Raw genomic sequence first — 68,472 nt, 5'->3', positions numbered from 1 at the left:
GGCCCTCACTGGCCCCTGCTGACCCTCACTGACCTTCACTAACCATCACTGTCCCGCGCTGACCCTCACTGACCTTCACTGACCCTCACTGACCCCCACTGGCCCCCACTGCCCCTCACTGCCCCTCACTGACCCCACTGCCCCTCACTGCCCCTCACTGACCCCCACTGACCATCATTGCCCTCACTATCCCCCACTGCCCCTCACTGACCCCCACTGACCCTCACTGTCCCCCACTGTCCCTCACTGCCCATCACTAACCCCCACTGACCCCCACTGACCCCCACTGCCCCTCACTGCCCCTCACTGTCCCTCACTGCCCATCACTAACCCCCACTGACCCTCACTGACCATCACTGGCCCCCACTGGCCCCCATTGACCCTCACTGCCCCTCACTGCCCCCCACTGACCCCCACTGACCCCCACTGACCCCCACTGCCCCTCACTGCCCCTCACTGTCCCTCACTGCCCATCACTGACCCCCACTGACCCCCATTGTCCCCCACTGTCCCCCACTGACCCCCATTGACCCTCACTGACCATCACTGGCCCCCACTGGCCCCCATTGACCCTCACTGCCCTTCACTGTCCCCCATGACCCCCACTGACCCCCACTGACCCTCACTGACCCTCACTGACCCCCACTGACCCCCACTGACCATCACTGACCCTCACTGACCCCCACTGACCCCCACTGACCCTCACTGTCCCCCACTGCCCCCCACTGACCCTCACTGCCCCTCACTGCCCGCCACTGACCCTCACTGTTCCCCACTGTCCCCCACTGTCCCCCACTGCCCCTCACTGTCCCCCACTGACCCCCACTGACCATCACTGACCCTCACTGACCCCCACTGCCCCTCACTGCCCCTCACTGCCCCTCACTGTCCCCCACAGACCCCCACTGCCCCCCACTGACCCTCACTGTTCCCCACTGCCCCCCACTGACCCCCACTGTCCCCCACTGACCCCCACTGCCCCTCACTGCCCCCTCACCCAGCTTCAACTCCCTCATGCTCTGGCTGCCTCTGGCCACTGCAGCTGGCTCGGGGACAGGCGGGTGCCGTGGTCACCGTGACACGGGTCTCTAGACTGCGCTGTACAGAGGGTGCGCCCGAGAGATGGCACAGCGGGTGAGGTGCTGGATTCACCCGCCGACCTGGAGCAGCCCAACACGGCGATGGTCCCGGGCACAGCTGGACGTGCCCCCCCAGCACAGAGAACAGGAAGGGTCTGGCCAGGGAAGACGCCAAGCACGCCCGGGCAAATGGCAGGTTGGAAGGAGCGTGACGCTGGGGAGAGAAGCGGGGGGGCCTGGGGGCCGAGGGGGGCGTCCCTCTGCCCTGCCATGAGGGGGCCTGGCTGGCGGTGGAGGCCGGGAGCCCCGGCGTGGTGCTGGCAATTCCCACAAGGTCTACTGCCGCACGGGGACCGTCCCTCCTGGCCCCGGGCACTGACCACAGTCCCGGCCACTCGCGACGCTTGTGGTCATGGCAGGGCCAGGCTTGCCAGGGCTTGGGTGCCCCCGGACCACGGGGCCAGCCCCCGGGTCACTGTAGGGGACACCTGCCCGGGCTGGCCCCGCCCCTGCTCGTCCACCTGGACCCGGAGCTCGGCCGCAGGAGTGGCTGACGGAGAACCGCTTTCCGCTTCAAACAAGCGGCTTGTTTGAAGACGCGTCTCATTCCCAGGGGCAGGCGGCGGGGCTGCCCTTGGGACCGACACGTGGCTGCTGAGACCGGGACCGACCCACAGGAGCCTCCGACAGTTAAGGTGGTCACGAGAGCAATTGGGGGGCCACTGACAAAGGGCTGAGACAATGTGGGTGCACATGACCAGGAAGGGGAGGGGGGCCGAGACTCACGCCCACACCCCAGCCCTGCAGGGCGCTGTCCCCCCGCCCACACAGGCAGGGGGGTCTCCCGCCGCCTGGCTGGGCCCTGGGCGTCGACAGCTGCATAGCCACCGGGCCTGCAGGGAAGGGCCCCTCTGTGCTCACCAGCAGATGGACAAGTTCCTCTTTCCCCTTTAGGGTCACATGCTGCTCTTGGATGATTGTCTCAGATGACTCTCTGCACAGTGCTCCCCATAACGTCACCCCACAGCACTTCAGAGCGGGGCCATAAAAGGTAACCATCCTGGAGGAAGCAGTTCTAAAGGTGTTTCTGCTTGTGAAACAATGACCCCGGGGCCCGCAGCCCCCCCTGGAGCGTCCACACAGAGACCACCGCAGGAGCCACAGCTTTGGTTCCGCTTCTCACACTTGCAAGGGTTGGGCTGCCTTTCTAGAGGCTTCTCTATGATGGAAACCTTGCCCGTCGCTAATGCACTGGGGTGGCGCAGGGCAGTAGCCGGGAGGCGGGTGGCTGGCAGGGCCCCGGGCACAGCTGCAGGCCGGGTGTGGGGCTGGGCTCACTGAGGGCTCCGTCCCCACCCGGCCGAGACCTGCCCGCCTCACCCCCAACCACACTTCCGGGGACGGGGCTGCACCCGAGGCTCTTCTCTCTGGCGGGGTGTCAAACGCATCGCCAGCTCTAAATATTCACTCATTAAGTATTAAAGAGCACTGTGAAATGCAAATCTAGCCGCAGTTACTTCTCAATACAAAATTCATTACACGCGCAGCCCCGAACTTCCCGGCCTCATTACGAAGCTCCGCGCGCCCACCAAGGCCGGCGCCTTGAAAGCCTCTTCCCGGAGCGCGGGCAGGGCGGGGCCAGGCGAGCAGCTCCGCGGTCCCCCCGGAGAGGGACTTACGTCCGTGAACACCCGGCTTCCCCCACAGGAGACCCCGTGCGAGACTGAGCTGGGAGCCCGGACCGTGGCCGCAGGACCATTGGCCCCCGAGGGTGGGCGGGGCCTGTGCGAGGGAGAGGAGAGCCAAGAGGAGGCCAGGCGGGGCGGGCCTGGCACCCCTCCTTCTGCAGACCGGAGGCCGCGCGGCGCCTGCAGGTCGGTGCTGGGCTCAGCTACTAAGGCACAAAGGTCTCCCCCAAGCACCTCTGCAGGTAGAAACTTCTAGAGTCTTCTGCCCAGATGAATGTTCCAGAACGGGGCCTCTCCCAGGGCCAGAGCAGGCCCCCAGACAGGGTACATGTGGGGGACAGACACAGCCCCAGTGGGCAGAGCTCACGGCCCCAGGCCCGGCTCTGATCTCCCCTGAGCAGCGTGGCTGCCCGGGAGCTTCGCTGTCCACTGAGGCCAGCCCCTGGGGGCAGGGATACCAAGGAAGCCCACGTGCAGAGACGGCCTGAGGGTTGCCGAGAGCAGGAGCAGCCCGTGGGCATTACCAGCAGGCGGGTGTAACCAGAGGGGATGTAACCAGCGGGTGTAACCAACAGGTGTAACAAGTGGAGTGTAACTAATGGGTGTAACCAGTGGGGGTTGTAACCAGCAACTGTAACCAATGGGTGTAACCAGTGGGGCTGTAACCAGTGGGGGTGTAACCAATAAGTGTAACCAGTGAGGGTGTAACCAGTGAGTGTAACCGGTAGGTAAAACCAGTGGGGTGTAACTAGTGGTGTAACTAGCGCGTGTAACCAGCAGGTGTAACTAAGGGGTGTATATAGCCAATGGGGGTGTAACCAGTAAGTGTAGCCAGTGGGGTATAACCAGTGGGTGTAACCAATGGGTGTAGCCAGTGGGGTATAACTAGCGGGTGTAATCAATGGGTGTAGCCAGTGGGGTATAACTAGCGGGTGTAATCAATGGGTGTAGCCAGTGGGGGTGTAACCAATGGGTATAGCCAGTGGGGTATAACCAGTGGGTATAACTAATGGGTGTAACCAATGGGTGTAGCCAGTGGGTGTAACCAATGGGTGTAACCAATGGGTGTAGCCAGTGGGGGTGTAACCAGCAAGTGTAACCAATGGGTGTAGCCAGTGGGTGTAGCCAGTGGGGGGTGTGAGCAGCGGGTGTAACCAATGGGTGTAACCAATGGGTGTAGCCAGTGGGTGTAACCAATGGGTGTAACCAATGGGTGTAGCCAGTGGGTGTAACCAGTGGTGTAACCAATGGGTGTAGCCAGTGGGTGTAGCCAGTGGGTGTAACCAATGGGTGTAACCAGTGGGTGTAGCCAGTGGGGGTGTAACCAGCGGGTGTAACCAGTGGGTGTAGCCAGTGGGGGGTGTGAGCAGTGGGGTGTAACCAATGGGTGTAGCCAGCGGGTGTAGCCAGCGGGGGGTGTGAGCAGTGGGGTGTGAGCAGCCGGTGAGCCCAGCGGGAGTAACCAGCAGGGGCGGCGGGGGCAGTGGCAGTGGGTGTGAGCGGGGTCTCCTGGTGCTGCTCTCCAGGCTCCTTCCTGCGAATAGACCCCCCCGCCACTGTGGGCGCGTGTAGCCCCGGGACGGGAGCAGCCAGCTCCATGGGGAGGAGCCCTGGGAGACTGCAGGGCGGGTGGAGCTCGCGAGCATTCCTGCGGCAGCCCCCTGCCGGCTCCAGGGGCGCCCCGAGGCAGCACCCCGCGGGGGCTCTGCAGACTGGGGGACCCAGGCTCAGGTCGCGGCTGCCCTGCTGCCCACACCGGGCCGGGCGGCCTCACAGGAAGGGCGCCCGGGGCCCTGGGGTGCTCACTCAGACGGGGGTGCTCCCCACCCTGTGCTGGACCCCGGGGGGACGTGCAGATGAGAGGTGACAGGGTGGCCCCGGGGAGTCCCCTCCCCCCCACCTGCTCCTGACTCTGGACTCCAGCATGTGTCGCCTTAGCCGCTGGGGGAAGGGCCGCGTCCCCGCCAGGGTCCCCAGCCTCGCCCCTGCGCCTCCGGCTGCCCACGGCTCTGCCTGGCACCTGCTCGCTGCCTTTATCTGTCCTGTCCAGGGCCTCCGAGGGGCCGGCTCCGGCGGGCGGAGCTCAGGGCTGGGGCCCGGGGCCTGTGGGGCTCCGGGGGCATCTCTCGGCTGTTTGCCCCTTCTCAGCGCCGAGCGGCCCGGCGGGCACAGACGGTCACTGGCCTCGGGCCTCCCGGCTCCCCTGGCCCCAGGCCCCACGCCACGGCCCTCGGGCACTGCCACAGCCCATCTCTGCTGCCCTCCCAGAGTGGGACCCCGTGGGCCCCAGACGGTCGTCTGCCCGGTCAGGAGGCCTCGAGGCCTGGACGCCCGTCTGACCCTTCAGGGGAGCGTCTCTCGGGGTGCTGAGAGCTGCAGTGCTGGGACACGCCACGGGCCGGGGCCACCCCCTGCCCGAGGGCAGGACCCCGCCAGGAGATGGCACCGCGGCCGGGGGTGTCCAGGGAGGACCAGCTCCCCCACAGCCCCCAGCTCCCGACCCCGCCCGGCCCTCGGGGGCACCACGAGCCCTGGCCTGGGGGTACCACCCCGTTCCCCGCCGTGAGCGACTGTGTCTCTGGAGAAAAGCCGTCCGATCTGGGGTGAGCAGAGCCACACATCTGTTTGTCTCCCAGTGGGGGTCACCCCGGTGGGGCTCAGGGCTGACTCCTGGCTCTGAGTCAGGCTCACTCCTGGCGGACAGGGGACCATAGCCGGTGCCGGGGATCGAACCGGGCCGGCCACATGCACGGCAGGCCCCCTCCCCGCTGTGCCATTCTCCGTCCCAGAGCCACCCCTGTTCTGTCCTGGCCTCAGGAGGCCCAGGCACTGCTTGGCCCCTGCAGAGGGCGACCCAGCCCCTGGGCAGGGGAGGGCGGCAGTGAGGCCCAGAGGGCAACCCTGCAGAGGGCGACCCAGCCCTGGGCGGGAGCGGGGCAGTGAGGCCCAGAGCTGGCAGAGGCAGCCCAGGGCTCCAGGCTCTGGGGCCACACTGGCCGGTTCCTCCTTCTCCCTCCTGGCAGTACCATGGCCCTCCCTGCAGGACGGAGCTGGTCCTCCCTATAGGACGGAGTTGGTCCTCCCTGCAGGACAGACTTGGTCCTCCCTGCAGGACGGAGCTGGTCCTCCCTATGGGACTGGGCACCAGCCTGAGGGCGCCCGCAGCTCTGGGGGAAGCAGTCCAGCCGCCACACGAGCCCCTTGGTGACCAGCGGCCAGCCCGGCACCCCACTGGGGCTCTGACCCGGAGCCGTGGGGTCTCGAGGCTCTGCAGCGCAGCAGGTGTGATTTCCGGGTGCCCGGGGAGCCCTGCCCTGGCCCCACTTTGGTCCCCTCTGCAGTGGCCTGCCCGCCTTCTCTGTGCCCCTCCTGGGTCAGTGCCCCGGCCACAGTGCTCTGCAACCTTCCCGCCCCTGTCCGCCCGCCGAGAACCTCCTTCCCTCCAACAGAGCTCTGTCCTGGAGCCCGCTTGCCCGTGGTGTGTGGAGGCACTGGCCAGCCCGGCCTTGCTCGCCCGGGACGGGTCACTGCCCTCATTCCCTGCGGGCTGACCCGGGCGGGCCCCGTGAGCACAGACTTGGGTTTGATTTCCCCCGGGCGGTGCCAGGACACCCCCAGCTTTCAAGCTCGAGAGGTGCGTGTTTGCCCCCGGGCCGCGGCCCGCCTGCTCTCAGACCACACGTCGGTGACGGCGACACAGTTCCGACAGGACCACCAGACACTGGGGCGCGGGCGCGAGCCGCCCCCTCCCCTGGGCCGCGCTCTGCCTCTTGGCCTCCCTGGGCCTCGAGGCGCTGCCCGGATTCTCCAGATGACCCTGTGTCCACCCTCCTGGCCAGCAGGGCCTGGCTCAGCCCCTCCCCGCCGCACGCCTCTGGCCTCTGCTCCCCTTCAGGGGCCCCAGGGGCACACAGGGCGGGGAGAGAGAGCAGCACCCTGCACGCCGGCCGGCTGCTCCGAGCTTGGCTCCACCTCTGTGGGATGGAGGCGCTCGGGGGGCCGGGGACCCTCCTGGAGCACGGGGTCTACCTGAGTCCCTGCTCCGTCCGCAGGCAGCTGCAGAGAGAGTCCCCTGGGGGACGAAGGCTGCTCGGGGCCTCCCGAGGGGCCGGCAGCTGGGACACGGGCAGACTTGGCTCAGCTCAGGCCTGGCCCTGCCGCTGAGCCCCCCACTGCAGGGGACCCGCACAGACCTGGTGGCCGCTGTGTCCCCGACCACCAGGCAGCTGAGGGGCCACCGGCCGCGGTTAGCTGGCCCCTCCCTGTTCCGTGAGATGCTGACCGACCTTCGCCGAGTCACTGACGTTGCAGACTCACGGCCTCTCCGCTGGACTCAGCTATCACTGCTTCCTCGGTCAGCGCCCACCGCGCGGTCACGCCTGGTCTCCGCTGGACTCAGCTATCACTGCCTCCTCGGTCAGCGCCCACGGCCACGGTCACGCCTGGTCTCCGAGCCTGTGGTGCCAAGTGTTAATCCAGCCCTTCAGGCTTCCTTTCTCCTTTCTGTGCTTTGTGGTGATGGGGGTTGCCCGGGTTGGACACTCCGTCACTTCCCTCGGGTCTCATTTTCCCTTTGCAGTGCCCGGGGTCACACCCGGGGCCTCGGTCACAAACAAGGCAAGCACCGCTCCACCGAGCTGCCCCACTTTCCTGGCCTCTAAATTTTCGATAATTATCCCTCTTGGAGTGACTTCTTTTAACATTTGTCCCGGATAGAACCCGCCCCCCGCCCACCCCCTGGAAGTTTGCTTTCATCTAAAATCGTCTCCATCCTAGAAGGGTACTGACCCTGATGACACAGTCCTGGGCGGCGGTCTTTGTTGCTTTGATTTTTGTTTTCAATTTCTGTTGCTTGTTGTTGTTGTTTTTTTTTTTTTTTTGGCACACTTGGCTGTGCTCAGGGCTGCTCCTGGCTCTGCGCTCAGGGATCACTCCCAGCAGTGCTCCGGGCACCAGGCAGGCAGCATAGGGACCGTTTGGGATGCCAAGGATCAAACCCGGGTCAGCCATTGTCGTTCCAGCAGGAGTTTCTTCCTGACAGAGCTGCTCCTGGGCCGGGAGAGGGGGTGCACGGCGCGGCAGGTGGGTTCCCTCGCTCACGGTCGATCTGGGCTCAGGCCACGGGCTGTTCTGTTCCCCAGCCAGAGGGCCCCCGAGCCCAGAGCCAGGGCTAAACCCTGACGCTGCCCGCTGCCCAGAGCCAACACTCTAGCCCTGCACTTTCCCTCTTCCCTGCCCAGAGGCACTGGCTCCACTTTCTCCTGGTCCTGGGGTCTCTGGGGAGAGACCGCGGCCTGTCCCAGTGCTTCTGGGTACTATAGCTGAATCCGGACAGGCTCTGACTTCGGTGCTCGGCCATGAACGGCCATAACAGCCTGTTCAGTCCACGCAGTCTACAGAGTCTGCACAGCCTCCAGACACACGACAGTCTACACGCTCCTGGGGCCTCGAGTGGGCTGCGAGTCAGAGTAAGCACAACCTCTCCACACTCTGTACACACGTGTGCAGTCTCCTCACAGTCTGCAGGGTGAGACAGGCTCTCTACATCCATGTACATTCTACGGGATCCCCAAGTCTGCACACACCACAGTCTCTGCTCACTCTCACTCTCTGCACCTGCTCTGTCTACACACTGTGGACCTGCACAATCTCCACGACTCTACTGCCTCTGCAGTCTCTCCGTGCGTACACACTCCCTCATGGTGTAGACGGTCTCTGCATGCACCATCTGTACAGTCTCACACACTCCCTCACGGTGGAGACGGTCTCTGCATGCACCGTCTGTACAGTCTCACAAACTCCCTCACGGTGGAGACGGTCTCTCCGGGCACCGTCTGTACAGTCTCACACACCCCCTCACGGTGGAGACGGTCTCTCCGGGCACCGTCTGTACAGCCTCACACACCCCCTCACGGTGGAGACGGTCTCTCCGGGCACCGTCTGTACAGTCTCACACACCCCCTCACGGTGGAGACGGTCTCTCCGGGCACCGTCTGTACAGTCTCACACACTCCCTCACGGTGGAGGCGGTCTCTCCGGGCACCATCTGTACAGTCTCACACACTCCCTCACGGTGTAAAAGTCTCTTCGTGCACCATCTGTACAGTCTCACACACTCCCTCACGGTGGAGACGGTCTCTCCGTGCATGTCTGTACAGTCTCACACACCCCCTCACGGTGGAGACGGTCTCTCCGGGCACCGTCTGTACAGTCTCACACACCCCCTCACGGTGGAGACGGTCTCTCCGGGCACCGTCTGTACAGTCTCACACACCCCCTCACGGTGGAGACGGTCTCTGCATGCACCGTCTGTACAGTCTCACACACTCCCTCACGGTGGAGACGGTCTCTCCGGGCACCGTCTGTACAGTCTCACACACTCCCTCACGGTGGAGGCGGTCTCTCCGGGCACCATCTGTACAGTCTCACACACTCCCTCACGGTGTAAAAGTCTCTTCGTGCACCGTCTGTACAGTCTCACACACTCCCTCACGGTGGAGACGGTCTCTCCGGGCACCGTCTGTACAGTCTCACACACTCCCTCACGGTGGAGGCGGTCTCTCCGGGCACCATCTGTACAGTCTCACACACTCCCTCACGGTGTAAAAGTCTCTTCGTGCACCATCTGTACAGTCTCACACACTCCCTCACGGTGGAGACGGTCTCTCCGGGCACCGTCTGTACAGTCTCACACACCCCCTCACGGTGGAGACGGTCTCTCCGGGCACCGTCTGTACAGTCTCACACACTCCCTCACGGTGTAGACGGTCTCTCCGTGCATGTCTGTACAGTCTCACACACTCCCTCACGGTGGAGACGGTCTCTCCGGGCACCGTCTGTACAGTCTCACACACTCCCTCACGGTGTAGACGGTCTCTCCGTGCATGTCTGTACAGTCTCACACACTCCCTCACGGTGGAGACGGTCTCTCCGGGCACCGTCTGTACAGTCTCACACACCCCCTCACGGTGGAGACGGTCTCTCCGGGCACCGTCTGTACAGTCTCACACACTCCCTCACGGTGTAGACGGTCTCTCCGTGCATGTCTGTACAGTCTCATACACTCCCTCACGGTGGAGACGGTCTCTCCGGGCACCGTCTGTACAGTCTCACACACTCCCTCACGGTGGAGACGGTCTCTCCGGGCACCATCTGTACAGTCTCACACACTCCCTCACGGTGTAAAAGTCTCTTCGTGCACCATCTGTACAGTCTCACACACTCCCTCACGGTGGAGACGGTCTCTCCGTGCATGTCTGTACAGTCTCACACACTCCCCCTCACGGTGGAGACGGTCTCTCCGGGCACCGTCTGTACAGCCTCACACACTCCCTCACGGTGGAGACGGTCTCTCCGGGCACCGTCTGTACAGCCTCACACACTCCCTCACGGTGGAGACGGTCTCTCCGGGCACCGTCTGTACAGTCTCACACACCCCCTCACGGTGGAGGCGGTCTCTCCGGGCACCGTCTGTACAGTCTCACACACCCCCTCACGGTGGAGACGGTCTCTCCGGGCACCGTCTGTACAGTCTCACACACCCCCTCACGGTGGAGACGGTCTCTCCGGGCACCGTCTGTACAGTCTCACACACCCCCTCACGGTGGAGACGGTCTCTCCGGGCACCGTCTGTACAGTCTCACACACCCCCTCACGGTGTAGACGGTCTCTCCGGGCACCGTCTGTACAGTCTCACACACTCCCTCACGGTGGAGACGGTCTCTCCGGGCACCGTCTGTACAGTCTCACACACTCCCTCACGGTGTAAACAGTCCCTATGTGCATAGTCTCTACAGTCTCACACAGTCTCTGATGTCTCTGCCTTCTCTCCGTGCACAGTGTGCCGTCCCTAAGTTCACAGTCTGTACTGAGCCATTCTGTGGCCCCTCTAGACCGTCTCTGCACTTCCTGTGGGCTGGAAGCAGTAGGAGCTTAATTGTTTCTACAGCGCCTTCACTCTTATTCCTTCATAAATGCTTGTTTGCTTCTGGACCACGCCCACCTGAGCTCTGCTCTCCTCCTGGCTCTGTGCTCAAGGGTCACTCCCGATAGGGGTCTGGGGCCCATCTGGAAGTCCAGCGTTGGAACCCAGGTTCAGCTGCCTACAGGGCAAGCACCCTACCCACTGTACTCCCTCCCCAGGCCGCTTTTCTGACCTTAAGTGCTTAGACTCTGATGCTCAGGTGTGGTTTTATTTCTGTATGATGTGCACTGAGCTGTTTGGAAGTAAGAGTCTGTGCCTCACCCAATTAGAAAAGTCCTCTCCTCTCCGAACCCTTTCCTGGTCTCTCTTCCTCCTTCTGGGCACGCGTGACTCTGCTAGTCTCAGGGAGACCCTGCTCTCCCCACCGATGCCATAGCTCTGTTATTGTTCAGCCATGCTGCTCTCCTCAGGCCAGTCTCAGTCTCCAGACAGCTCAGGTTCCCTCTCTCTGTCTCTTATCTCCACACGGCCAGGACACAAAACAGGAGCTGATTCCAGAGATTGCATCTTTCAGTTCTAGAGTTTCCAGGGATCGTTTGTTAGCTGAGATTCTCATCTGCTCCTCACTGGGCACATTAAACAGAGGCCTCAGAACTCCCCTCAGTTAAAGGATTTTCCTCTTGGAATGGGCCACATGCCCCTGCTGGCCCCAGTGTCCAGGGCCTAGGCCAGTCCCTGGGACTCACGTGCGGAGGCGGCGAGGCTAGGGCACTCTGCTCGCGGCTCCACGCGCTCGGGGACTTGGTCCGCAGAGAGTCAGTGTGGCTGGGCTCACGCCGCAAAGGGGTTATTGGGAGCCAGTTCAGATCCCACCTGCAACTTCATGTTAGCCGAATGCCTGAGTCTCAACATGCTACAAACACGCTTCGTCAGGGGTCGACCTACAAATTTGCATTGGATTTTTTTAATTAAAAATTGTATTTATTGGGGCCGGAGCAATAGCACAGTGGGTAGGGTGTTTGCCTTGCACGCGGCCAACCCGGGTTCGATCCCCAGCATCCTATATGGTCCCCCAAGCACTGCCAGGAGTAATTCCTGAGTGCAGAGCCAGAAGTAACCCTTGAGCATCGCTGGGTGTGACCCAAAAAGCAAAAAAAGAAATCTGAATTTATTATTTCTTTTTTTTTTAAAGAAATATTTTATTGAACCACCGTGAAAACAAAAAAAATACAAAGCTTTCAGGTTTAAGTCACAGTCAAATACTGATTAAACCACCATCCCTTCACCAGTGCACCCGTTCCACCACCAAGAACCCCAATAAACCCCCCTCCCACCCCACCCCCCATCTAAGTAGCTGATGATATTCCCATTATTCTCTCTATATATTGAGTACATTTCATATTTCCATACAGAACTCACTACTGTTGACTGGAAATTTTCCCCAACATCAGGCCTGCTGAATAAGCATCATCTAATAAATTCTCTTCCTTAGTAAAGGTGAAGACTTTCGCGGCCGCGCGGTTTTGGGTTTCTAATATTTTAGCTCAGTTCGCAGTCAAAATGGATGGCTGCAAGAATCTGCTCTGGTGCCAAAATGGGTTAGGAGACCTCAGGATCACAGTCAGTAGGCGGGAGGCTCTGCTTCTCGTGCCGCGGCTCTTGGTTCATCTCTGGGCGGAAGGCGCGCCGGGAACACCTCCCCTCCCAGGATCACCTACAGGCTACGTCACTAAAGAAAGTCCTACCTCCTGGTGGAGGGGTCTTAGAGGGTGGCTCTCACCGCATGGCTGCTGCCGCTGCCGCCATTTTCGCTCAGAAAAATGGGGTGGAGAGGGAAAAAAATCCCTCCCCGGGCTGCACGAGGTTGTAGTTCAGTTCGCAGTCAAAGTGCATGGCTGCAAGAATCTGCTCTGGTGCCAAAATGGGTTAGGAGACCTCAGGATCACAGTCAGTAGGCGGGAGGCTCTGCTTCTCGTGCCGCGGCTCTTGGTTCATCTCTGGGCGGAAGGCGCGCCGGGAACACCTCCCCTCCCAGGATCACCTACAGGCTACGTCACTAAAGAAAGTCCTACCTCCTGGTGGAGGGAGAATTTATTATTTCTTGCAGTGTCAAGGATCGAACCCAGGGCCTCACATAGGCAAGGCAGTGCCTTACTGCGGAGCCATATTCTTGGGAAAACTTGAAGACCTTGTCCTGAAGGGGCCAGAGAGATGGGACAGAGCGCGCCCGCCCTGAGTGCAGCCCAGCCCGTGTGCCCCCCAGAGCACCATGGGGAGTGGCCGCAGGGCTCAGCGCCAGCAGTGAGCCCCGGGCACCCCGGGCGGAGGCCGAAGACAAAAATAAAGAGAAGCAAAGAGCACCTTTGCCTTGAGTTAGCGACAATAATGACGAGACAGTGGGGGGGGGGGCGACACTGTCCCTGACACATGTGTCTGGTTCGCCTCTCCAGAGGGCGGCAAGCATTGTTGTGGCCACACCAGCCTGAGGTCAAGGTCGACTCTCGCCAGGCCGAGGGCGCGGGGGACAGACCTGCGAGGCACCGCAGGCTGGGAATTCAGCACCAGAATCTGACTCAGTCCCAAGGCTCTGCCCAGGGTCTTTGCGTGAGAGCCTGTGTGGCCCGTGTCCTTGCCGGCGGCCCCAGCTGTGGCCTGTGACCTCCTGCCCGCGCAGGGCTCAGGAGTCGGACCCTGCCAGGGCCTCCACTGGCCCCCAGTAGCTCTTTAGTGCAAATTTAAAAACTCGGCCAGCATGGTTCACAAGCTGTTTCCGACAGGGCCCGGCGTGTACCGCCTCCCCGCCTCCCCCGCCCCACGGCCCCAGCCTCCCTCACAGCCCGCCCGGCTCCCTCACAGATACGTTTCTTGACTTAATCATTATAGTTTGGGTCTCAGGCTTTCCGCAGCGTCGGGCCCCAAGACACGAAACATTCACCAACGCTCACGCTCCAGGAGATGGAAGCCCAGAGCAGGCCGCGAAGGAACATGTGTGTGTGCACGGGAGGCCATGTACCAGGAGCAAAGACGGGACCATGACTGGCTGCGACACGCATGGGACGAGGGGATCTCACGGCCGGAACAGGACGAGGACACATCCAGGCGCTCACTCCTGTGTCCGGAGAACAGCAGGACGAGGCATGAAGGTGTCCGGGGTGGACAAACCCCCAACCCGACCCCCAGAAGTGAATATGCCAGAGCGGGATGGAGGGGAGCAAGGAGGGAAGGCCCGGGAGATGGGGGGTGGGGGAGGGACGACGGGGCCTGGGGCTTGCGGGGGGGGGGGGGGGGGGAGGGGGGCGGTGACGAAGGGTCTCTAGTCTCTACTCCATCAGATGCAGCTGAGCCTTGGCGCCAACCCCGCTCAATCCCCTCAGAGCCGGGCTCCAGACTAAGCGCCAGCGAGGCCGCCCCCTGCTGGCATGAGGGCGGGAAGGGCAGGGAGAGGCAGGGGGAGAGCAGCGGCTCTCCTCACCCCTCACTGTCAGGGAGTGGGGGGGCCCCAGGACACAGCGCCCGGCCCTGCTCAAGCCAGATGCAGCTGACAACTCCCGGGGGGGGGGCCTCCCCGATGGTGGCAGCCTGGGGAACAGGGAGGAATGGGGGAGGGGAGAGGGAGGGGGAAGAGGGAGGAAGAGAGGGAGGAAGGGAGGGCGGGCACTCCGGGGTCACCTGCGGGCAGCTGAGTCTGGGCCAGGCCTGAGCCCGAGGGAGACTCAGGGTGAGGGAGAGGCAGAGTCCCGCGCCCCGGGAAAGGGGGACAGAGTGAAGGACTCCGGCCACTGGGACTGGCCACCAACGCATTTGATGCCCAGAAAACATTTTCCTGGCCCCTTCCAATGGCCCATGCATGCACCCCAGGAGTGAGTATGTATGCACACGCGTGTCTGTATGTCTGTATACACATGAGAGTATATATGTGTTCATGCGCCTGTGCAAATGTGTATACACATGCATATATCTGTGTGTATATATGTGTGTATGTGCATATGAATGTGTGCCTGTTTATGAGTGTGTCCATGTATATGAACGTGCTTATGTGTATCTGTGTACATGTGTGGATGAGTGTGTGTGCACATGTCTGCTATGGTCTGATTGTGTCCATGTGTACACCTATGTTCATGTGTGTCTGTGTGTCCACGTGTTCATGTGTGTGCCTATGTGTACATGTGTTCACGTGTGTCTCTGTGTGCACGTGTGTTCATGTGCGTGCTCGTGTACATGTGTTCATGTGTGTGCTTGTGTGTGCGCATGTGTTCACATGTGTGCCTGTGCACATGTGTTCACGTGTGTGCCTGTGTGTACATGTATTTATGTGTGTGCCTGTGTGTGCACATGTGTTCACATGTATGCCTAAGTGTATGTGTGTACCTGTATGCACATGTGCGTGTGTGCTATGTGTGCACGTGTTCATGTGTGTCCCTTGTGTGCATGTGTTCATGTGTGTATCTTATGTGCACATGTGTTCATGTGTTGTCTGTGTGTGCGCATGTGTTCACGTGTGTACTGTGTGTGTGTTTGCCTGCACCTCCCCCAGGGACCCGACTGCTTCCACCCTTTCACGTCCGGGACAGTTGGTGAAGAGCAACCCACCTGTCCCACCCCCTGGCTGGCCTCAGGGCCAGGGGGCTGGGGGACTGGCCCTGTCCTGGTGCTGAGGACCTGCCCTCCCGGCTGTACCCAGAAGGAGGACGAGCAGGGCCCGGGGCCAGCAACTGTAGCGCCTGCACCAGCTCCAGAGTGGGGTCACCGCAGAGACAAGTGCAGTTGCAGGGACAAAATGCCCCAAGGAAATCAACGCGGGACTTATTAATATCAGACCCACAGGTGACAACTGTCAGACAATTGGTCAACAAGGGCCCGTGAGCCTCTGTGATCCCGGCTAACCCACTATGATCTTTATGAAGTGTCCTTCTGGGGGGTCCGGACCCTCCGATACGAGGGGCAGCCCCTTCCTTTATTAGCAGCTAAGCTCTTTATACTGCACCATATTGCGGCAGGTTCGAAGTCTAAGCTTTATTGTCTCACGTTATTGAAAATCCAGATTCCGGCGGCTTCTCCCCCAGGTCACGCTTTGTCTGCGAGGACGTTCTCATCCGCCCGTGGACAGAGCCCGTCTGGAGAGACGGAGGGAAAGATTATGACTGTAATATACTTAAATCCAATTTATTTGCCTGGCCAGGAACTCGCACCCTCCACAATTGCTTCCTACCTGCGGTGTCGGCTTTGATCCGCCCTGTCAGGAGGACGCGGTCGTGGCTGTGGCCGGGCAGGTCCCCGCATCCGCCTCAGGCACTTGGTGGCCTGCAGGGCTTGGGTCTAGGAAGGTCCTGGCTGGGGCGGGCACGGGCGGGGGCTCCGTCCATGCGTCTGCCCAGCCTGGCATGTGGGCACGGCCCTCTGCCACCACACCCAGGCCCTGGCTGCCCCCATCCCTCCCCTGAAGCCTGCCCTGGATGTGGGGGAGTGTCGAGAGTGCTCCCCGAGTGCTCCCTCTCTCTCCAGGCCGGAGCCCACGGGAGGACGTCAGCTGGCGGCCGGGCTGCCCGTCCGGGGCCCGAGACAGGCAATGGGGTGGTTCTTGCTCTGAGTGGCCAGAGTGGGAGGCACCAGGCGACCGTCCTCTGGCCCTCCCAGGAGACGCCGGGGCTGCACCGCAGGCTGGCCAGGCCCCTTGGGGGGGCACTGGCCAGGGCAGCTCTGGCTGGACCACCCAGCTCTTTCCTGATCTGTTTCCCCGTGACGCTGAGGGGCCCCTGACCCCACAGGTCGAGCATGAGGCTGTTCTTGGCCACCCTCTGCCCACAGGTGGTGCCCCCCAGTCTCTGCTGGCCAGTCTGCTGCCCGGCCAGCAGCTCGGAGCACCGGGGCTCTCCAGGGTGAGGCCGCGGCTCGGAGACATCCAGCTGGGAGCGGAGGCGGGAGTGGGGCTGGACGGGACCTTCCTGTCCCTCCCCCTCTGCTGTCACATCAGAGGGGGAGTGGGAGGCCTCAGGGCCACAGGCCAATGGAGGAGGCCCCGGGAGTGCCGTGGTGCCCACGTGCAGGCCGGGCACTGCCCTCCTGCCCAGAGGCGGCCACGGGGACACTTGCTCCAGCGGCTCCCACAGGAAAGGGGACAGTGGTTCCCGCCAGATGCCAGGGGCAGCCCCGAGGCGCCACCTCCACACAGGCCACTTACAAAGTTGTTCCCAACTCCACCAAAAGATGACACCAGACAGATTTTGTTCATCTTTTCTAACTTAGAACTTGCAGCATCTTTTGCTGGAGGTAAAATTGAAACCAGCGCCTGCCCCGGCCAGCGCTGAGTGTCACACGCCTATTCGGTGAGGACAGTCGGCCCGGTGACGTGTGTGCCCAAGAGGGGCCACGAGCAAGCCCACCTGGACGTCCTGGGAAGGGAAAACGGGAGGGACAGGACACTGGGAGGGAGGGCGACAGGCGCCCGGGGCCCCCAGGGGCAACGAGCAGTGCCCGGAGACGCTCTTCCTGGGCCCTTCACTGAAGCGGAGGGCGGAGGGGAGGGAGTCGCCCGGCCCTGCTGCCCTGGAGGCCGGGGGGGGTGGTGGTGCAGAGCCATCCCACAGAGCAGGGCCACCCTGTGGAGACGGTCTCCAGCCCTGTCCTGGCCCTGCCCCACCAGCCCCGGGCTCCGCCATTATCCCTGCAGGAGGGGCCCGGCCTACCCCTGGACAGCCCCATGCCCGGCTCCCGCGGCCCCTCAGCACCTCCCGCACTGCCAGCAGCTCCCTGGGCACTGAGGCGGCGCCTGAGGCCACTGTCCATGGGGCAGACAGCCAGGCCTGCGGCTCAGCCAGGGGACCCCGAGACGAGACCCTCACGTGGCACCTCAGGGCCAGGGCACCCGGTGCATCCCCTGGGGGACACGAAGCTCCGTCCCCAGCGAGGGGAGACATACAGGCTGTTAGCGTCCCGGTGTGCTTGGGTGCGTGTGGCAGGAGACGGCCTACAGGGACACCCGTGGAAATGCCCGCCTCGGGGCGGAGCTGGTGCTCACTCTGCGCGTGTTCGCGGCCCTGGGAAGCAACACTCTGAGGAACGGAGCAACAGGTGACCTTTGCGTTTCGCTTCTGGTACCTACAACTAAACTGTTTCTTTAGTCAAGCTTAAACGATCCGTTTTATTCCGGCTACTGATCTTAGTGGTGGCGGCTGTGCCGGGTAACGCGGGGCTGCCCACCGGGACCCAGGAAACTCAGCACCTTGCACGGGCCAAACACGCCTTCTGCCACGGAGCCACGTGCCCCGGCAAACGTTCTACACGGGGCCACGTCCCGGAACACATGTGCTCCCAGAGCCTCGTCCTCAGGGAAAGGGTCTGCCCTGGAGCCACTTCCCCAGGCGGACGGTCTCCCACGGAGCCACCCCCCAGGGACACGCTCTGCCACCGGAGTCTCGGCCCCACAGGGTGAGGTGCTAGGGAGCATCCTGGGTGGTACGAGACCAGACATGACGTCCGCAACACGCCTGAGCAGAACATGCCCTTGTGTTGGCGCACGGGGAACATGCCGCCGACAAGGAACACATCCATGTACGGAGAATACGCCTGTGTGTGCAGAACAGCCATGTGTGCAAACACGCGTGCACGAGGCCTGCTGCGAGCGAGCCTGGCAGGTGTGGTGCCGTGTGGGGAGGCCCCGTGAGGCCCAGAGAAGCTCCGTGTCCTGTCGGCGGCGCCCGCTGGCGTGGCCGGCCAGGCAGGCGCGGTGAGGCCCAGAGCCCTGGGGTATAAAAATAGGACTTTTAATTAGAAAAGGGAGCAGGATGCCGGTCCCAGCCGGGCCACAGGGAGATCAAGGCCACATCTGGAAGGTTCCGTGGGGCTGGAGCGCAGGGTGGCTCTGAGGGGCTCCGGCTTCTCGATGCGCGGCGCTGTCCGAGGCCACAGCGTGGAGGGTCTTTGGCCATGGCCCCAGGGGCACCCAGGTCCAGGATCGCTACGTCCAGCAGGCTCCAGCCCACAGTGCTCTGCCTGGTCCTAGGTGGCCCCTACTGTGCCGAGGTGTGGCTGAAGTGGCCCTGCAACAAGAGACGCACGTCACAGACGGGGCCTGACCCCGCACCGAGCAGGGACACTCCCAGGGACCCAGGGACAGACCACCCTGACGGACACTCCCACCCTGAGCCGACGTCGCCCAGCCACGCGTCCACGGCAGGTCCTGTCTCTCACCCTCACACGACTGTCCATCTCTGCAGGGCGGCTGCCAGCAAAACTGACCGCTGCCTGGCAGACAGGCGACTCCCGCCAGCCCTTACCCACGGGCGCCCGTCGGCCCTCACCCACACGCACCCGTCAGCCCTCACCCACACGCGCCCGTCAGCCCTCACCCACAGGCGCCCGTCAGCCCTCACACACAGGCGCCCGTCAGCCCTCACACACACGTGCCCGTCAGCCTCACCCACATGCGCCCGTCAGCCCCCACCCGCTAGTCTGACACCTGCTACCCTGTTCTCTGCGAATGCCGTCCCTGCACTTCCTCCGTGACCCTGCACTCTGTCACGAGCCCTCGGCCTGCCGTCCTCCCGACCGCTCTCTTCTCACCCTGCCTCTATTCTTCACTCATTTAAATACTTTCTGGAAAGTTCTGCAGCCCACGGCAGGCAGTGCTGGCAGGGTGGGTGGGGGTCTGTGCCAGGGACGTGGCATGAGCTCAGCCACTTGAGCCGCGTCCGTGGGGCCCGGGATGTGGCAGTGCCGTGGTTCCCTGCGCGTGTCCACACCCCGCCCGTCCCTCTCCACTAGCAGATCACCTCAGCTCTGGACACACGTCTGGCCCCGCCCGGCCCCTCGGGGAGCTGAGCCCACGAGGACCAGTGTGGGTGCAGGTGGGCGCCCCGCCTGTCTGCAGGCCCATAGCTGACGGTTCCTGCAGCTGCCCGCGGGAATCTAAGCAGCATTTTCCAGGACGTGGAGAGTCGGCCAGCCCGGCGGAGTCAGCAGCGCAGGGCCTGACAAACAGCTTTTATTTTGCCTTTCTAGTTAGCTGGAAGCCCTGTCCCTTCGAGCCCTAGAAATAATCTAAACAAGTCATGATTTCAAATGAAAGAACTTTCCGGGCTTCCACGTTCCAGATGAAACATGGCTGGCAGTACAGCAGCCAAACTGACACGGAAACTGCAGACCTGAGAGGGATCCTGTCCTGAGAGGGATCCTGCTGAGAGAGATCCTGCCCTGAGAGGGATCCTGACATGAGAGAAATCCTGAGCTGAGGGAGATCCTGACCTGAGGGAGATCCTGACCTGAGAGGGATCCTGACCTGAGAGGGATCCTGACCTGAGAGGGATCCTGACCTGAGGGAGATCCTGACCTGAGAGGGATCCTGACCTGAGGGAGATCCTGACCTGAGAGGGATCCTGACCTGAGGGAGATCCTGACCTGAGGGAGATCCTGACCTTAGAGGGATCGTTACCTTAGAGGGAGATCCTGGTCTGAGAGGGATCCTGCTGAGAGAGATCCTGCCCTGAGAGGGATCTTGACATGAGAGAAATCCTGACCTGAGGGAGATCCTGACCTGAGGGAGATGCTGCCCTGAGAGGGATCCCGACCTTAGAGGGATCATTACTGAGAGGGAGATCCTGGTCTGAGAGCGAGATACTGACCTGAGAGGGATCCTGCCCTGAGGGAGATCGATTCTGCCCAAGAGGGAGATTCTGCCCAAGAGGGAGGTCCAAGAGCACTTACAGGGCTCCTGCGCCAGAAGCACTCAGCCAGTTTGTTGCTTCTGGACCTGGGAGGGGCGGGGAGGTGGGTACTGGTGTCTACACAGCAGACAGGCGCGGGCCGTGTGCTGCATGGACACTTCAGTAACGATCTGCTCAGCTGGTGCCTTTCAGCCCTCGGCGAGAATCCATGGATTCTTCCGGGGCCCCAGGGCTGTGAGTCTGTCCCAGACAGAAGGGCTGACTAACAGCAGGAACATGGAGCCCGCCCCGCTGCCCTGCCTGTGGTCCCGCCTTTGTGCCTTGGTTTTGGCTGTGCCACTGCGGGCCAGAAGAGGCACACACAGCGGGCACCGGGTCTGAGAAGACGAACCGCTGCAGGTCCCCTCAGACACACAGCGGCACCGCAGAAGCTGAGTGTGACGGCGCCAGGCTGCTCCCTGCTAACGGGGCACATGGGTCCAGCCACATCCCAGGCCAGGCCCTCCCTCCCCTGCCCCCTGACCGCTCTGGCCTTGCCTGCCCCCTCGGTTCACACACAGGCGAATGTAAATGCTCGGGCACACATGCATGCAAACACACACACACACTTATGTACACATGCACTTACACACACATGCACATGCATACATACATGCACTCATGCACACAGACGCATGTGTACACACATACATGCAAACACGCCCATACACACATATACAGGCAGTTAGACATGCACGTGCACACACGTGTACACATGTGCACCTAGGCATGCACGCACACATGCACACATGCACACACATGCACACACATGTGCACATCCACATAACCCTCCTGTCAGGAATCTGCCAATGCATGGAGCCTTACAAGAGCCAGAGCAGCATAAGCGCAGGGACACGTGTGTGAGCACACGAGTGAGTGCGGAACCGAGAGCACCGGCAAGCACAGCCCGGGCTGAGGACTCCTCACCGGCTCCCTCACCTTCTGGGGGGGCAGGGGGGAGGGCCAGCCCCGGGGCTTCGGCTAATGAAGCCTTCGGAAATCTAGGCTTGCCCCTGCCTCTGGCTAAGCCCTCCCTGGCACTCTGCATTTCTGGAAACAGGTTTGCTCTTCCTGCCACACTCAACTCTGGTGACCTGGATCCCAAAGCAGCGTCTTTGGAGGGAGGCGGCCACCGCAGGGCAGGGGTGCACAGAGTCAGGGCACACAGAGGGCCAAGGGCACACAGACTCAGAGGCACACACCGAGTAGGGCACACATCGAGTCGGGGGCACAGTGGTCTGCGGAGTGTGGGGCAGCGTCTCCGTGACACACCCACTCACATGCTGCTCCGGAAGACCAGGCCATGCACATCTCTGAGTCTCAGCCAGGCAGTCCCAGGGACACCCACACCACACCCCCCACACGCACCACACACCACCCCCCACACCCCTGCACACACATCCCACAGACATTCCCACACACATCACACACTCACGTATACACACTCCCACCCCCCATACCCCTGCACACACATCCCACAGACATTCCCACACACATCACACACTCACGTATACACACTCCCACCCCCATACCCCTGCACACACTCACAGCAAGCACTCCTGCATTCACCCCAACTCGTATACATTCCTGCACACACACACACACACACACACTCACAAACACTCCCGCAGAGTCCTGCACACACACACACACTTCTATACACGCATCAGACACACATGTACCCGCACACTGCTGCACACCAACACACCCCTAGCACGCCCTCTTTCTATGTAGATTGAACACGAGTCCGGCTCGCCTAACCACCGCTTCCACATCTGAAACATGCTACAGGAAACGCTGAAACAGAGACTTTCATTCACCCCGAGAATGTGATGCTTCTGTGACATTTAAAGAAAAAACCCCATGTAATGAAATACTACCTGTTTGCTGTAGCAACAAAGAGTATAAACTCCCTAAAACTAACTTAACGGAAGGGGTCTGAGGCTTTCTAGAGAAAATATAAACAATTCAAGTAAATTTAGGCATTTTGCTTGTTTTTTTGAGGCCACACCGGCCAAGCCCAGGGCTGACTCCTGGCTCTGCACCAGGGGTCACTGGCGGTGCTCAGGGGACTTTACAGGGTGCCGGGGACGTGCAGGCAGGCACCCCCCTCCCTGCTGTCCACTCGCTCTGGCCCCAATCTAGGTTTGCCGTGGCCGTCAGGCGAGAATTCCATCCTGAGAGGGCCGACCCCTTCGCCGGTGCACGCGTCACGGGGTCATGGAGAGTGTAAGGGCTGCGGTACTCGCAGACCCCGGGGTGTCCGGTGCCGGGGGAGGGGCACCGATCTGGGCCCCGCTCCCCGCCGCCCCGCCCTGGCACCGGCCTCCTCCCGCGCCCCCTCCCTGCATCCCGGAGACGCTGCTGCTCCTGGATGCTCAAGGGCCCAGTACTTCAGGCCTCGTCTGTCCTTCCCGTCACCGCACTTACAGACGCCCCTGCAATGCATCGTGGGCAAGGCTGGGCCAGGCTCCTTCCACCATCCCGAGGCATCTGTTTGACAAACCACAGCCGCACACGTCAGAACAGCGACCCTCGCCACCTCCCCTGCACAGGCTGAGATGCACTCCCCGCGGCCGGGATGCAGACACGTACCCGGGCAGCAGCATGGCCCGCGGGGTCGGGAGGGCCACGGTCCTCGGGACGCGGACTGACCACCTTCACCTGCGGGCCCCCACGGGGCTCGGCCACCTCTGCCCGCCAGCACGCCCGCTTCTGGAACAGAGAAACGGGGCGTTAGACGGCGTCACGGGGCGCCTGCGGCTGCGCCGTCCACTCGGGGGGCTTCAGAGCGGCAGACGCCGACCCTCCCACCCCCACTCCCCTTGGCCTTACTACTGCCCCGTGGTCTACTCTTAGCTCCACAGCACTTTAAACCAGTCTGGTAGAAACTGGTGAGAAACCATTGACACTGTAACAAACCACTGACACTGTAACAAACCATTGACACTGTAACAAACCACTGACACTGTAACAAACCATTGACACTGTAACAAACCATTGACACTGTAACAAACCACTGACATTGTAATAAACCATTGACACTGTAACAAACCACTGACACTGTAACAAACCATTGACACTGTAACAAACCATTGACACTGTAACAAACCACTGACATTGTAATAAACCACTGACACTGTAACAAACCACTGACATTGTAACAAACCATTGACACTGTAACAAACCACTGACATTGTAATAAACTTCCGTAATAAACTATTGATGTTGCTGAAAAACACACAAAACCTGTCAATTTTGTTCATGAAAGTGAGTAACAAGCAACAGCAGATCCCGCGTCCTGCCAAATTAGGTGGGTGACATTCTTCCTGCAGCATGAACGCTCCCGTCGGACAGGCTGGAGGGCCAGAGATCCCACCCCCGGGAGGGGCCCCAAGACCCCTGGGAAGCGGCACCTGCCTCTGCTGTCCCGGGAGGGCAAAGAGAACGACAGACGCGACCCTGTTTCTGCCTTCGGTTACGTGCCGCACTCGGGGCTTCACTCCGGGTCTGTGCCCAGGGCCCTGGCGCGGCTCCCAGCACCCGACGTGCCACCAGGGCTGGAACCTGGGTCCATCTCAGCCCAGCGACGGCTCAGGCCCCGCACACGTGACAGCCTCACATGTCCCAGACTCTGAGGACACGCCCACTGGCCCGCTGCAGACACGCAGGGCTCGGCGGGGGAAGGGGCCCCGCCAGCAGGGACACGGGGACACAGGGCAGGGCCAGCGAGGTCACCACACAGCAAGTCCACAGACACCTGGCTCTGTCTGTTTCTGGACCTCTTGGCAGTGCTCAAGGTGTACTCCAGACTGGGTGCTCAGGGTGTGCTCCAGACTGGGTGCTCAGGGTGTGCTCCAGACTGGGTGCTCAGGGTGTGCTCCAGACTGGGTGCTCAGGGTTGCTCCAGACTCAGTGCTCAGGGTGTGCTCCAGACTGGGTGCTCAGGGTGTGCTCCAGACTGGGTGCTCAGGGTGTGCTCCAGACTCAGTGCTCAAGGTGTGCTCCAGACTGGGTGCTCAGGGTGTGCTCCAGGCGGAGTGCTCAGGGCCTACTCGGGCTGAGTGCTCAGGGATCTCTGTGGTGGTGCTGCAGGGCAAAGCTGGATCTCCCACGTGGAGCCACTTCCTGCCGCACCAGCCCCCCGTTTGGGGCCGTCTGCGTCAGGCTCACGGACACCCCGGGAATTCCTTCATTCCGGGATCATCTCTGAAGGTTTGGTCGCAGTTGCGAGTCTGCCCACCGGGACCCGGACCCTTGTTTCCCTTTGGAACCGTTTTCATGGAGACGCTGGCGTTGGCGATGCCGCCGGCCTCCCGCCAACATGGCAGCACCGTGCAGCCACCTTCCCAAGAGCCGTGCCCACACGCCCCAGCCGGGCTCCGACTGCCGCGGCCCGGGCCCACGCTCGTCTCTGGGGCCGTGGTTCCTGCCCATCGCGTCGCTCACACTGGCCACCTCGCTGCTCCTCTCCCAGCGCGGCACTGCCCTCACACTCGCCTGCGTCTTTCATTCCCCCTTCCCTGGTGTCGCGCTGCCCGGAGCGGCCTCCGAGACCCTCGGCCAGCTGCCCAGACCTCCCCCTCGTTTCCGGTCGCACTTACCATGGCTCTCACCCCTTCGCTCTGCGTGAAAACCTCTGAGGGGGCAGCGAGGGTCCCACAGGGCTGGCTCTGGGCCCCGGCCGCCCCCACGCATTCCCACCCTGGGGGTTAGTTCCCTCCGCCCGGCCTCGGCCGCATCTGCTGACCTCTGTCTGAGAGGCCTGCTGGCCTGTCTGTCTGTCTGTCTGTCTGTCATGGTAGCCGGGCCATGGACTCCCTGCGTGCTGCTTGCCGTGGCCCTTCCGTGCTGTGGCTCCATCTCCTTTGTTCCCAGGAAGTGTCTGTCTTGCTTTACACACCAGGCTTTGCAAAGCCGCTCACCGTGCAGCTGTTTCGGGCTTTTGATGCTCCAACACCAGCGTGACCTTCCCTCCATCACGGCCCCTTTTCCCAGCCGGCCAGCCACCGCCTGCCCTTAGCAGGCACCAGGCACGCGTGCATGCGTCCCATGTCGCTGGTTACGACCACCTGGCCAAAGGAGCAAATAGAAATACTCCAGTCAAAGGAAACTTGCGAAAACCATCCTGTCCCGCCGTCGGGGGTCAGTCTCTGAGGACGGACCAAACTGTCCCATCCCGCCGTCGGTGGTTAGTCTCTGAGGACGGGCCAGGCTGTTTCCGCCGCGCGCCCGCGTCTCCCTCCGGCTCGCTGTATCTGGCTTCCGGCTCCTCTCCCGTCTGATCTGGGGCTCTCGCTAGAACTCCAGCACTGTGGGATGTGGGTGTCGCACAGCATGTGTTTGCACAGTCCAGAAGCTTCCACATCTGCGGAGCTGCGTCTGCGGAGAGTCTTGGTGAGGCGCTGGAGTCAGGCGGGAGGCCGCAGGCGGGCGGCAGCTGGGGAGCTGGGGAGAGGGTGTGGCTGCCCCCCCCCCACCCCCGGCGTCCCGGTGTTTCCAGCTGCCTCTCCTCAGAGATCTCTCAGAGTGGGGCCAGTGGCAGGCAGCAAGCAAGCGGCCAGGGCGTGGCTGCGGGGGAAGGGCCGTTTCCAGAAACTCTCCATCTCCACTCGGCTCCCTCTTGACCCATGGGCTGCCCACGGTATGCTGCTCAGTCTCCCAGCGTCTGCATTTCCTTCAGTTTCCTTTCTTGGTAAGAGTCTACTCTAGAGCACTGTGGCCCAGAGGCACCGAGACTCCCCGGACACTTGTTTTGTGTCCCCAAGCAAGCGACTCCGTGCGCTGGAGAAGGATGAGTGACGGGCCTGGGGCTGGGAAGCCCAGTGCATCTCCCTAGAGCCCGGCCTTTCCCACTCCTCCTTGGAGAGTCTCTGTTCCGCGGCTCTGGGAACGCAGTGGGTGTCCAGCCTCGGCTACTGCTGTGCAGCTGTCAACGTCCTTCTTCGGACCGTTGGGAGACGCCTCATTCCCTCCTCACTCCCGCTGGTGGGACTGTAAAGTGGCTCAAACTCTCTGAGAACAGCCCGGAGATTTCTCGGGATGCAAACGGGCATCCCAGACGGCCTGCAGTGTCTGTCCGAAAGGGCTAATAAAGAAACAGGATTGCACCAAGCTAAGAAGCTGCTGCACTTCAAAAGAAACAGTGACCAAAATACAGACAGAGCCCACAGAATGGGAAAGAATATTTACCCAATGCCCATCTGATGAGGGATTAATATCCAGGATATACAAGACACTTGTAGAATTGGATAAGAAAAAAACCTCCAACCCCATCAAAAAACGGGGAGAAGAAATGAACAGAAGTTTCCTCAAAAAAGAAATACAGAATATGAGCACTGGTGAAGGGATGGGTATTCGAGCATTGTATAACTGAGATTTAAATCTGAAAACTTTGTAACTTTCCACATGGTGACTCAATAAAAAATTAAAAAAAATAAAATAAAAAAAAATAAAGCTCACTGAAATTGAGAAAAAAAAAAAAGAAATACAAATGGCCCAAAGGCACATGAAAAAATGCTCCACATCCCTAGTCATCAGGGAGATGCGAATCAAAACAACAATGAGATATTATCTCACACCACAGAGACTGGCACACACTCAAAAGAACAAAAGCAACCAGTGCTGGCGTGGATGTGGGGGAAAGGGATGCTCCTTCACTGTTGGTGGGAATGCCGACTGGTCCAGCCTTTCTGGAAAACAATATGGACAGTCCTTCAAAAACTAGAAATTGAGCTTCCATATGACCCCACAATGCCACTTCTGGGAATATATCCTGAGGATGCAAAAAAGCACAGTAGAAATGACATCTGTACCTATATATTTGTTGAAGCACTGTTCACAATAGCCGGAATCTGGAAACAACCCAAGTGCCCTAGAATAGATGACTGGTAAAGAAACTTTGGTACATCTACACAATGGAATACTATGCAGCTGTTAGGAGAGATGAAGTCATGAAATTTGCTTATAAATGGATAAACATAGAGAATATCATGCTAAGTGAAATGAGTCAGAAAGAGAGGGACAGACATAGGAGGACTGCACTCATTTGTGGAGTATAAAATAACAACACATGAGGCTGACACCCAACGACAGTAGATAGATACAAGGGCCAGGGGGATTGCCCCATAGCTGGAAGACTGCATCATGCAAGGAGGGGAGAAGGCAGATGGAATAGAGAAGGGATCACTAAGAAAATGATGGCTGGAGGAACCAGTTGGGATGGGAGATGCATGCCGAAAGTAGATAATGGACCAAACATGATGACCTCTCAGTGTCTGTGTTGCAAGTCATAATGCCCAAAAGCAGAGAGAGAGTATGGGGAATATTGTCTGCCATGGAGGCAGGGGGAGGGTGGGAAGGGGGGTATACCGGGGATATTGGTGGTGGGGAGTGTGCACTGGTGGAGGGATGGGTGTTTGATCATTGTGAGATTGTAACCCAAACATGAAAGCTTGTAACTGTCTCACGGTGATTCAATAAAAGTTAAAAAATTAAAAACAAAACAAAACAAAACACAGGGCTAGCGGAATAGCACGGGAGTGAGGCCCTGCCTGTGTGCGGCTGGCCCTGGCCTGACCCTGGAGTCATCCCTGATGCCCTGGGCGGCGGGTGAGGGAGCCCTGAGCACCGAGTCTGAGCATCCCCTCCACGCACACCCGCGGCAGAGGACTGAGGAGACGGACGTGCCCAGTGCTCGGGCAGCACGAGCCCCACAGCCGAGCTCTGAGACCTCGCAGCATCCAGTGACGGGAGTGGACAAAGAATCGGGATCTATGCACCGGCGGAGACGCCTCAGCTCTGAGAAAGGTGGACTTGCCCCTGCTGTGCGTGGGAGGGCGTGCGGGGGCAGGGAGCGAAACGCGCAGGAGAAGGACGGACGCCAGCGAGCTCACTCGCGCAGCGCGCAGACGCGACACGGGAACAGACCTCGGGCCTCGGGCCTGAGGGTCCTGAGCAGAGGCGGGGGGGGGGCAGGGCCGGTGGAGCAGTCAGAGGGGGCACTGCACCCCTCAGCGTGCCTCGGCCGAAAGGAAGGAGGAAAGGCCCAGAAGCAGCAGCAGAGGGAGAGAAGCAGACCCCGGCGGGCTCGGGAACGTGGACAGAGCAGGAGGGGCCGAGGCCGGGGACTGCAGGCCTGAGTGAGCCCGAGGGGAGCCCTCCCGCCATGACACGCACACGCACAGACCACGGCTCGGTGTCTGGGACAGGAAACACCCTCCCTATCCTGCACCAGGCAACGAACGCGCAAAGGAACCAGCCCAGGGAGGGGCCGAGGGCTGCATGGGAGGCCACAGAGGGACAGAGGCTCCTCAGAGCCCTCCACAGCGCTGACCCCGCAGGGGAGCTGTGTGACCCTAACCCTGGCCCCACAGGAGGTGCTCGACCTGACCCTGACCCCGCAGTGGAGGGCGTGACCCTGAGCCCGTGACCCCACAGTGGAGGGTGTGGCCCTGAGCCTGTGACCCCACAGTGAAGGGCATGACCCTGAGCCCTCATGACCCTGCAGTGAAGGGCGTGACCCTGAGTCTGTGACCCCACATTGAAGGGCATGACCCTGAGCCCATGACCCTGCAGAGGAGGGCGTGACCCTGAGTCCGTGACCCCACAGTGAAGGGCATGACCCTGAGCCCATGACCCCGCAGTGAAGGGCATGACCCTGAGTAGTGGCCCCAGCCCACACTGACCCTGAGCTGTCACGCCCGTCAGTGTGCAGTGTGGCATCCTGAGGAGAGAACAGAAAAGGACAGAATGAGCGATGTCAAGACACTGACCAGCAGGCAACAAAGAGCAAGGCCAGCTGGGAGGTGGACAGCTGGAGGACAGCTGCAGGGGGGAGGGGCACAGAAGCGGGCGGGGGGCCCTGGGGAGCCACGTGGACACACACCGGGGGCCACAGCGGCTCATCCCACGTCAATGGCACATGGCCAGGCATGGAGCTGCCACATCACATCCCAATGTCGTCAGACGGACCCCAGTAGGGCGTGGACACGACGGTCACCAGCGCAGTGAGAGGCGTCAGGACACTGGCATAGGAAAGGGAAAGCCAAGGAAGCTTTAGTGAACGTCAACGGAGTCACGCTATAGTCTCCAATCACAGTGAGTCAGAGAGCAGGCGCAGAAAAATCTCGGAAATCCTCAACTAGCTGAGAAATAAGCCACTGCTGAATAATGACTCAATCAAAAAGGAAATCAAATGAAAAATTATAAAGCATTTTGAGCTAAATCTGCAGAAAGAGAACGTTAGGGGAAATAGCTGTTCTACAGCACATCTCCCCACCGGAAACACGGGAAGTTTCGATCAAAACCAGAAGTAAAAGAGCCACGGTACCCACACAGACAGAGGCGGGAAGGGAAGGATGGCCGCTGGACCAAGCCCAGGGCTACAGAAACCGATCCACAGCACCTGGGGAGGCGGGCTGAGTCACAGATGCCAAAGGGACCGGGAGAGAATGCTGAGTCAGAGGCGCCAATCCATGGGACTGGGAGAGAATGCTGAGTCAGAGGCGCCAATCCATGGGACGGGGAGAGAATGCTGAGTCAGAGGTGCCAATCCATGGGACTGGAGAGAATGCTCTGGCGTGCCACTCCTCTGGCGTGTCACAGGCAGAGGCAGCCCAGGCCCAGGCAGATGCCTGGATTCCTCCCCCGCGTCCTCCTGCTTCAGCACAGCGGACACACCTTCCCCGCCGCCTGGCCCAGCTCCTGGGCTGGCCCAGCACTGGCCACTGCAGAGAGCGCAGCTCAGCGCCTTCTGGACCGGGCCAGTGCTGCTCTCCGACGCCGGCTGGGGGTCCAGAGCCACGAGCTGGGGTCCGGGCCTGCAGACACCCGGACTGGCATCACCAGCCGCACATCTGGCGCCACTGCCCACCTGGACGCCCGCCGCCCCCCGCGGCCTGCGTGGCGGGGTCACCCGGGGTGCTGGAGTGGGCACCGTGAGGGGCAGGGGGCGCGGCCAGGCGGAGCGCGGGCCAACGCCGGGGTAGCCGGGGTCAGCCCGGGGCAAGGGCTGGGCCCTCCGCCGCAGGGGGACCCGGTTCCCCTCACGCCTGGCCTCGCACCCGCATTCCCACCACCCTCCCGGCTCTGAGTCCCAGCGCACCCGCCCGGCCCTGCCCTGCACGTGGCAGCGAACTCAGGGGCAGCAGCGCCCACGACAGAGGGTCAGCGTCCGGCCTCGGCCCGGCGCCGAGCCAGGGAAGCTGCGCCCGCACCCGCCGGCTCGGCTGGACTGAGCGCCTCGCGCAGGCGCGGCAGGGCAAGCTGGCCCCACCCACGGCCACGCCCCCAGAGTAAGGCCACGCCCAGGAGCGTCAGACCAGGCTCTCTCATACCACGCCCAGGCGCGTCCGACCGAGCGTCCAGGCCACGCGCAGGTGTGTCAGACCGGGGAGTCCGGGCCCCGCCCAGGTGTACCCAGACACGGCCCTGGGCGCAAGCAGCTGGGGGTCCCGGGAGCGCCCGGCGCGCCCGCCTGGCCGTGTCCTTCCCCTCCCCGGCACCCAGGCCCCGGGGGCTCACCGCGTCCCCCGGAGCCTGCAGTTCCTCCGGCCGCCGCCTTCGCCAGGGGCCCGGCGCCAAGGTGTCCATCGGCCGGGGCCAGCCGCCACGTGGCCGAGCGAGCGGGTGAGGGCCGGGGCGAGGGGGGGGACAGCCGAGACCAGAGTCCGCAGCGACGAGGAGGGACTGTCCGGCCACCGCCTCGGACCACTTCGGAGGCCGCGCCCCGAGCACCTGCCCGGCTCCCGCCGACGGCCCGGGGCCTGGGGCTTGCGCCCGCCTCCTCCCGCTTCTGACTGGTCCGCGCCTCCTCCCACGGTGATAGGTGGCTCAGGGGGCCAATGAGCGTCGCGCGGCCGAGAGGTCTCTGGGAGTTGTAGTCCGGGTGTCCTTCCCTCTGGTTTGGGAGAGGGGGGTTGTCTAAGGTCTGCGGCCGGCTTTGTTTCACACACGCTTTATTAAACACTGTGGTTTGCAAAGTTGCTCATGATGATTTGTTACAGGCATTCAATATTCCAACCCCAGTCCCACCACCAACGCTTGTATCACGACAAGCGACAAGTGATACAAGTCCCACCACCACTGGCACCGGCCCTCCACTATTGTCCCCATTTTCCCGGCCACTCCTCAAGCCTGCCCCGGTAGCAGGCCCAGAGTACTTTATTTTTATATTGCTTGTTACTGCTAAGTCGCTAACAGAATGATCAAAGAAATATTTCCTTAGAAGAAATTTAGTGAAAATGGTTGTATCTCACTTGGAGACATTAAGTCTTGTCTGAGGGAATACTAAGATGTTGTTACAAGTTAATTCTTCCGTGATTGGTTGGCTTCTCAGTTACATCCCATCCAGTCTGGTGTGCCAGTACTGGATTGTCAGTGTCGTAGAGTTTAGAAATGTTGCCTGGCCACAAATGTGGCCAAGTGCTCCAGGAAGTCCAGAACGTCTGACAGGGAGACACAGTTGGAGTTAAAATTTTTAACTGGGCAGCAGCTTTAGGGTGTACACTTGACTGCCAGGGCTTCCAGAAGTACAGGCAAATGGGGGGAAGTAGCCTATCTGACTCCACAAACTCCTGGAGATTGGGAATGGAGTGATAGGTCAGCGAGTAGGGCTTTTTGCCTTGCATGTGAACAACTCGGGTTCCATCCCTGGCATCCCATATGGTCCCCAAGCACTGCCAGGAGTAATTTCTGAGCACAGAGCCAGGAATAACCCCTGAGATTTGCTGGGTGTGATCCAAAAAGCAAAATAATAAACATAATTTAAAATTTTGTTTTAAAAAGCCTGGAGATTTCAGTCACAGGGACCCATGGAACAGGGTTTTTCAGCAGGTTAATCCTCTGTGGGGCTCGGTCCCAAGATGCTGGTTCCCGTCACCACATGGCAGAGACTGTGGGGAGCACCGGCCTGGAGCACCTCTAGAGTTCTTTGGATGTCTCAGCCAAGCACAGGTAGCGAAGAAATCTTTGCTTGCAGCTTGACTTTAGACCTCAGGCTGGGGGTGTGCAGAGGGAGAACTGAGACCCAGAGAAATATGGGCGGCCCCTGGGCTCAGTCCCCGGTATCGTACGACCCTGTGCACCCCTGTAAGAACTGTAGCACTGCAGCACTGTCGTCCCGTTGCTCATCCATTTGCTCGAGCGGGCACCAGTAACGTCTCCAGGGTGAGACTTGTTGTGACTGTGTTTGGCATATTGAATACGCCACGGGGAGCTTGCCAGGCTCTGCCTTGCGGGCGGGATACTCTCTGTAGCTTGCCGGCCTCTCCAAGAGGGACGGAGCAATCAAACCCGGGTTGGCCGCGTGCCAGGCAAGCACCCTACCGCTGTGCTATCACACAACAGTGGGAAACAGGAGGAAAGGGCCAGAGGCAGTACAGTGGGGACGGTACCTGCCTCACTCAGGCAGCCGCGTCAGCTCTTCGCTCTGCTTATGGCCTCCCAAGCGCCAGCCCTGGGATCCCTGAGCACCGCCAGGTTTGACAAGAGAAAAGAGTGGAGCAGTGACTGTGCTGGAAAGGCAGGTGGTGTCTGCAGGGTGCGAGGGGGCGCCGGCCGCCGGCCCCCTGCCCGTCTGTGCGCTGATTTCACGTCCATGCTGTGAAAATGCCAAGCACAGACCTGGTGTTCATGGTCTGGTCAAGAAGTTGACCGACGGGGGAGCAGGATGGTCCTCGCCAGCCGTGGCTGCTCAGGGTCGTGGCTGAACCCAGTGGGGGCGAAAGCTTGTGGGGCACCGAGCACTGAGGTACAGCAAAAACATCTTTATTATCTTTTTGTTTTAAATCAGTATCTGTAACTCAGCAACAGAAAAACAGAATGCCCTGATGTCCCACGCCCAGCCCGAGGTCTAAAGTCAGATGACCAAACACCCAGGACTCGCCACTGGACCCTGAGGTCAGTCTCTGCCATGTCCAGTGTCCAGCAGGGTGGGGCCGTGGTGGGGGCTTGGGTGGGTCTGGGTGTGTCAGCGTCCAGCACGGATGGGTCAGGACAGGTGCGTTGGGGGTCCTGGTGTCCAGGGAGGGCCGGGGCAAGGGTCTGGGTGTCCCACCGGCAGCACCCAGGACGGGCCTAAGAAGACAAGTGGAGGCAGGCCCGCTGAGCTGCCACGTGGGGTCTGCGCAGGTGAGGCTGGCAGGGGCCACAGCCCAGTGCCACCCTGGGGTGCCCGGTCCTCCCAGACATGCTCTTCACTGTGGCCGCGCAGCTGGTGGGGGTGGGGGCGGGGGGGGGTCACACGTGTCCTGAGGGTTCCAGATGCACGTCTTCACGATCCAATGCCAGGGGGTTGCTTCTTACCCTACGTGTCCCTCTACACCGGGGGTGGCATAAACATGTCTCAGGCGCAACTGAGTCACAAGAGGAAAAGTTTAAGAGGCCCTGGGCCAGGGTCGGGTGTGCCGGGGCTGAGGCCCGCATTTCTGAGGACTTCCGTCTAGCTCAGGCTTGTTTTTGTTATAGATGGTTGTCAGGCGCAAGAATTTTCTTCACTCAGGAATGTGAAGCCACAAAGGACAGAGAAAGAAAATGGGAGCTGGCTGCTTCTCAGCGTTCAGTCACGTCTCAGCAAGTTGGGCGTGGGCACCAGGCACGGGCACCAGGGCTCAGGCACCAGGCACGGGCACCAGGCGTGGGCACCAGGCGCGGGCACCAGGCGCAGGCACCAGGCACGGGCACCAGGCACGGGCACCAGGGCTCAGGCACCAGGCACGGGCACCAGGCGTGGGCAACAGGCGCGGGCACCAGGGCATGGGTGCGCTGTTCTGAGTGAGCTCTTTGGATGGACCAAGTACAGAGTCCCCAGCTGCCCCTAGCTCCTTCCTCAGGAGCAGGAACATTCTGGAAGGACCTGTCCCATTCGCTATGCCCAGCGCTGCCCAGATGTGACGGCCACCGCCAGCTTCTGTCCTCGAGGGTGTAGCTGAAGGCGGACACACAGGAACCTCGTGAGACCCCGGACACGCCCGCATGAAGAGTGAGTATTGCCCAGACTTTGGTTTGTGTTTTTGGGGGCCACACCAGGGGTGCTCAGGGTCACTCCTGGCGGGCTCCAGGGACCCAGCGTGGGCCGGAAGCTGGCCGGGGCAGGCGCCCACCTGTCAACCAGCCGCTGCGTCTCACTCGAAGGCGACTCTGCCCGTCTCCGGCTGTCGACTCTCACGCGCAGAGGCTGATGTGCACTCATGATGCTTTATTTCACCCTAAAATTTGTTTTATTTGCAAGCCTGTGAAGTCACACTGGTTATGTCTGAGGATCTATCTCGGCATGTATTTTCCCATGAATTACGGGGCGTGTTCGGGAGAAGCCCCCTAGCAGGTGGGATGTGACTGATGCCACTGTGGCATGTGGGGTGGAAATAACAAGGATAATAAATGACTCGCGGGGACAGGAAACACGGGGAGACTTATTGGGAAGAAGGAAGAACACCAGCTCTCACAGCGAGGAGGCACCTGAGAGAAATATTGCTATTCGCCTTCTTTTTCTTCTGAGGGGATTTTATAAAGCCCTTGTATCAGTCACCGCGGATGGATTGCCGGCGAGGGCCGTATTTCCTGACTGTCGCACCCTCGCTCACCGTGTCCCCTGCCCACGGGAGACCCTCCACGACCCTGTCAGGCCTGTGAGGGGTGTGGACGGCCGCCCCTCAGCACACAGGTTTCCCGTCCAGCATGGAGGTGGCCTAGGGGTCACTTGCCACTTGTCTTTCCCCCGCTCTGCTGAGCAGGAGTTCCAGAACCTTCTACCTGCCAATAGGCTTCAGCTGAAGAGGGGGTCCTGCTCTCAGCCACGTGCAGGTCAGGGGGTCCCCGACGGTCTGGGGGAGTGGCTCGCGCCCCGGCATTACTCGGGGGAGCCCCGGGCCCAATGCCAGCAGCATGTGGCTCCCGAGCCCGGCCAGGCGTGTCCCCGGCTCACCCAGTGGGTGTGACCCCAATCCACCCCCAGGTGCCCCTGCCTGCCCTCTACTGCGGCAGCCACTGTCGCTGTGTCGGGGCCCAGGGCAGAGCTGGCCACACCCTCCCGCTGTGGCTGCAGCGGGTTCTGGGGGGCTCCTGGGGCCGCGACCAAGGGGCCCGTGTCTTCATGGGCTCTGCGGCCCGTGCAGGAACAGCGCTGAGGAATGTCTCGGGGCCCAGGGGTCCCTCCAGCAGCGCTGCCAGGCTGCGGCTCACCTGTCAGGAGGCGTCGGACCCTGAGCCCCCCAAGGCGAGGCTGCGGCTGGCTGACCCAGCAGGGGGGGCGCAAGGGGCCAGGCGTTTCCTGCCTTAGGAGCAGCCGCTTCCCTCTCTCCTCTTCTCTTTCCTTGCTTGGCTGGGGGCGGCGGGGGCGGGGGCGGGGGCGGGGCGGGGGGTGGGGGGAGAACTGACAGTCGCAGAGTGTGGGACGGCAGGGCGGCCTGTAGGGTCAGTGCCTGGGCGGGTTTGCAGACAGCTCGCTACCCTCTCCAGCTCTCAACAGCCGTGACCCTCCCCCACACCTGCACCCACTCTGGCGCCCACCCATGGGGCTGCACCAGGGCCCACGGCCAGGCGGGGCCACCGGGGAGGAGGTGCCAGAAGCCAGATCGAGGACGGGAGCCGGGCGCCAGGACGTGTGCGGCTCTGATCTGACGCGGCCTGGCCGTTCCTCTGCTGACTGGGATCCGCGTGTTCGGCCAGGGGCTGTCCCGGGCTCCGGGCTTGACCCCAGAGCTGTTGGCTTCCTCTCTGAGTGTGTGTGTGTGTGTGTGTGTGTGTGTGCGCGCGCACCTGTGTCTGGGTATGAGCTCATGTATGTTTCTATTATGTGTATGTGAGTATGAGCATGTGAGTATGTATGTGTGAGCATGTGTATGTGAGCACGTGTGAGTGTGTGCATGTGTGAATGATTGTGAGCATGTGCATATATGTATGTGCATGAGCATGTGCATATGTACATGTGTGTTTGTGTATGCTATGTGTCTGAGCATGTGTATGTGAGTATATATATATGAGTGTAAGTTGTGTGCAGGTGTGTTTTGTGTGGTACATGTATGTGAGTTTGTGCATGTGATGTGTATGCGTACATGTATGTGTATGCATATGAACGTGTGAGTGTATGTGTCATGTATGGTATACATGTACTTGTGTGAGTGTGTGTACATGTGTATTCATGCAGAGGAGCATTGTAATGTATGTGAGTCATGTGTAGCATGTAAGTTGTATATAGCATGTGTGTATGTGTGTGGTATGTGTAATGTGTATGTGTAGTATGTGAGTGTTTGTGTGAGTGGTGTACATGTATGTGTGTGTCCCTGTGCCCCTTCTGTGGGCGGGAAGACCTGGCTGGCACCATGTCCCCCGAGGGGAGGGGCACGGCCAGGCTGAAGCACGAGGCGAGTGTGGGTAGGTGGGTACGGGGGCTCTCCCTGAGAACCCGCCGTCCCGAGTCCCCGCTGGCACTTGCTTCTGGGTCTGAATTACCAGGGAGGCCGGAGCGAGTCCAAGGCTGAGAACACGCAGCTGCCCAGGGGCCCCGAGGCAGACCCGGGCTCCGGAGGTGAGTGTGCTGCCCTGAGGGCGCGGCTGTTCCCTCCCGCCCAGAGGCGGCAGCGGCTGGGCCTGGTGTTTCCTGGGGGCAGCCAGCGGAGGGGGCTCTGAGGTCCAGCAGGGCGGGGTGAGCCCCGCTGTCTGCCCGAGGGGCGTGGGCGCCGCCTGCAGGCCGGATAGCGCAGTGCAGGTACCGGGCGCCCAGGGCGGTGGAAGCAGCAATTCAAGTCCAGCCCCCAGGCCGGAGCCAGAACATGCTGGCGGCGCAGCAACGGACGTGACACCATAAACCATCTTTCAAAATGTCTCTTTCAGGGAGCACCTTCTGGCACGTGGTCACATTCTTGTTTTCCTGGTGGGGAGCCCCAAGCGCACCATCCCCTCAGGCCCTGGGGAACAGCAGAGACGCGGGTCCCGGCCCCGAGCCGGCAGCCCTGCTCTCCCTGAGCCCGGCAGAGGACACGCTTCACAAAAGAAATGGAATGAGTTGTTATTGGCGGGGCCAAGATGAGTTATGTCTTGAAGTCTGCTTTATAAATAAACTTGCACATAAATTGTCCATTCACCGCTTGGAAATCTTTTTTCACGTGGGAAGAGCTGTCAGAGGTCCCTAATAAACATGAGCCTTATTTAGTTTACTGGATATGTAATTCTTCTTTTCTCTGAAAATAATTATTTTTCAAGCAAGTGCAGCAAAAATACAACCAATAAAAATCTAGCTATGACAGCATAAACAACACTCACAGCACAGAGACACGGCTCTCTTCCAACAAAGCCTGGGGAGGGGGCTCGGGAGGTGCCGGGGGGACGAGAAGCTGGGGTCCACCGCTCTGTCCTGGCTGGGACACAGTGGCACGGCCCCCGAGTCTGGGCGGCCTCCAGAAAGGAGTTGGGAGGTTCCCTTCCCAAGACTCACTCTGCAGTGCTCGGAGTGGGCAGCGGGGCAGGACCCGGCCCTTTCACGTCTGTGTCCCGCATTCTGGGGACCCACTGGTGGTCTGGAGACCCGAAGGGGCCAGGTGGGACAGTTGGTTTGCTGGGGAGGAGAGAATCCAGGGACTGCACTTGGGGCTCTCTGCTGGTCCCCACGGGCCCAGGGACCTCTCCCCGCCTGCAGCCTTGCCAGGAGGCATCTGGGCCGTGGGGGGGGGGGGGGGCAAGGCTGCAGAGGGCAGCAGGGCATGGCACGGAGCTCAGGGGCCTCCCAGGTCTGAATTAGCCAGCTCCCAGCAAAGCCACTGGTCTCACTCATGCTTTCATGGCTGTTCCAGAGACGTGAGCCCAGGGGGAGAGCGGCCGTGAAAGGTCTTTAGGGCGAGTCTGCGGTACTTCCCCTTCCCGGGCTCCGTTAGTCTCGGTGACGCGCCCTCCGGTGGGGTGGCTCTCCCCTGGCGTGGAAGTCCCTTTGGAGAGGGCGCATCTTGCCCGTTTCGCCCAGTGACATGTTCTAGAGTCCTCTTTAGCCGGTGTGCTCCTGCTCCCCGCCAGCCCCCATGTCTCCTCGCCTCGCTGAGATCCCACTGTGGGACCCTGCCCCCTCCCTGGCCCTGCAGACAGGCGGTGCCTCTCCATGGGGCATGGCTGGCACCCAGAGGGGCTCCTCGCTCCCCTCACACACCATCTCCTAGCACAGACGCATTCCTGGATCAGGACCAGGAGAGGGACCTTCCCCTGCTGCCCCTCCCCCTCCCTTCCTTTTCTCCCTCCCCTCCCTCCTCCTCCTTCCCCTCCCCTCTTTCCCTTCCCCTGTCCCCCTCCCTCTCCCTCTTTCTCTCCCCTCTGTCTCCCTCTTCCCTCCCCACCACACCCCTCCTGAACATGGGCCACTCATGGATGTCCCTACAGGGTCTCTCAGGCCAGAGCCCCCAATTCCTAGTCCCCAGGGGCCCCTTCCCTGACACCCTGGCACGGTCTCCAGCTGACTAGGGCCCTGCCCTCACAGAGGGGGTTGGGGGGAGGGTGCCCGTGTCTGGGAGGACCCATGTTGGCGCTGGCTCACATCAATCCAAGAACTCGCTTTCCTGTGGGTTTGAGCCTTTGAGAACCACCTAGAACAAAGGAGGCCAGTCAGAGGGTGTAGACAAGGGTAGAGCGGTGTAGCCCGACCCAGATGGCACTGTGGGGGCGACCTGAGCAGGGCAGGCCCTGGGTGAGCCGGATGCCCCTCCCCTCCCCGCTGGGGGTTGGGGACCCAGACACGTGTACCCCTGACACAGCCCTAACGTGGCCACACCCGAACCTGGCTGGGCTCAGGCCCAGCATCTTGTCCACTTCAGCTTGGCTTCTGGACCATACCTGGCAGTGCTCAGGGGTCACTCCTGACAGGGCTTTGGGGACCCTATGGGTGCTGGTCCAACAGTGTGCGCCAGTCACCCTCCCAGGAAGCCCCTCTCTGCAGATGAAAGCAAAGGGGAAGGTCTGGCAGGGACTGAGGGGGTGGCGGGCACACAGGCTGGACTGTGGAGAGCCCTGACATCTCCAGGGGACAGAGTTGGCCAGGCTGGGTGGTGCCACCCACCACCAGGTCCCCCCGGAAGCTGTGGCTGGCACTTTAGGGTTAAACCTAAAGGTGGTTCCTGGCCAACTGGTGCTGGAGGTTAGGCCAGAATCCCCCCCACACAAGACACAGCCCCCTGAGTCACATATAGTTGCATCTTTTATTTTCCACATAATTTTCACTTGTATCACTTGTCATCCCATTGCTCATCGATTTGCTTGAGCGGGCACCAGTAACATCTCCATTCATTCCTATCACATGCTAGCGTAGCCCAATGGTGTCTGCTCGCTCCAGGAACACGAAGAGCATCAAACAGTTCATTCAGAGTCTTGACAAGAAGTCTGACTATCTCATAGGTGGGAGGTCAGGTGTTCTTTTGACATCCCGCGGAATCCAGTTGGTAACAGCTCTAGTCAGCGGTCATCTCCAAATCACATTATGTGCCTGGCCCAGCTGATTTTCAACAACTTTTAAAATTTACTTTTGGTTCTTGCACTGGCTGGCTACTTTGAGCTTATTCCTAGAGGGACTTATGGGCCCCTGCGGGGTGCCTGGTATGAAAACTGGGTCAGCTGCATGCAAGGTGACTTACCTGCTGTACTAGTTTTTCAACCCCCTCTAAAACAGGGCAGAGAAGTAGTGCAGAACAGAAGGACTTGCCTTGCATGCAGATGATCCCAGTAAGACCCCAAGCACTGCATATTGTGGTAGGCAGGTAGGTTAGGGAAGGGCCCCCATGGCAATGAAATTCCTGAAAAGAAATCAAACCAGCTAGCCCCAAGGCTGTCAGGACTCACCTCGTGGATATAGGAACCAAGGCCTGATCAGACCTTTACCTGGAGCTAGCCCGGACCCCTCCTACACACCCCCCACCAAGAGAAACTCCAGCAGCAACAAAGGCCAAGAAAAGAGTTTCAAAGAAGACCATCAATTACTCCCAACTTTACCCCCTTGGTAACCGCCCTAGCAACTGGCTCTTATCTAGGGAGAAGGCCCCACATGGGGCAGCTTGGTAAATCCTGTCCAAGCCCACCTGAACAAAGGAATCTCGTGCACGGGCTGCTGGAGCCCAGCACATGTCCGATCATATTGCCTGCATCCCCCTCTTGAGGTGTACTGGGGCTCTTTGCTGCATTCTCTCTCTCTCTCTCTCTCTCTCACTCTCACTCGCTCTCTCTCTTTGCTTTGTAGGTCACACCAAGCAATGCTCAGGAGTTACTCCTGATGGTGCTGGGGTGGTGTTGCATAACATGGTGGGGATTAACTCCTGTGTGAGGCAGAACATGTAGATGTCAGGTTGGCTTGACGCCCACCTAGTGGGGCTGGTGAGACTCTGGTTCAAGCTGGGTAGGGGCTCACCGCAGACCTCATTAGCCTTCCCAGCCTGGGGTGGCAAAGAGGTGTCAGGAGAAAGTGACCATCTCTCTCTTCCCCGCCTCACTTAAGTCACAGCCTTCAATAGGACCCCTGAGCACTGTCGGGATCACTTCTTCCGATCATCTCAGGCTGCTCATTCAGGTCCGATGGTCAAAACACGGCCTACCATCCAGAGAAAGTGGTCACGGGCAGTGGTCTGCTCTGCAACATTGATGCAATTAGTAGCAGTCTCTGGGCGGTGGTCTGGTCTGCAACACTGTTGCAACCAGTAGCACTTTCTTGGCGGTAGTCGGCTCTGCAACACTTTTGCAGTTAGTAGCAGTCTCTGGGCGGAGGTCTGCTCTGCAACACTGTTGCAATTAGTAGCAGTCTCTGGGCGGTGGGCTTGCTCTGCAACACTGTTGCGGTCAGTAGCAGACTCTGGGCGGTGGTCTGCTCTGCAACACTGTTGCGATCAGCAGCATCTCTGGGTTTATCTGACACTGTTGCGTTCAGTAGCAATCTCTAGGTTTCATTGAAAAATCTTTGCATTTGAAAATCGCGGTCTGCAAATTCTCACCGCGGCCCGGAACAGTTCTCCTGCAACTGAGGGCCCAGCACGTGCCAGGCCCAGGGGCGGAACCCAGGCCCGGCCCCCCGCGGCGTTCCCGGTCCCGGAGCGAGACTGAGCAGAACCTTAGCCCGCCCCCTCACAAGCCCGCCGGAAGTGCCGCGGAGCCCGCCGGCCGGAAGTCCCGCCCCGCGTCACAGTGCGCCGGCGCGGCGCGGGGGGCGGGGCCTGTTCGCGCAGGCGCGCGGGGCCGGCGGCGGCGGCATCATGGCGGCGGGGGCGGCCGAGGCGGCGGCCGTGCTGGAGGCCGGGACCGCGGGGCGCTTCGAGGAGCTGCTGAGCCTCAAGGCGGGGTGAGGAGGGGGGCGGGGAGGGGGGGGCGGGGAGGGGCGGCCCGGCCCCCGCCGCCTGCAGGGGTCTCGGCGCGGGGCCCGCGAGGCTCCAGGGGACGCGGGCCGGGGTCGGGGGTCGGGGCGGGGGTCGGGGCGGGGGTCGGGGCGGGGGTCGGGGTCGGGGTCGGGGTGGGGGTCGGGGTCGGGGCCGGGGCCGGGGTCGGGGTCGGGGCGGCCGTGCGGGACCCCCGGAGCCCGACACGCACGTGTCCCGCCCGCCTCGCTGCGGCTCAGGGCGCGTGGTCGGACCCGCGCCCCAGCTGGGAGTCACGGCCCGGCCCCGCCGCGACCCCCGACCCCCGACCCCCGACCCCGACCCAGATCCAGACCCGCAGGCCGGGGCCTACCCCGACCCCAGCGGGTGCAGCCGCTGCAGCCCTGAGCGGGCGCGGGCCGGAGCCCGGGGATGATGCAACGGCGCGACCTCGGGGGGCGCCTGGGGGTCGCCTGGGGGGACCCTGCCGAGTCCTCCCGCGCTGCTGGCCGCCTCGGACCCTCCCGCCCCGTGCTCAGGGCTCCCCGGGGCTCCGGGGACCGCGCCGCCGCTTCAGCTCCCGCCGTGGATTTTTTTTTCCTTTTTTTAGTGGAAACGGAGGCATTGGCGAGAGTTTGTTTGTCCTTTTGTTTTGGGTCCACACTCAGCAGTGCTCAGAAATCACCCCTGGCGGTGCTCTGGGGACCATAGCGATGGTGGCATCGAGCCCAGCGGTCAGGTGCAAGGCCAGCGCCCTCCCGCTGTACCGGCCCCGCCTGCATCAGAGATGATGAAGGAGCACTGTGCGGTGAGGGGGTGAGGAGCACTGTGCCGTGAGGTGCGAGGCGCCCCTTTGCAGACTGCCGCCTCAGTTTTCAGGTGCTGCAGATTGAGGCTTTCTCTTGTCACCTGATCAGGTGCGAAACCTCAGCAGCGTCTGGGCGGCTCAGGTTCAGCCCGTGAGCGGGGTTGGTCCAGCGCGTGATTGATGGTGTTGAGCGAGTGGCCGTCCTGGCCTGCGGGTGAGGAGCACAGGGGAGGGAGCCCCTGGGGCCGCCACTTAGGCAGGGGCCTCCTGGCCGGTGGGAGCCCTGGCGTGCCCGCAGGGGGGAGTTGTCTGGGCGGGGCGGCTGCTGCCCTGCGGTCTGGAACGCCCGTCATGTGGCAGTGAAGGCGGCAGTGCCGTGCAGGGGCGTCCGCAGCCGCATCATGTTGTGTTGGTCTTCCCCGTGCCCCTCTGGTGGGCGCTGTGGACGGCACGGCCGTGCAGCCTCTAGGGTCACTTTGGTGGTCAGCCAGGAGAGAAGCGCGGCGGGGAGGGTGCTTGCCGGGCCCGCAGCTGGCGGTTCCGCCTGGGCACGGCTGTGGCGCTCAGCCGCCAGGAGCACTGCAGCGCTTGTCCCCTCAAGCAGGCCAAGTCTTTAGTGCTGATGGAACCTAGGTTGCGTGTCTACTTTGTTTCTTTTTGCACGTGTGAGCCCAGCCTGTTCATGACCTGTTGTAACTCACAAATGATGATGTGATACATTTTTGTGTCATTAAACTTTTGGGGAAACTTTTATTTATTTATTTATTTATTTTTTGCTTTTTGGATCACACCCAGCGATGCACAGGGGTCACTCCTGGCTCATGCACTCAGGAATTACTCCTGGCGGTGCTCGGGGGACCATATGGGATGCTGGGATTCGAACCCGGGTCGGCCGCGTGCAAGGCAAACGCCCTACCCGCTGTGCTATCACTCCAGCCCCAAACTTTTATTTTCTTGATATATTGTTACGTGACCATTAAAGCCCCAGGTTGTTGGGCAGTAGTTTTCCCATTTATTTGCCAAGTAAGATCATGAGACAGTGTTCAGACACGTAAGTCTTTGTCTTTCCGATTACATTTTTTAGGACAGAAAGTAAGAGATTTCTGCAAGTTTTCAGTGAATATTCGCCAGCGGGCTGTGAGAGTGCTCAGGAGCACTGTGCGAGTGGGAGGCGACGCCAAGCCAGGAGTGAGCCTGAGCGCGCGAGCCTGCTGGGATATTACAAGCTTAAAAATTGTCTAGATTGTGAGAAGTGATACTGTCTCAGCTTTGAAAAACCGGAGCTAGAACTTCCGTTCCATTGTAAGATGCAGGTTCTGTTGCTGAGGGGACCCTTGACCATGTGGACACGCAGGTTTCTAATCAAGGCCACCGTGTTTCTCAGTGTGACGTGTGCGTGTCCATCTTCCCCCGCCCGTGCCATTGGCGCTGCATGGTGTCCGGGCATGGGAGATGCTCAGTGGCGTTTCTCAGCGTTTAACCCTAACCTGCTTTCTCTGAGTGTGGTTCATCTGTGAATGTTGGTCTATCTCTAAGCATTTCTTTACATTCACACTTAAAGAAAAATGTAGTTATGGGCTGGAGCGATGGCACGGCGGGGGGGGTGGGGGGGTGGCGTTTCTCTTTCACTCGGCCAACCCGGGTTTGATCCCCGGCATCCCATCTGTTCCCCTGAGCACCGCCAGGAGTAATTCCAGAGTGCAGAGCCAGGAGTAATGAACTGTGACCCCAAAAGCCAGCACCCCTGCCCCCCCCCAAAGAAAAGAAAAGTGTAGTTAATTGATTAAAAAGATGCCTTGTGGATTAAACAGACCAACTAGATCATGTCTGGCCTTCCGATTTCTTTTTGATTTGCTTTTATGCCCAAACCCAGCGGTGCTCAGGGCTTACTCCTGGCTCTGCACTCGGGATCACTCCCGGTGGCCTCGGGCGATTATATGGGGTTCCAGGGACCAAATCTGTTGTTTTTCAGAACAGTTTTTAAAATTAGAGCCCCACGATTTACCAGGTTGTTCGTGGTTTCAGTGGCTTCGGGTATTGGGGGTCCCAGCCCCACTGCCAGCCCGACCCCCAGCGGGCACAAGCATGGCTACTCCGTGTGGTTTGTCACAGCAGAAGGCAAAGGGGCCCCCAAATCTTAGGTCAGCGAGGGTCGGTCTGCGGTGATTGATGTGTCTCAGCAGGGCTGTCACTGAGGTCGCTGCGGGTCTGCCTCTCGCTGGCGCAGGGGAAGGGAAGTGCCGGCTATCTCCCCTTGCTCCCCCCCACCCCGCCTGCCTCAGGGCGCTGGGCGCTGTGCCGCCTTGTTCCGACCCACTCGCCAGGCTGCCTCTCGGATGCACAGTCCCACCCTCGGGTGCAGGGTGCTAGAGGGGGCCTGGTGGGACTGTCAGTGCCCGTGGCCCGCCCGGGCTGGGATGGGGCTGAGGGACACGGCTCCCTGCGGCCTTTCTCCATTGTGGACAGATGGGGTCACTCTCCTGTCCCCAGGGCCCGGCAGGGGCCGGCGTGGACGATCAGAAGCCATCTCTCCCTGGGCCCGAGGGCTGCGTGGGGCCTGAGGGTGACTCCGTGGCTCCTGGTGTCCCTGGCGTTCCTGGCAGTGCCCTTTCTCGGTGCTCTCAGGTGCCCTGCCCAGCTTTCCTGGCCGCAGCAGATCCAGATGCCCCCAGGACTGAGTCAGCAGTGCTCCGCCCCAGAACCTTTCGGGGTTCCAGCTGGGTGTGGGGGAGGCTTGTGTGCTCCTTTCCCGAGGCCACGTGGTCACGCCTGGCGGACTTGGGGGACTGGACCCAGGTAGCCGCGTTTAAGGCAAATGCCCACCCCCCCCTCAGCCTCCTGGATCAGAGGCTTATGGACCCCTGCTCTGCCCAGCTGTGCTGTGGGTCACTGCGGCAACACTTCCCCCCGCACCCACTCTCCCTCTCCAGAGCCAGGCAGGGAGACCACCGGGGCTGAGGGAGTGACTGACCCAGAACACGTCCTTGGGGTCAAGGCCTAACTCCGGAAATGGGATTGACCTAAAAATTCATCTGGGGCATTTTTTCTTTTTTTCTTTTTTTTTTTATTGATGTTTGATGCTCGGATTACTGCTGGCTCTGCTCTCAGGAATCAGTCCTGGCAGTGCTCGGGGGACTGTCTGGGTGTTGGGGGTGAACCTGGGTCAGCTGTGCCCAGTGCAGACACCCTGCCACGCTGCCTGCCAGGCTGTCACTCTGCTCCCCACTCTGGGACGTCCTTAGGACTTGCAAGCCTCTTACCTGTTTGTTAAATACAGCAAGAATCTAGTAGCACAAACACTACTAGAGTTTTGAAGGGTTTTCTCCTGAAAGGGGGTGCACGCCTCGGGCTCAGGGATCGCACCTGGCGGTGCTCGGGGGCCTGCGGGATCCCCCATTTGGCGCCATTTGGCCCCGAGTGGTTTGGCAACAGGAGTCAGACTGAGTCTGACCAGCCCTGGCCCCGCACTCACTAACTCTGTGTCTCTGTCCCCAGGTCCCTCCTGGTGGTCCACTTCTGGGCGCCATGGGCCCCGCAGTGCGCCCAGATGAACGCCGTGATGGCCGAGCTGGCCAAGGAGCACGCCCAGGTGTCCTTCGTGAAGGTACTGCCCTTTCCTGGGTGGGCGGCTGTGTGAGGGCTGTGTCGTCCCAGGCACTGCCCCTCACTGTCCCCTCACGCCCTGGCTCAGGAAGAGCTCGGGGCCTTCCCCTGCCCAGGACGCCTGGCTCCGGCGCGGGTGAGGCGGGAAGGGTGGTCGCCGGGGCCCCCCTGCAGCCTGGCCTCCCTCCCTGCCGGGTCCCTGGGGCGGGGACCAGGAAGGCGGCCGTGACGCTTCCCTGGAGGTGGGCTTGGGGCGGGCCAGACTGTGCTGGTGAGAGGGGCCGGGGAGACGGGCAGAATCGGAATCCTCGGGGTCGAGGAGGAACAGGCGGCCTGTGAAACCTTAGTCTTGTTGTCTTCAAGATTCTGTGTTCTGGGGCTGGAGCGATAGCACACCGGGTAGGGCGCTTGCCTTGCACGCGGCCGACCCGGGTTTGATTCCCAGCATCCCATAGGGTCCCCTGAGCACCGCCAGGAGTAATTCCTGAATGTAGAGCCAGGAGTGACCCCTGTGCATCGCTGGGTGTGACCCGAAAAAAGCAAATAAATAAATAAATAAATTCTGTTTTCTTTTGTTAAAAACCTTTTTTTTTTTTTTTTTTTTTGTTTCTGGGTCATACCTGGTGGTGCTCAGGGCCTGTTCCTGGCTCTGCACTCAGGGATCACTCCTGGGGGCTGGGGGCCATGCGGGGGGCCGCGTGCAGCCTCCCCCCTCCCGCCGTGCCATTGCACCACCTCCAAACTGCAGTTTGTGGAGTTGGAGGATGTTGGCGGGGAAGCCCGTGTGTGAGCTTAGAAGTGCTCTCTCTGCTGACGAGCTGGGCCGCCGCTTCTCACAGGCTGCTTCCTGCTGGGCCCGGCGGTGCTGTCTGTCTGCAGAGCCGAGTGCTGGCTAGCGGCGCCCTCTCCCTCCCTGGCCCCGGGCTGCCCGTCCGGCGAGGCGCTGCTTTATCAATTTTGTATGAGTCCTCCCAGGATTCTTCATGCAGTGAGAGAAGTGTGAATATCATAGTTAGCTTTTTAAAATTTCAGGACTGATTTAAAATTCCAATGAAATGTGTAATGTAACCTTCGAACGTGACCCTAAAATGTCCAGTATAAATAATAGAAGGGGACATTAAAGCTGCATGTCCGGTCAGCGACAACAGATAACGACTACAAGCAAATGAATGATTCAGCGTTTCAGTCCTGAGGTTGGTCAGGAGATTGGTGGTTGTCGTGGCCTGCCTCGCGCGTGCGCTGCCTTTCAGCTGCCACCTCCAGGCCGTATTCAGGTGATCTGGGATCACCTCTCCCCCTGGCACCAACCCTGGCGCCGAGTGTTGGGGCCCGCCCCCTGCCCGCGGTCACAGTGGCACGATCTGCCTTCCCGTGGCTCACCGGCTCCTGTGCAGGCGTGTGGGTCTGTCGAAAGGGGACCCTGGCCAGGCAGCAGCGAGCAGATGGGCGTGGACCCCCGAGGGGTTGGGTGGCCTCTCCCACATTCCGTTCGTTGGCGTCTGCTTCGTTGTTCAAGAGCATTTTTGAGGGCCAGAGCGAGTGGGAGAAAGGAGCCGACCTCGGTTCCACCCGGCACCCCAGGGAGTCAGCCCTGAGCCCCGCTGGGTGCCCACCCTCTCCTGGCAAACAGGGCTTTGGAAACTTCATTGGGTTTTTAGTCTTCTGGGGAAGGCGTGGGCTCCAGCGCCGTGCTGGGCAGTGCCACCAGGCAGACAGGCCCCGTGTGCGCGTGCCAGCTCCCAGGGCCGTACCCGGGGCTGGACTGTTGTCCCGGGCTCCCGCGGGCAGGCCCCTCCTGGCTCTGATGGCTTGTGGATCCGTCCTGAACATGGTCTTCTTGATCGTTGATGGCAGAGTTGCCACTGAAAGCGACCATGGCTGCCCCTTGCTTTGTGGAAGGTGGGGGGGTCCCCGAGCGTGCTAGAGCCTCGGGGTGGAGCGTCCTTCAGCCTTGGCCACTGAAGCTCGCAGCCCTGTTTCCCGTGCCAGGCACGTGGGCCGCCTGCCTGCCGGATTCTGTGAGGGCGCCTGAGGCCTTCTCGGGAGTGACCAGACGCCTGAGGCCTTCTGAAGGAGTGACCAGATGCCTGAGGCCTTAGCAGGAGTGACCAGACGCCTGAGGCCTTCTGTAGGAGTGACGGGGCCCTGAGGCCTTCCGTAGGAGTGACCAGATGCCTGAGGCCTTGCACAGGAGTGACCAGACGCCTGAGGCCTTCCTCGGGAGTGACTAGACACCTGAGGCCTTGCACAGGAGTGACCAGACGCCTGAGGCCTTCCTCGGGAGTGACCAGACGCCTGAGGCCTTGCGCGGGAGTGACCAGATGCCTGAAGCCTTCCTCAGGAGTGACCAGACGCCTGAGGCCTTCCTCGGGAGTGACCAGACGCTTGAGGCCTTGCGCGGGAGTGACCAGATGCCTGAAGCCTTCCTCAGGAGTGACCAGACGCCTGAGGCCTTCCTCAGCAGTGACCAGACGCCTGAGGCCTTCCTCAGGAGTGACCAGACGCCTGAGGCCTTGCGCGGGAGTGACGGGGCCTCGTGGCTGTGGTGTCGTCGTGAGGCGTCTGGTGACTGTCACAGCTAAAGGCTGGTTCCGTGGCAGACCCGTGCCGTGCGCATCTTTCCCGAGTCCCTCCGTGGCCTTTGCCTCGTTCCCGGCCTCAGCTGAGCCATGGGCCAGGCGCAGCCTCTGTCACCTCCTTGTGGCCTGGGGCTGGTCTCGCCGCCCTCCTTCACGGCAGCCCCCCCCCCCCCACCTCAGGCTCCTGCCCCTCCTTTCTGTCTGATGCGCCCGCTCTGTGGCCTCAGCTTTCTCGGACACGGGGGCTTCAGGCCCGAGGCCAGGCAGACGCCAGCCCCACGTGAACAGCCTCGGTCTCTTAGAGGCAGGAATCCGTGGGCCCGTCTTAGCCACAGTCCCGGGCCCCGTTCCTGAGGGTCTGTCGCAGGGGCCCCGCGGGGGCCCAGGGAAGAAGCCCCGGCCGGGCACTGCAGGAGACCCCCGCTGTCCTTGCCAGAGCAGAGGTAGGGGCGCGGGCGAGTCTGGGAAGGGTGCCGTGCCTGCTCTCTGGGGGCTGGGCCAGCCAGGGTATGCTCAGGAATCACTCCGCTGGTGCCAGGGACTCAGGTGAGCGCCTGACCTCTGAACCTTGCCCCCAGCCCGAGTTTGGGGCCCTTCGGCTGTGTGGTCCGTTCCCATCTGGAATGTGGGGTCGAGTGGAGGCGGGGAGTGGGGGCCTCTGCACAGTCAGGGGCCGACATTCCTACGCGGGCGGGTCCCTGCCCCGGCTCCGAGCCCGTCTCTCTCCACGGGGAGCCCGCAGGTAACTGGCTTCCGAGGGCTCTGAAAGTTATTTAAGTTTGCTTTGGAGTTCGTATTGGTAACGTGACTGTGGAAAGTGTCAGGTTTTCTCTGACTGTCACGCACGGGGCGGACAGAGCCCTCTTGGCCAGGCTTTGCAGAACGTCACCGAGTGTCGTGTCGGGTCGCCCTGGGTCTGTCCCGGTTAGCCCGTCCTCGGCTCTGCGCTCCCTGCCCCCCCCAGGGCCACGTGTCGGGATGCCCTTCCCTGCGCGGGGCCGGGGGCCGGCCTGACCGTCGTCTCCTGGAGCTCCCGGAAGGGGCTGGAGCTGTGCAGGCTGGTGTGGCGGGGCAGAGCCCTGGGACGCTGGGCGCGGGGCAGCGGGGCGGGCATCTCCCGGAGTGCCGCCCAAATGGGGAGCAGCTCTGCAGCTGAGGCTGGGTCTGTGGGGGGAGCTGGGGCCACGTTGCCACGGCACTGGCCGTTGGGACTCGCTCTCCTGTGGACGCTGGGCCCAGGGCGCAGGAGCCGTGGGTGTGGACGGAGCTGCCTGGTGCTGCTCAGTGGCCGCCAGTGTCCGGACCGTGGCCAGGCCACTGTGGCTCTGCAGTTTCCGAGTCGATCCATTTTTCATGTTTATCCACTTCCTGCCTGTATTCCCGATCATGTGAGCGCTGCCCAGCTGTTCTGTGACTGTCCTGACCCCCTGTGCTTCCTGTCGCCCTCAGGGGTGCGGGTCCAAGCACTGTGGTGATCCCGGCTCCTGCAGACGCTGCCCTCAGCCCTCGGCCGGAGGGGCTGCAGGTGCGGGGCAGAGGCACGTCCTGCTGGAAGCTTCCATGCCACACAGCCCAGTTCCCACTTGGGTCCGTTTCTCACACCCGGTGGTGCTCAGGATTCGGGTGGACGCCGTCGGTCTGTTGTCCACTGCCAGGCCTTCCTAGGGGTGAGGTGAAGGAGGGGAGCTGAGTGGCCTTTGCTCCCGGCAGCGTGGCCAGCGGGCTGCGGGTCCCTCCCTCTCCCATTGGCCGATGCTGATTTAAAGACTGACCAGTTTTCACATACATACGTTGAAAGAAGGAAATAACGAAGCTGTGCATCCAGAAAGGGTTTCTGATGGGAGTTGAGGCCGTAAACGCAGCGGCCAGTGTCCGTGGGAGCCGCAGCCAGAAACACGGGCCGGGCTCCAGGGCGGGCAGCCACAGGATGAAGTGGGGTTGCAGGCCCAGTGGAAATCTTTCACTCCTGGAAAAATGCTCTCTCTATACTTAAAATCTTGCAACAATATAATTTATCGATAAGTTTTATTTCCTAGAGGTATAATGTGAATGCAGTTTTATTGGTTTTAAAAACTTTATATTAAATTGCCAGTCCTGTGAGGGAAAGACATCCTGTCTTTCTGCCTGGCTATTTATAACCCTGCGCTGACTGCCCCGGCTCAGCATTCAGATCGGGCATCAGATGGGTTTGAAGTCCTGGTGTCAGCGGTGGCGCTGTCGCAGCCCTGCCAGGACCGCGGCCACCCTGCTCAGATCACACTGCCCAGGCCTGGTCACTGCCCGATGGCCCGGGTGTATGCAGGTCACTGCCCGATGGCCCGGGTGTATGCAGGTCACTGCCCGGTGGCCCAGGTGCTGGTCACTGCCCGATGGCCCGGGTGTATGCAGGTCACTGCCCGGTGGCCCAGTTGCTGGTCACTGCCCGATGGCCCGGGTGTATGCAGGTCACTGCCCGGTGGCCCAGGTGCTGGTCACTGCCCGGTGGCCCAGGCCTGGTCACTGCCCAGCGTCTGCTCAGTGGCCAGCAGCCTTGCAGGAGTTAAAAGTAAAATTCATCAGCCATCAATCGCTTATTGGAGAAATTCTCCTTTTGCTTCATAATTTGCAGAGGCTGAGCTGTCAGTCATGATATACTGCCTCTCGGAATTAGTCAATAGAGCAAACAGCGCGGATTGCTGTGGGCAGGAAATAAGCAGTGTGATCATGACATAACTGGGGTCAGTGATTTATGGATTTCAATATAGTAGTAGCTGCATAGGATTGAAAATTTACTAGGTCACTAGTGCACCAAAATTTTTATTCACAGCCTCCAGGCATTTTTTGAAATGTGCAACAAAATAAAAACCTCTGAACCTGTTTTGACACCGCAGACTGGTGAGGACGTGGGGGCCCAGCGAGCCTCATTTAAATGTAAATGTGTCGGAGACTCTTAAAAAGAAGCTAGCCGGGAAGAAAGGCTCCAGGAAGCGGATCCACACACTCACTTCCTGGAAAAGACCCTTTTCTGATCTGGTTTTAATTGTTTTCTCTTCAAGCTGGAGGCTGAAGCTGTACCTGAAGTCTCTGAGAAATACGGGATTAGCTCTGTCCCCACCTTCCTGTTCTTTAAGGTAAGGCGGGGCCCCGGCCGCGGCTGTGGGGGCCACAGATGGCCGTGTGCTGTGGCCCGTGGGCTGGGAGGCGGCCTTGTCTGTCCTGGCGCTGCTGAGCGGGCTGGGGGGCCCAGCTCTGCTCTCAGGGACCGGCCACGCCTGCCTCAGTGGCCCCGGGCGTCCGCGTGTCCCGTGGGGTCCGGCCAGACGCTGGCTGCTCTGCTCCGAGGCAGTGTCGGGGAGGGGGGAGCCACTGCAGGCCGTGGGGAGAGACGGTTCACTGGGGAGTGGGCCGTGCCGGCTCCTGGCCCGCGAGCTGCCGAGGCCCCCCCCCCCCGTCTCAGCCTCTCTTTCCCTCCAGAATTCGCAGAAAATCGACCAGCTGGATGGTGCCCACGCCCCGGAGTTGGCGAAAAAGGTGGAGCGGCACGCGGCCAGCGGCTCCTTCCCGCCGGGCAGTGAGCAGCGCCCCCAGGAGGACCTGAGCCTGCGCCTGAAGAAGCTGACGCACGCGGCCCCCTGCATGCTGTTCATGAAGGGGACACCCCAGGAGCCCCGCTGCGGTGAGCACCCAGCGAGGAGCCCCCGGGGTGCTGGAGTCGGTGGAGATGAGGCCGCCGTGGCGCGGACCAGTCTGGAGGGCGGCTGCTCGGGGCCCGAGGCTGACCTGTCCCCTCCCCACGCGCTGGGCCGTGCCCTGTCAGTCCTCTCCCCCCTGTCGCTTCCCTTTGTGGCCGCCGGCCGAGTTCCCACACTGAGCCTGGCGTCTGTCCCCGAGTGACCCTGGTCTGCAGTGGCCGGTCTCCCGTGGCTGGTGCTCGGGGCTGCGTGCTCGCGCCCTGACCGCTGCCTGTCCAGTGGGAGCTGCCGTCGAGCTGGACTCTTAACGTTCCTTCCCGGGCACTTAGCAATGGGCGTACGATCCCGAGAAGTCGCGTCTGGAGTGGATTCTGTCCTAGATAGAGAAATGGCTCCTTGGTCATCGTCGGCGGCTCTTCCGAAGGTTTCCTTGCCGACCCCCCCTCAGGTGCCGCTGGCCCCGTGTGGAGCGGCTCTGAACCTTATCGGGCAGCGGAAGTGGGCAGCGGGCAGCAGGCGGCCAGGCTGGGCGGCTGCAGTGTTGCTTCTACCGGGCTCATTTATTCCCCACAGACACAAGAATCATCTCTGGTACTCAGTGACGCAATGGGCCTCTGTGGGTTCACTCCCACCCCCCTCCCTCCCCTTCATCCATTCGACTCCCTCTTCCTCTCTGTCCTGTCCCTGTTTTTCCCCCTGGTTATCAGCCCAAAGTTGGCAATGCCCAGGACTTACTCCGGCTCTATCTCTGCACGCGGGAATCGGGACCCGGCCCATATGGCCCACATGTGGTGCCAGGGATCAAACCTAGGTCGGCCTCGTGCAAGGCAAGCGCCCGCCCAGGTCCTGTCCTGTTCTCCTGAGCTTGGCTGAGCACTGCTCGGCCTCGCCCGGGCAGACAGTGGCCCGACCAGGGACAACAGTCGCTGCCCTGGGTCCCAGCGGCAGTTTCTCTGACGCCTGTTTGGTTGATGGGCGGATGCAGTGGGCAGTGGGGAGTGAGATCGAGCCCTGCAGGCAGGTGGGGTCAGTCCTGGGCCTCAGTCCCTGGGTGGAGGGGACACTTGGGTTCAGGCCCGTCAGAATCACGCTTAGGAAGTTCCCGCGCCCGCCCCGTTTCCTGGATATTCTCTGCTGCCTCGGCGTGTAGAAGGTCGCGCACGTGAGCGTGAGAAGGAGGCTCCAGGCGTCTAGCTCTCTAAGGACTTGGTAGGACAGAATGAAGAAACGAAAGAGTAAACTTCGGAAATAGGATTCAATAGAGCTTCATTCATACACGCACTTGTTCTCATAACCACATTTATGCTCAGCCAAGCTCAGGAGAACAGGACAGGACCTGGGCGGGCGCTTGCCTTGCACGAGGCCGACCTAGGTTTGATCCCTGGCACCACATGTGGGCCATATGGGCCGGGTCCCGATTCCCGCGTGCAGAGATAGAGCCGGAGTAAGTCCTGGGCATTGCCAACTTTGGGCTGATAACCAGGGGGAAAAACAGGGACAGGACAGAGAGGAAGAGGGAGTCGAATGGATGAAGGGGAGGGAGGGGGGTGGGAGTGAACCCACAGAGGCCCATTGCGTCACTGAGTACCAGAGATGATTCTTGTGTCTGTGGGGAATAAATGAGCCCGGTAGAAGCAACACTGCAGCCGCCCAGCCTGGCCGCCTGCTGCCCGCTGCCCACTTCCGCTGCCCGATAAGGTTCAGAGCCGCTCCACACGGGGCCAGCGGCACCTGAGGGGGGGTCGGCAAGGAAACCTTCGGAAGAGCCGCCGACGATGACCAAGGAGCCACATTTGATCTTTCTTGTTCTCATAACCACATTTAAAAACAAATTTATTTTCAGATACGGTCAGCCCAGAACCACTGTTCCTCACCCTGAGTTTCAGCGTCCCGTCCCTATTGCCCCCTGCCCAGTGCCCCGCCACCTCCCGCCGCAAGTCTGCTTCTCTGAGAGGCCCTTTCACAGGCCTTTCTGGCTGTGGTTCACGGTCCTGTAGCCAATAGGGTTTCGGAGACACTTCACCCCCTCTCGGCGCCTCTTCCTTCTCCCAGTCGGATGCTTCCCTGCCCCATAGACTTGGCTCCTCCCTGTCCTGTCCCCCACCCCCTCAGGTGGCCTGTGTCCTGCTGAAGGCCAGATCTGTGTACTGTTTCCCTGCTCTCTGGGTTTCCGTTATTCCCGGGTTATGTTTCTTCATACCCCACCTAGGAGAGTCACCATTCTGTGTCAGTCTCTCCCTCTGACTAACTTCACCCAGCAGGAGACTCTCCAGGCCCCTCCATGGAGCAGCAGATGGCATGACCTTATCTTTTCTCATAGCCAAGTAATATTCCACTGTGTACACGTGCCACAGTCTCTTTACCCAGTCATCTGTCTTGGACACTGGGTTGTTTCTGGGTTTGGGCTGTCGTCTGCAGTGCTCCAGGACACTTCGTTTTGGGGCGCTTGGGGGATATTCTGAGGGTTGCTGCGCCTGGTATCCCTAGACTTCTTAGGAGCATCGTACTGTTTCCAGACGGGCTGGGCCAGTCGGCGCCCCCAGCAGCAGTGGGTAAGGGTCCTTCCCCCGCGCCCGCGCTGGCCCCGGCCCGTGTCATAGCTGAGCGTCACCTCTGGCGGGAGGGCTCCTCTGGACCCCACGCAGTGCGGCCTCCCGTGCTCTCAGGACCCACGTCCTTCCCCTGTGTCTCCTCTCCTGTGTCTGACGTCACGTGCAGTGACGTGGTCTCAGGCTCTCTGGCGCCTGCCTGCCCTCCTCCCCCGCCTGCTCAGGTGGGGCACAGGCGGAGCCCCCGGAGAGAGCCCGGGACTCTGAGGGGGGCGGTCAGGTCAGCGCTGCAGGCGTGAGTGGGGTCGCCTGGGCTGTGCTGGGCGGCCTGTCAGCCAGTAGCTGGCGGGTGTTCCAGTTCCTCTCCAGGAGGAGCCGATACGGGGTCTGGACGAGGCCCCAAGGTGCAGGTGTGGGGGTCTTGGACCCATGGGCTGACACTGGCGGGACGCAGGGAGAGTCAGGGGGACACAGGGAGACTCAGGGGGACGCAGGTAGGCGCGGGGGAATGCAGGGAGATGCAGGGGGTACTGGTGCTTTGGGTCTCGTGAGGGGGGAGATGATTGTCTTCTCAGCAGAGCCTTGGCCCCGGGTCGCTGCCTGGGAGTGGCCGTACGGCCCGGCTGCTGGTGGCACTGGGCACTGTTGGAGCCGCCCTTCCTGCAGCCTCACGACAAACCTGCAGTGGGAGGGGGTGGGTGAGAGCAGGGGCCGCGTGGGAGCTGGGCTCGGGCTCGGGGCCCGAGAGGGGCTCTGGGGTGGTGGTGTGGTCCGGGGGTCTCTGTCCTCACCTGGCTGCGGGGGTGGGTACCGTGGCAGAGAACTTGGCTTCCTTCTGAGTATTTTTATTGCACGGTGGGTGCAGAAAATCGTTCCCGAGCTAAGTGTGTATGGATAGTTTGTTACTGGAATAAAGCCTGCTCGCTACTTCATCCTTAAGCATAACATTTCCAGGGCTACTTTAACCCTTAAAAATGAAACACCACCAATCAATCTTTCTGGTCTGCATGTAATTGCCCAAAGCTAAAATAAAGCTTTTTTTTTTTAGCCAGTTGCAGTAGAAATGAGTCAATGTGTTGGCAGCAGAGTAACCATCGGCCCTTAGCTGTTTACTAATGAACTCCCAGATGAATGGGGAGGTTTCAGAATCCGTGTTTCACTTCAGGCTGTACATGAACTTAACGCTTGAGTTGAAGGGACGGCAGCCGCGTGCGGCACAGACAAAGCGCGGCTGCCTGGTCCCGTCAGGAGCAGACGTGACCCTGCCCGGCCCTGCACGGGCCTGTGATTGCTGCGCAGTCAGACTCGAGTCCAGTCGTCACACCTGTGTTTGCAGGGACGGGCTGGCGGAGTGAAGTGTCCCAGAGTGTTGGAGGACAGTAGGGGGAATCGGGCTAAGGGAAGGAAAACGTCCCTCTTCAGGCAGGACGAGCAGATTTGTAAGAGTCTGCCCTAGGTTGACTCGGGCGCTGATGTCATAAGCAGAAGGAGGTGTCAGGGAAGAGCCGAGCGGAAGCGTAATGAAGCCACGACACTTGCGGGTGTCACCGAGTGCAGTAAGGAGTCACAGCACACACTCTGGACAATGCTGACAGTCTCTGAAAAAGAAACTCCAGTTCCGAGGGCCCAGAGAGACCAGCGTCGGTCTGTTGGCAGTTCAGGAGAACGGCAGAAAAATCAGGGCTGGGCAGTCTCGGGGCTGGGCAGTCTCGGTCCCGGCCTTTTGGTCAGCGGTGTGGCTCTTTGCCCATTCGAGTCTCACTGAGGGTCTGTCTGGTCCCTGTGGACCCCTGATGGCAGCGGGCAGGGCAGGGTGGTTACTTGGGCTGTGGCTGACCGGAGCGTCCCCCGGGGTGGCCGGTCTGGGCGTGGGCGCCGCCTTATGGTCCAGACAGTTCTGGTCTGGGGGGAACTTGGACCAGTACTTGACTCTCGCTGCCAAGGGGTTAGAGTGGGGCTGTGTCTGAGTGTGGCTGAGCGTGGCTGAGCGTGGCCGAGTATGTCTGAGCGTGTCTGAGTGTGTCTGAGCATGGCCGAGCGTGTCTGAGCGTGTCTGAGCGTGTCTGAGTGTGTCTGAGCGTGGCTGAGCGTGTCTGAGCGTGGCTGTCCAGTGCCCTGTAAGGGACTCGGACTTCTCTCCCCTCGGAGTGTGGGTGTCCGGGAGGCTAGTGGGGGGTGGGGGCGGGGCGCCTGCTGGCCCGCGCCTGAGCCCCCCCCCGCCCCCCAGGCTTCAGCAGGCAGATGGTGGAGATTCTCAACAGGCACAACATCCAGTTCAGCAGCTTCGACATCTTCTCGGACGAGGAAGTGCGGCAGGGCCTGAAGGCCTACTCCAACTGGCCCACCTACCCGCAGCTCTACGTCTCGGGGGAGCTCGTCGGGGGGCTGGACATCATCAAGGTGGGCTCGGGCTGGGCTGGGCGGCCGTGGCTGGCCAGGGGCCCGGCTCCAGGTCACTGATGCCCGTGTCCCCTCAGGAGCTGGAAGCGTCTTCGGAACTTGACACCATCTGCCCCAAAGTGCCCAAGTTGGAGGAGAGGTGAGCCCCCCGCTGGCTCTGCACACCCCCTCCCGCCGGCCCCTCCTCCCTCCCTCCCTCTGTGGCCGGCTCCTCCCCCCACCCCTGGGCTCCAGGCGGGAGTGACCCACGTGGAGGCGGGGCTCTAGAGAGTCAGATGCTGTTTGCTTTCCCATATGGGGGCTTTGGGGACCAGCCCTGTGGGTGCCTCCACACTCCGCCCTGGCCAGTCCTGTGGGCTGGGGACGTCTGAGTGGGGCCTGGCCGGGGGCAGGGGTGGTCGGAGGCTGTCCACTTCCCCTGCTCCGGGTCAGATGGTGGCCGGGCGCTCGGGCGGGGGCTTTGGCCTTCAGCTGCTGCTGCTGGTGGCTGGGCAGGTGGCGTCGGCAGAGGCCCCCGACAGGACAGCGCCCGGCGTTGTGTGGTGCCGAGAGCCGATGGCCCACGCTGCAGCCCGCAGGCCTTCAAAGGGCTCTTGGCCTGCAGCGGCTCAGGGGGACAGTGCAGGGACGCGCTGTGACCCCTGCCGTGCTCTCTCCAGGCTCAAGGTGCTGACGAATAAGGCCGCCGTGATGCTCTTCATGAAGGGGAACAAGCAGGTCAGGAGCCGGGGGTCACGGCGCGTCTCCCCGCCCTCGGCTGTGGCGGACCCCCGAGTGGACAGGCCACAGCTGAGTGGCCACCAGGGGCCTGGCCGCCTGCTGCTTGCCCGTGCTGGAGCGTGCCCTGCCCGCCATGTGCTGGGCCCGAGGCACGCGTGGCAGCGCTGGCAGCTTCTTGGCGTGTTTGGCGTGTTCTCGGTGCGGGGTCGGTGACGTCGTGTCACGACCGCTGTGCTCCCAGTTTGGCCCTCGCAGGCGGAGGTTTTCTTTTCTTTTCTTTTGTTTCTGGGTCACATCTGGCGGAGCTCAGGGTCATCACCCCTGGCAGTGCTCGGACCCTGTGGGGTGCCGGGTGCGAGGCGAGCGCCTCCCGCCGTGCCGTGCCGCGGCCCTCGCGGAGATCCTGCCGGGTAGATTTCAGACAGCCCAGGCGTGTCCCTCGGTGGGGCGCAGACCAGCCTCAGGCCTGAGAGGCTGCGGGGTTTGGGGTCCCGCCACGTGCAGGTGGGGGGGGGGCGAGCCCCTCCTCGCGGCCCCCAGCGCGCCCTCAGCCGCGGTTTCTGTTGGGCTCAGGAGGCGAAATGTGGATTCAGCAGGCAGATCCTGGAGATCCTCAACGGCGCCGGGTGAGCCCCCCGCCCCCCTCACCCCTACCCCAGCCCCCACCGCGCCCGCCTGTCCCGGCCCTGCCCGCGGCCCTGCCCAGCCCAGAGCCGGCCAGACTCTCCTGCCCTGGTCGGCTCCCCGTGCCCCGCGCCTGGCCCCAGCCCCGGGTTCAGGGGGTCGAACCAACACCTCCGTCAGGCCCTCTCAGCCCCAAGGAGGGACGGGCCCCTCCCCCACGGCAGGGGAGGCTTCAGACCCTCCCCGGCTCCAGAGGCCTCTGAGGCTTCCCTGCCTGGCCCCGCCTGTGCCTGGAGCCTCCCTTCTGGCCCGCAGGGTGCTCCGGCCTGGGCCCCGGGGTCTTTGCACTTGCGGGAGGTGGTGCCGTGGATTCGCAGCCCCAGCTGCTCGGAGGCCTGAGCGCCTTTAAACGTGTCCCTTGTCTCTGCGGCTGCTTCCTCCTGCCCTTCCTCCTGTCCCGGCGCTTCTGGCCTTGGGGACCCCGGGGGCAGCCCTGCCGCCCACCCGCTCTGTGTGTGCCCGTCCGCCCCGTCCACTCTGCGGTCCTCGGACAGGCCCGGGTGCTTCTGTGGCACCCCCTGCAGTGCAGTCTGCGGCCAGGGGTGTCCACTCCCGTGGGTCCGGGAAGGCCCGGAGGACTGGCCGCACGTGTCTGACCTGTTTCCCGTCTCCCTCCAGCGTCGACTACGAGACCTTCGACATCCTGGAGGATGAGGAGGTAGGGCCCGTCCCCGCGGGGTCTGCGGTGGGCACGGGGAGGTGGGGGCTCCCGCTGTCTGTCCCCGCAGGTGCGGCAGGGGCTGAAGACCTACTCCAACTGGCCCACGTACCCCCAGCTCTACGTCAAGGGGGAGCTCGTCGGGGGGCTGGACATCGTGAAGGTGAGGCGGGACCCTGCTCACGGCTTCCGGGCGGGCACGCGGCAGGGTCTGTCCCCGAGACTGGCGGGGGCAGTGTGGGTGCTCCCGCCCCGCAGGGGCTCGGGGGTTGCGCCTGTGGGTCACGGCAGACGAGAGGGCACTTCCGGGAGGGACAGAGCACCAGGGCGCTGCCTCTGTGGGAGTCAGGAGAAGAGCTGCTCCCGGCACAGTGCTCAGGGCCGGCACCTGGAGCTACCAGGGGTCGCCAGCCTCGGGAGCCTGCAGCCCTGAAGACAGAAGCCGCACGTCTCCTCGGGGTGCCCCCGCCTAAGCAGCTGCCCCGCCGGGAGAGCATCCCGGGAGCAGCCACATTGGTTTGATCGGCCCGAGCCGTGTGTGGTTCTATCTGAGCGGAGCCCAGCCCGGCTCAGAGCTCACAGGGTGCCGCCCTAGGACAGGCGGGAACGGGCCGGGGGCTGCGCTCTGGGCTCTCCTGGCCAGCGTGGTGCCCGCACAGCCCCTGCCGAGGGCTTGTCCTCGCTGTCAGGCCACCCGGGGGCCGAGTGGCACTTGTGACCCGAGACAAGGCCCCGCCCGGAGGGGGCTCAGGCGTCTCCGTGACGGGGCGTGCGGGGCCTGCAGCCGCGATGCCGAGGGTTTGCGTTCTGGGGCCAGGAGACACGCGTGTTGCGGGCGGCTCCCCGGCCCACGCCCTCACGGCGGCCTGTCCCTCCGCAGGAGCTGAAGGAGAACGGAGAGCTGCTGCCCGTGCTGAAGGGGGACGGCGCGTGAGGCCCCGGGGCCCGGCACAGGCCCGGCACGGGAGAGGGAAGCGCCGCTCGCCGCCCGCTCCGCCCGCCCCGGGCTGCTGCCCGCCCGTCTCGCCTCCCCCCACCCCCGCTCTAGGACGCAATAAACACCTGAGCTCGCTGAGTCCTGTCCCTGTCTGCGCCCCCACGGTGGGCCTCCGTCAGGGAGCTGGAGCCCGCTGGCCGCGGTTCATCCAGGACCCTGTCTGTCTGTCTGTCTGTCTGTCTGTCTGTCTGTCTGTCTGTCTGTCTGTCTGGGGCCACACCTGGCGGGGCGCAGGGCTCACTGCCTGTGGGCTGGGGGACCTGTAGGGGCTGCCAGTGGAACCCAGGTCAGTGCCTGCCCACGGCACCTCCCTCGGGCCCCGCAGCACACACCGTCCAGCCAGACCCACCCCGGGGCTCCTGCCCCTGCGCCATCGCGTCGGGGTCCCCTCACGCCCCCTCCCTGCTGCCCGCTCTGCTCGGGCCGCCAGGACTGAGACCGCCGCTCGCCGCACCCTGTGCCCCGACTCCGGGCTCCTGGACCCAGGTGCCAGAGGGGTGCTTCTGCGTCTCCCCCTGGGCGCGATGCCGCCGGCTGCGTGCACGGCCCCGGCCGCCCGGCGTCCCCGTCCTCGTGACCCAGTGGGACCCACTGCAGCGTGTCCGGGGACACCGGGTCGTGTCAGTGTCCTGTGTCCGTGCCTGGGGTGGAAGCCGGAGGGGATGCTGGCTCTTTCCGAGACCACGTTCCTAACCTCGGGAGAACAGTCCGTGCTGCCCCAGATCATTTCGGGCTGCTTCTGGGGTGTCCGTATCGTTTCCCAGGAGGGCGGGACCCTTGCCGGCCACCGGCAGTGACGAGGGCCCCACCCACGCTGTGGCCCGTCGGGCCGGGCGGTGGTGCTGCCCGCTGTTTGGGTTGGCATTCCCGAAGGGCGAGACGTCTAGGACACGGGCCGGATGCTGCTGAAGCTCACGTGCAGCGGGAAGACCCGCGGGTCACGTCGGTGCTGAGTGAAGAGAACCAAGACCCAGAGACGGGCTCGCGCCTCGCCAGCCTCCAGCATGGAGCAGAGGCCGCGGCACGAGGCCGGGGACCCTGGCAGGCGGGTCGGGTGCACACGAAGGTCTGTGGGCCTGAGGCGCCTGGACCAGCCGGACCCTGCCCGGCGCCCACCGACAGGGCAGGTGGGGGCACCTCGGGACCCCGCCGGGAGGGGCGAGAGGCCGCCAGCAGAGGTGCCCAGGGAGGTGCCCTGCCCTGCACCGCCTCCGGTGACGCGTGAGCGGCGCCACACCTCCGGGGTCGGGCCTGCCTCAGCTCTGCGGTTGTGCCCACTGCCCACTGGCCGCTGCCCGCGAGGGCGCCCTCTCCCTCGGCACGCGGCAGTGCAGCCCAGCACGGCGCTCTTGGCTTCAGGGCGCCCCCTGGAGGCTGAGGAGGGACTCAGCTCGTGCCCAATGCTGCCCCGTCCTCTGCTCTGCCCACACGACCCTGCACAGGAAGTGCTGCCTCCTCCCCGCCCTCACGGCCGAGCAGACGGACGATAGAGGAGCGCCTGGAACCGGCCTCATGTCACCAGTGACGTCACTGTGTGTCACCTGTGGTTTCATGGGTCGCCCGTACATGGTCCCTTACCATCTCGTGTCCTGTGATCCCATGTACACGTATCGCATTAATCATGTGTATCACTTGTGATCTCACGCACATGTCACCTGTGGCATGTACACGTGTCAGTGTGATCCCATATGTCACCTGTGGTCTCATGTACATGTGTAATCTGATCATGCATGTGATCTCATACATGTGTCACTGGTGATGTGCATGTGTCATCTGTGTTGTACATGTGGGTCACCTGTTTCTACAGAAACTCACCTGTGGTCTCATGTACATATGTGTCCCTATACATGTGTCGTGTCACCTGTGGTCATGTACATGTGTCCCATACACGTTGCTTGTCTCATGTACACATCACCCGTGGTCTGTACATGTGTGTCACTCGTGTTCCTATACCTGTGTCCCCGTGGTCCCTGAACCTGCCCTCCCAGAAGATGGTTCTGCTTGGTCACTCTCCAAGCCTCGTGCACCCATGTTGGTGGCACACTTCCCGCTCCAGGTGCTCGGGCTGACGTGCTCTCGACTACCCTGGACCCTTCAGGAGTGGGGAGTGGCCGGCCCCCTGGAGCCAGTGTCTGTGCTGGGGCCTCGTCTCCGCCTGCCCTGGGCGTCTCACCCGTCGTGTCGGCCCGAGGCTGGGCAGGATCTAGCTGAGGGCTGGGGGGCCGCGAGCGGCCTCCGTGCAGGAGGGCTCGGGAAGGGAGGGCTGCATGTCCAGCGACCCCCCGGGGACTCCGAGCAGAAGTGCGTTGCAGGTGGGGAGGGTGCAGCCACGCTGGCTCCTGAGGGGTCGCTGCAGCCGCTGCCCCAGCTGCTCGCCTGGCGCAGGACACCTCTGCCAGCACCGCCGCCCGCGGCCACTGCAGGTGGTCAGCCCGTGCGGCCTGCCTGTCTCCTCCCTGGCAGGAGCTGGGCGCGGGCCAGACCTCGGGGAGGAGGACACGGTGCAGGTGTAGGACACGGGGCCCGCGCGGGGTGGACTGCCCAAAGGGGCAGCGGCTGGGGTGGGGTGGCCCGGCCCAGCTCCAGCTCAGCAGCCCCTGCCTCAGTGGCACCCGGTTTCCCAGCCTGGACGCCGCGTCCTCCTGCTCCCCCAGGTGTCCTGGGTCTGTGTCAGCGCACCTGCCCGGGCTGTGTCCCCAATGCCCCTGTGCGCTGGGGCGCTGGGGGGCGGTGTCCACTCACCCTGGACCCGAGACTGAGTCAGGGTCGGGCGGGACGAGCGCGCCCGGCGCGTGACGGCGCGTGTCCACGCGAGGGCGCTGCTGGCCGCTCTCGGGCCGTGTCCGCGCTGCTGGCGTGACGGCCTCCAGGCGCCAGAGGGCGCGCGAGGACCGCGGAGCGCTGGAGCCGCCGGTCGCCCGTGCGCGCGCCCCCGGAAGCGGCAGGAGTCACGGATCGTCCCGGAGAAGCGGGTCCGCGCCGGAGGGTGCGCGGGGCGCAGTCGCGCCCCTCAGTCCCCGCGCGGCGCCAGGGCTGAGGGTGCGGGGAGGGTATCGCGGGGCACTGGGGGATGCTGGGAGGGTATTGGGGGGTATTGGGAGGGGTTTGGAGGATATTGGAGGATATTGGGAGGGTATTGGAGGGTATTAGGGGGTATTGGGCGGTATTGGGAGGGTATTGGGGGTATTGGGAGGTATTGGGAGGGTATTGGGAGGGTATTGGGAGGTATTAGGAGGGTATTGGAGGGTATTGGGAGGGCATTGGGGGGTATTGGGGATATTGGGAGGGTATTGGAGGGTATTAGGAGGGTATTAGGGGGTATTGGGCGGTATTGGGAGGGTATTGGGGGTATTGGGAGGTATTGGGAGGGTATTGGAGGGTATTGGGAGGTATTGGGAGGGTATTGGAGGGTATTGGGGGGTATTGGAGGATATTGGGGATATTGGGAGGGCATTGGAGAGTATTGGAGAATATTGAGAGGATATTGGAGGGTATTGGGGAATATTGGGAGAGTATTGGAGGGTATTGGAGGATATTGGGGGATATTGGGGGATATTGGGAGGGTATTGGGGGATATTGGGGGGTATTGAAGGATATTGGGGGATATTGGGAGGGTATTGAAGGATATTGGGGGATATTGGAGGATATTGGGGGATATTGAAGGATATTGGGGGATATTGGGAGGGTATTGGAGGATATTGTGGGATATTGGGAGGGTATTGAAGGATATTGGGGGATATTGGGAGGGTATTGGTGGATATTGTGGGATATTGGGAGAGTATTGAAGGATATTTGGGGATATTGGGAGGGTATTGAAGGATATTGGGGGATATTGGGAGGGTATTGGGGGATATTGGAGGATATTGGGGGATATTGGGAGGGTATTGGAGGGTATTGGGGGATATTGGAGGATATTGGCGGATATTGGGAGATATTGGCGGATATTGGGAGGGTATTGAAGGATACTGGGGGATATTGAAGGGTATTGGAGGATATTGGAGGATATTGAGGGATATTGGGAGATATTGGGGGATATTGGGAGGGTATTGGAGGATATTGGGAGATATTGAAGGTTACTGGAGGGTATTGGGAAGATATTGGGAGGGTATTGAAGGATATTGGGGGATATTGGGAGGGTATTGAAGGATATTGGGAGATATTGAAGGGTACTGGAGGGTATTGGGAAGATATTGGGAGGGTATTGAAGGATATTGGGGGATACTGGAGTTTATTGGGAGGGTATTGGAGGATATTGGAGGGAGTTGGTAGGACATTGGGAGGACGTTGGAAGACGCATCACGCTGGCCACGTCCTGTCACAGGGCTGCCGGCATCCGTCTTCATGGACAGTGAGGTCTGAGCACTCAGGGCTCTGCCCTCGGCTTCCCCGAATGGGCTGTGCAGATGGACACTTGTGGCTGGCCGGGAGCGGCCAGAGCGGGACCCTGGGCCAGGACGGGGATCCAGAGCCACCCACCCTTGTCCCCTGAACTGTGGGGCCAGCCGGGGTGGGGGGATGCACCGGGGGACCCCAGGCGAGGGGCCTTGGGCCTGGGCAGGGCCGGGGCACAGCCCAGTCAGGCCAGGCTCGGGGCCCTGAGGCGGCAGCTAGAGCCCAGACTCTCCCCAGTGAGGGGCGTTTGCCCCAGGCCCCCGGCTTCTTTCTCCTCCTCCTCCTGCTGCTGCCTCGGGGTGAGCAGGCCCAGACCCCACCCGCCGGCCGGCGGCAGCTCTCCCAGGGGCTGTCGGGCAGCCCATGGTCTGGGGGGCCTCGCCCCCGCACTCCGCCCTCTGGGGGCCCCGGGCCCGGCGTTCCCACCAGAGGGGGCCCTGGGGCTCTTCCTGAGCAGGAGGGGGGGGGTCCCCCACAGGCCAAAGCTTTCCCCTCTGAGTCTGTTTGGGTGGACGTCAGTGGGGCCCCCCAGCCCGCCAAGAGCAGCTTCCGGAGGGGCCCAGCCTGGCTGGTGGCCGCAGCCCTGCGGCTCTGCTCGAGGCCCGTCTGCCAGGACCTTCTCTGCCCAGTCACGCGACTTGTGGTGCACCCCTGGGGTCGGCTCGGGTCTGAGGCCAGAAAGTGACCAAGAACTTGGCAGTCTCGCTCTGAGCCCCGTGGCCAGGGCAGGGACCCTGAGGCTGGGAAGACCCTTGGGAAGGTGGTTTGTGGGGAAGGCCAGCGTGCTCTGTTACCTGCCACGCGTGGCACTGCGTGTGTGTGCGTGACTTATAAGTTCCTTCCCTCGGAGACGTTCTCGAGAGAGGCCGCACCGACAGGCCTGGTGGTCGTGCCCAGCAGCCCCGAGCTGCCGCGGGCCCTCCGGGACAGGGACGGGACGGCCAGCCGGGGCCTCTGGCGAGCCGTGTCCCGCGCCCAGGCACGGAGCCCCAGGGGCACGGCCCGTCCGCATCGGCTCTGCTCTGTGCCCTCAGGCTGGCGAGGGCCTCAGCTGGGCAGAGCACTGGGACGCGGGAGCCTCCGATCCCGCCGCCCCTCACAGAGGCGGGTGCTCCTCTCGGGGGTCGAGAGGCAGAGGGTCATCGTGACCCGCCTCTGCCCCGTGCTGTGCCTTCGCTCTTGGGGCTCCGCAAGCGGCCGCCGCTCTCCCTGGGCATGCAGGGGGCACCCAGACCTCCTCCTCTCCCTCCCCCATTCCCCTTCTACTCCCCTTCTCCTCCTCCCCTCCTCCTCCTCCTCCTCCTCCTTCTCCCCCTCCTCCTCCTCTTTCCCTCCTCCCCTTCTCCTCCTTCTCCTTCTCCCCCTCCTCCTCCTCCTCCTCCTTCTCCCCCTTCTCCTCCTCCTCCTTCCCTTCCCTCCTCCCCTTCCTCCTCTTCCTTCCCTCCTCCTCCTCCCCCTCTTCCTCCTTCCCTCCTCCTCCCCCTCCTTCTCCTCCTCCTCCTCCTTCCCTCCTTCCCTCCTCCCCCTCCTCCTCCTTCTCCTCCTCCTCCCCCTCCTCCTCCTCCTCCTCCTTCTCCTCCTCCTCCCCCTCCTCCTCCTCCTCCCCCTCCTTCTCCTCCTCCTCCTCCTTCCCTCCTTCCCTCCTCCCCCTCCTCCTCCTCCTTTCCTCCTCCTCCTCCTCCTCCTCCCCCTCCTTCTCCTCCTCCTCCTTCCCTCCTTCCCTCCTCCTCCTCCTCCTCCTTCTCCTCCCCCTCCTCCTCCTCCTCCCCCTCCTTCTCCTCCTCCTCCTCCTTCCCTCCTTCCCTCCTCCCCCTCCTCCTCCTCCTTTCCTCCTCCTCCTCCTCCTCCTCCTCCTCCCCCTCCTTCTCCTCCTCCTCCTCCTTCCCTCCTTCCCTCCTCCCCCTCCTCCTCCTCCTTCTCCTCCTCCTCCCCCTCCTCCTCCTCCTCCCCCTCCTTCTCCTCCTCCTCCTCCTTCCCTCCTTCCCTCCTCCCCCTCCTCCTCCTCCTTTCCTCCTCCTCCTCCTCCTCCTCCTCCTCCCCCTCCTTCTCCTCCTCCTCCTTCCCTCCTTCCCTCCTCCTCCTCCTCCTCCTCCTTCTCCTCCTCCTCCCCCTCCTCCTCCTCCTCCCCCTCCTTCTCCTCCTCCTCCTCCTTCCCTCCTTCCCTCCTCCCCCTCCTCCTCCTCCTTTCCTCCTCCTCCTCCTCCTCTCCTCCTCCTTCCCTCCTCCTCTGCTCCCTGGCGCCTCCGGCCCAACAGCCCCGTCTGGGACAGGCTGTCCCGGCTGCAGCCCCCTCAGTGTGGACAGGCCACCTGCCGCCTGTGCCCAGGCAGCAACCCCGGGCACCCCTCTCTCAGGGGCAGGCGGCGCAGAGGAGGAGAGGCAGGGCCTGACGCTCCTGTCCGGGGGTCCTCAAGGCGGGGCGCATGCTAGGGGTGCTCTGGGGGGACGGGCAGGCCCGGGGCCCGTCTGTGCCTGCAGCGGTTGCCGTGAAATCCAGGCTAAAGAGCCTCGCCAGTGGGGAGGGGAGGGACTTCCTCACAGGAATCAGATATGAACTGGCAAGTGGGAAGGCGCTGGAGGAAGGGTTCGAGGGATGCGTCAGCCGCAGCAGCAGATTTCCTGGGCCCCTGTCAGGGCCCGTGAGGAAGGGCCTGGCCATGGGCCCGGGATGGCGAGGCAGCAGAGCATGACTCGGCGGCTGGACACGCGTGTGTGGGCAGCAGCCTGAGGGAGCCGTGGGCGCCGGGCTGTGTCCATCCTGCGGCCCGACACCAGGGGTGGTGAAGCAGCTCAGAGGCAGCCGCAGGGCGGGGCGGGGGGGGGGGGGGGAAGCAGGTGGGCAGGGCAGGGCCAGCTGAGGCTGAGGCGCTGGGGAGGGAGCGGCTGGCCCGGGGCTGGGAGCGTTGGCAGCGCCCGGGGGACCCCACAGGGGCTCGGGCTGCCAGGCCAGGCACCGTGTCCGTCTCTGTCCACTGCGCTGCGCTGTCTGTCCAGAGCCGTGTCCGCCCAGCGGCCACCTGGGCAGAGCATGTGGCCGGGCTGCTCCCGGGCCTCTCGCTCAGGCCGGTGTCGGTGGAAACTCCGCGCAGGGCCACGGTCCGGGGCTGCTCCACACCAGCCCTTCTCCCGGGCGTGGCCGTGAGGCCGGGGTGGTGGCAGCGGGAGCGGGCGGGTGGCTCTGGCCAGCACCGGGCGGGGAGCCGTGTGGTCACAGGCTTTGTGCTTCCTGCGGGGAGCTCTGGATGGGGGTGGGGGGAGGGCCATCCTGGGGGCTGTTCTCAGAGCCACAGCCAGTGGCGTCGTCTGCCCCAGCCCAGAGGGCGGGAGCCTGAGTGTGGAGGCTGGGGAGGCCGGGAGGCCGGGAGGCCGCGGCTTCCCTGACGCCGCCAGCGGGCGGGCAGAAGACGGGGCGCTGCAGCTCCCGGGACCCCTCACCCTCAGCTGCTTCCCCCTGGAAGCCTCCCCCTCAGAGCTTCCCCTGGGAGGGGCCGGGAGACCCCCCCACCGCGGCTGCAGTCCCGGGCATAGACTCCCGATTGCGAGTCTGACAAAGCGCAGGGCGGGGAGTTTGATCAAACCGACTTTTATAGCTCCGGTTTCCTAAACAACGGAAATCAGTTTCCACAGGCCCGCGCGGAAGCCTTCGGCTGAGGAATTCTGAGCCGGTCACGACGACTCGGAATGTTCGTCTTGCATTTATTCAGTATGCAAATGCCG

General features: G+C 62.1%; 2 protein-coding genes and 1 long non-coding RNA gene across 3 annotated transcripts; 2 read left to right on the top strand and 1 right to left on the bottom strand.

Moving 5' to 3' along the window:
* Positions 1 to 18,435: 18,435 nt before the first annotated feature.
* On the bottom strand, positions 18,436 to 31,189 carry C11H10orf143 (chromosome 11 C10orf143 homolog). Its single transcript, XM_055119616.1, has 4 exons — positions 30,914 to 31,189; positions 22,985 to 23,104; positions 22,820 to 22,882; positions 18,436 to 18,727 (listed from the first exon to the last, which is right to left on the bottom strand). Exons 1-4 carry the CDS (start codon positions 30,980 to 30,982, stop codon positions 18,698 to 18,700), a joined length of 282 nt encoding a protein of 93 aa, XP_054975591.1. The 5' UTR covers positions 30,983 to 31,189; the 3' UTR covers positions 18,436 to 18,697.
* Positions 31,190 to 33,187: 1,998 nt separating this feature from the next.
* On the top strand, positions 33,188 to 37,447 carry LOC129399411 (uncharacterized). The gene is made up of 3 exons (XR_008627066.1): positions 33,188 to 33,289; positions 33,857 to 34,370; positions 36,842 to 37,447. It is a non-coding gene; the product is annotated as an uncharacterized LOC129399411 (long non-coding RNA).
* A 4,095-nt stretch (positions 37,448 to 41,542) lies between these two features.
* On the top strand, positions 41,543 to 60,441 carry GLRX3 (glutaredoxin 3). Its single transcript, XM_055119494.1, has 11 exons — positions 41,543 to 41,681; positions 45,998 to 46,106; positions 51,720 to 51,794; positions 52,138 to 52,339; positions 57,132 to 57,304; positions 57,382 to 57,443; positions 57,964 to 58,021; positions 58,598 to 58,650; positions 59,327 to 59,366; positions 59,437 to 59,529; positions 60,247 to 60,441. Exons 1-11 carry the CDS (start codon positions 41,596 to 41,598, stop codon positions 60,298 to 60,300), a joined length of 1,005 nt encoding a protein of 334 aa, XP_054975469.1. The 5' UTR covers positions 41,543 to 41,595; the 3' UTR covers positions 60,301 to 60,441.
* Positions 60,442 to 68,472: the final 8,031 nt, after the last annotated feature.

The sequence above is a fragment of the Sorex araneus genome, chromosome 11 (genome assembly GCF_027595985.1).
Source record: "Sorex araneus isolate mSorAra2 chromosome 11, mSorAra2.pri, whole genome shotgun sequence".
Classification (NCBI taxonomy): Eukaryota; Metazoa; Chordata; class Mammalia; order Eulipotyphla; family Soricidae; genus Sorex; species Sorex araneus.
Note: the sequence above shows the minus strand (reverse complement) of the source record. Positions and strands in the feature narration are given on the sequence as shown.

Coding starts and splice junctions, on each gene's coding strand:
- C11H10orf143 (XM_055119616.1), bottom strand. CDS start 30,982: ATGGACACCTTGGCGCCGGGCCCCTGGCGAAGGCGGCGGCCGGAGGAA. Junction 23,105..30,913: donor TGCAGGCTCCGGGGGACGCG/GTGAGCCCCCGG, acceptor TCTCTGTTCCAG/AAGCGGGCGTGCTGGCGGGC. Junction 22,883..22,984: donor CGGGCCATGCTGCTGCCCGG/GTACGTGTCTGC, acceptor TTTGTCAAACAG/ATGCCTCGGGATGGTGGAAG.
- GLRX3 (XM_055119494.1), top strand. CDS start 41,596: ATGGCGGCGGGGGCGGCCGAGGCGGCGGCCGTGCTGGAGGCCGGGACC. Junction 51,795..52,137: donor CCACCTTCCTGTTCTTTAAG/GTAAGGCGGGGC, acceptor CTTTCCCTCCAG/AATTCGCAGAAAATCGACCA. Junction 57,305..57,381: donor GGGGGCTGGACATCATCAAG/GTGGGCTCGGGC, acceptor GTGTCCCCTCAG/GAGCTGGAAGCGTCTTCGGA.